General features: G+C 37.1%; 2 protein-coding genes across 2 annotated transcripts; one reads left to right on the top strand and one right to left on the bottom strand.

The window, feature by feature from the left end:
• Positions 1-12061: 12061 nt before the first annotated feature.
• LOC135636652 (vacuolar protein sorting-associated protein 35B-like) lies at positions 12062-37169 on the top strand. Its single transcript, XM_065148530.1, has 22 exons — positions 12062-12258; positions 12351-12447; positions 12547-12673; positions 20757-20942; positions 26101-26188; positions 26361-26417; positions 26508-26597; positions 26680-26802; positions 28644-28718; positions 28788-28847; positions 29527-29643; positions 30076-30315; positions 30389-30454; positions 30601-30690; positions 32258-32347; positions 34109-34198; positions 34929-34997; positions 35074-35154; positions 35336-35443; positions 35559-35662; positions 36420-36530; positions 36613-37169. The coding sequence occupies exons 1-22, from the start codon at positions 12163-12165 to the stop codon at positions 36821-36823; spliced, it is 2376 nt and encodes a 791-aa protein (XP_065004602.1). The 5' UTR covers positions 12062-12162; the 3' UTR covers positions 36824-37169.
• A 752-nt stretch (positions 37170-37921) lies between these two features.
• Positions 37922-41159, bottom strand: LOC135584218 (subtilisin-like protease SBT4.3). The gene is made up of 10 exons (XM_065147753.1): positions 41034-41159; positions 40850-40941; positions 40670-40761; positions 40344-40581; positions 39744-40251; positions 39586-39665; positions 39302-39514; positions 39112-39223; positions 38802-39015; positions 37922-38716 (listed from the first exon to the last, which is right to left on the bottom strand). The coding sequence occupies exons 1-10, from the start codon at positions 41133-41135 to the stop codon at positions 38181-38183; spliced, it is 2187 nt and encodes a 728-aa protein (XP_065003825.1). The 5' UTR covers positions 41136-41159; the 3' UTR covers positions 37922-38180.
• Between the last annotated feature and the right edge of the window lie 30930 nt (positions 41160-72089).

Genomic DNA, 72089 nt, shown 5'->3' with positions numbered 1-72089 from the left:
TAGGGTATTTATAGACCCTAAAAGACTTTAAAAATGAAGCCAAAAAAGGTCTCATCCTGGGTCTTAGCAGTACCACCGCTTGACATAGTCTGAGAGACTATGTCTGGGTGGTACCACCACCCAGTCTAGCGGTACCAACCCTTGATAGCTTGGAAAAGTATGCTCTTGACCTTTCTAGCTCATAGGTGGTTCTACCTAACCTTAGGTGATCGAATGGGCCTTCCACTTGGCCTAAAACAATCATGGGCCTTCTACTTGGCCTAACTCAATTACGACCTAACTACGACCAATTAAGACAAACGATTATAAGACTAGAATTTTATGTTGTCCGGCATGTCATTAGTCCATTTGGCACTTCGTTCGATCTTTCGGTCCATCATCCTCTCCTTTGGCATATTGTCCAATCGGCATGTTGACCTCCAACAACTTCCGATCTCTGTGGTGCAATGTCCAATCCTTCGGCCCGATGCCTGAACTCATGGTACAAAGTCCTTTTACCAGCACGTCGACCAATCCTTTGACCAATGTCCAATCTTCTAACATGTTCACTCTAGCCCAACGTTCGATTTTTTCTGCTTTAATCGATTTATCTTTTCTGATCGAAGTTTGTCCTATATAGCTCAAAACATAGATTATATCGTAAACTCATCAATTGATTTCATCATCAAAATTCGAGATTTAATAATTTTCCCCTTTTTGATGATGACAACCAATTGATGACAGAGTTTAAACTAAACTCCCCCTATCAACATGCCATAATTTCAATCATAAATTATATATAATACATCATATCATTACCTACATCATAAGTTTAAGTATTGCATCTAAACCATCATACATAATAAAATTTCATTATACTATGCATGATCATCATCATATCTTTTCCCCCTTTGTCATCAATAAAAAGGAGAAGTACAACTAGTAAGTTTTTGAAACAGAATGCAAGCTAGTAAATTAGCAAGTTTTACATCATTTTAGAACATGCAAGCTAGCAAGTTTTCTGACATGTGCAAGTTAATAAAATTTTGCTTCTCTTGAGATGTGCAAGATAGCACTTCTTACTTCTCTTTTGAGATGAGCAAGTTAGTAAGTTTTGTCTCTCTTTGCGATGTGCAAGTTTACATTTTTTACTTCTCTTTAGATGTACAAGCAAGCAAGTTTTCCTCTCTTTGAAATGTGCAAAATATCAATCTTTGCTTCTCTTTTAAGATGAGTTGAGATGAGTAAGGTAGCAAGTTTTACTCTCTTTTTGTTATTGTCAAAAAGAAGGAAAGAATATAATGTTATAATTCTTTTCCCTTTACATCAATTTTCAAATCATAACAAAGATAAACAACAAAGATAAACAACAAAGATAAACTTACATCAAAATTTTAATCATCAAAGATGAAAGATCAAGTCATGAATACTAAAAGATCATATATCATTTTTAACAAATCTCTTCTTTTATAAATAGAAGGAATGATAGGAAATGATCTTGATTTAAAAGAAAAACTCAAGTCATAAAAATTGAGAAATCAAGATCATGATCCGAAAAATGTATAAGAAGAATTTATGCATTTGAGAGATTTAAAATGCTTATTCTTAAGTTTAACATTCAAGCTAGCAATTTTGGTTCTCTTGAAATACTAGTAATTTTCTTTCTCCCTTTGTCATTGTCAAAAAGAAGAAGGAAGGAATAATATAATGGTGCAATTCATTTCCCTTTACATCAATTCTCTAAGCATCACATAAAGTATATAACCATAAATATAAAAGAATTATACATAATAAAAATCATGTCAAAAAAAATATAATATCAAATATCATGTGAATACCACAAGACATTATTCATTTTTATCTTCTTTAAAAAAATGAAAAAAAATCTTATGAGACCGAATAGAAAGGAAAATCTTAAGTCATGAATTCCGAAAAAGATATTCTCTTTAGTAAATAGCAAGAAGCAACATAGGAGAATAAAATATCTTGATTCATATATAAAAAATCTCAAGTTGTCAAGATCATGATTTATATATTAAAATTTTTAAGTTATAATTCCTTGAATTCAAAAGAAAAAATCATGATTCATTTAGATACTTCTCCTTTTGTAAATAGTGAAAAGGAAACATAGGAGATAAAAGATATTGATTCATTTAGAATAAATCTCAAATATCAAGTGAAAGATTTAGAAAAAAGTCATTCAAATTTAAATTATCAAAATCACTTTCATAGTTCAAGAGATTCATAAAATAACATAAATTCATCAATCTCTTATTGAAAAACTCGATAAATTCATCAATCTCTTATTGAAAAACTCAATAAGATAGAGATTGAGAAATTTTCAAGAAAAATATTTTTCCTCATTTTAGTTGTTTCAATTCATGTGATTGATTTCATACAAGCGTGCCTAAGTTTTTTTTATGTTAAAATCATGCATCATGTTTAAAACCAAAAAATAAGATTCATCACAAAAATCATCAACACTTCAAATCATCATGCAAAATTAAATCATTAAATCATTAAGCATGATTTCATTAAACATAAAGTATTTTCAATCAAAATTATTTTATTTCAGTTAGTGAGCTATGTAAAGTATGTTGGATCTCCGGTCATAAGCCTTGAGCATCCACTATCAAAATTTTATTTTTGCTCTAAGATTTCAAATGTAGATATGTCTTCAAGAAATGTGGGTTTCCTTTAGCTACCCATTTGACTTTGGGTCCCTTATGGTTGGATCTATCTAGATTTTTAGTATAAGGTCATTTATGGTTCATTTAGGAACCCAAACTAATTTGTGTGGGTCATACTTTTTGAATGGATATTTATATGTAAAATGATTATGTCTACTATAAAAATTATACTTAATCTTAGGGGTAATATGTAATGTGGGTCTTTTAACAAATGTGGTTGGCTTTTATTTAGTGTTACCACTCAGAAAGTCGATTTCTTCTTTTCTACGAATATGACTCTTATTGGCAAGAATCATATTTAAATATTTACCATCAATTTTAAATTTTTTTAATATTTGTTTCAATAACAAATTTTTTTTTGGATGAATCTAATTCTTCACATTAAGTGCAAAAGGTTAACATGCAATTATCATGCTCAATTTTTAATTTTTAAAATTTACGAAAAAAAGAAGCATGGTTTTTTAATAATTTATAATTTTTACTAATTAATTTAAATTTATTAAATAAATCATGAAAAGCATCAAGCAATTCATTGTAATGCAAAAGAGTTTTGATTGAGTCATTTACCTCGTCGTCGAAAGCCATTAAGGCATAGTTCGTCACTTTGTCTTTGCTGGTTTGTTTCTTATATGTACTCAGTTCGTCCTAAATTTCCTTGAATACTTTCTCTTTCTTTGGCTGCTTCTTTTTTTTAATTTATTTTTATTTTTTTATTCTTTTTTTATGAACCTTTTAAATTTATTTGTGAGGAGTTTAAAGTCATCATCACTTAAGCTTTCGCTCTATTGGTCTTCTTTTGTTCTAAGTGTCAAATCCTTCCTGTTCTTTGGAAGATTGTTCTCTAGTTCATCATGTGTCATACAAGTCATTTCATATGTCATTAATAAATCAACGAGTTCTTCTAGTGAAAAATTGTTTAAGTCATTTGCCTCTTGTATTGTAGTTACTTTCGAATCCTAATTTTTAGAAAGAAATCATAAAACTTTATTAACAAGTTTAAGATTTAAAAAATATTTGCCAAGAGCTTTTAAACTATTAATGACATCCGTAAAACGGGTGTACATGTCAACAATAGTTACGCTTGGCTTCATTCGAAACAATTCAAAATCATACATCAAAAGATTTATTTTAGACTCATTAACTCTACTTGTGTCTTCATGTGTAATTTCAAGAGGGTGCCAAATGTCATATGTAGTTTTACAAATTGAAATATAATTAAACTCATTTTTATCTAAAGCGTAAAATAAAGCATTCATAGCTTTCGTAGTTTAAAAAAAAGTTTTCTTCTCTAAATCATTCCACTTGTTCATTGGATTAGAAGACTTTTGAAAACCATTTTTAATGATATTATATAAATCGAAGTTTATAGAAAGTAAGAAAATTTGTATTTAAGTTTTTTAATATATGTAGTTCGTCCCATTGAACATAGGAGGATGAGTGATAGAAAGACCCTCTTGATTGTCGGTTAAAGTCATTTCTCTTGGGTGTTAAACTAAACAAAAAAATATTAGCTCTGAATTAATATTTTCATAAAACTTACATCGATTCCAAAACTTCGTTCAATAAAGCCGTATCGAAAGATATTTAACTTAAAAACATATGAAAGCACAATGAGCGTAGTGAGAGTAAGAAATCAGTTTGCATTGTAAATAAAAAGCATAAAGTAAATGCAAATTAGATTTTATAATGGTTCAGTTGTCCCGACCTACATCTACTCCCGATTTTCCTTCACTCGAGACCACCAGCTTTCACTACCAATCTTATTTCAATGGGCGAATATCAACTACCCTTACAACTCTTTCTCCTTTTCATAGACTTAGGAGAGAACCTTTACACCTCTCTCTTTTAGACCTCACTCCTCCCTTAAAAACCTTCTAACTTTAGGAGGAAGAGACTTACTAACTTTAGAGATATTACAATACTTTTTTCTCAAGTATATTTTCTCCTTTTCTACTCAATTTCATGCTCTTCCAAGCTAAAATAATTTGGGTATTTATAGACCCCAAATGACTTCAAAAATAAAGTAAAAAAATGTCATATCCTGGGTTTTTTGGGTCCTGACAGTACCACCGCCTGCAACACTGATATTGGGCGGTACCACTGCTTGACACGATCTGGGAGATTGTGTTTGGACAGTACCACTACCTGATAATTTGGAAAAGTATTCTCTTGACTTTTCCAACTCATAGGTGGTTCCACCTAACCTTGGGTGATCGAATGGGCCTTCCACTTGGCCCAAAATAGTCCTAACTTAAGCCCAATGGGCCCATAATTGAGTTAGCATGGTTACACATGAAATTAACTCAATTATAACCTAACTACATCCAATTAAGACAACCAATTACAATACTAGAATTTTATATTATCCGGCATGTCATTGGTTTATTCGGCGCTTTGTCCGATCCTTCGTCACATCGTCCTCATTCGATGTATTGCTCAATCGATATGTTGACCTCTCGCAACTACCGATGTCCTTCGCGTAATGTTCGATCCTTAGGCCCGATGCCCGAATTCATAACATGAAGTCCTTCTACCGGCACGTCAATCGATCCTCCAACCGATGTCTAATCTTCTAACATGTTCACTCCAACCCAACATCTGATTATTTCTACTTTAATCGATTAGCCTTTTCTGATCGAAGTTAGTCTTATATCACTCAAAATATAGATTAGATTATAAACTCATCAATTGATTTCATCATCAAAATCTGAGATTCAATAATATCCGTTGGAGCCCCTATCTTATTATATATCCAATAACTCCTTGAATTATTGGATCCTATGGATGAGATCCAATAAGAGCCAATGAGAGATTATTATGTAGAGACCCACTAATCTAAGAGGCTTGGGTAATTGGATGGAGATCCAGTACTAATATGGCATGATCTATTTGGGTTAAGTTGATAGAGGATCTCTATAAATAAGAGAGAACCAAATGGCCATATGCTAGGCCTTTTTGGTTGTCATCTTCTATTATCCTCTTTCCTTCTCCTCCTCAGCTAGTAGCCCATATTTGGGGCAGGTAAAGATTTGGGTAGCGATTTGAGGAGCATCTTCGCAACCCCTACCATGTGGATCATTGTTAGAGAAGGACAGTTTACCTCCTTCATCATATCCTACTTATCTATAGGATTTTAGGGATATATGATCTCCTTAGGTAAAGTACATCTTTCTTATATGTGTGATTTTTTATTTTATGATTTTTACACATCAATCTTCGTACGACGATGAAACATTTTTATGAAAATCTGGGATTTTTCTTTCTGTTCTTTCGCTGCACATGTGATGTCGCCCCTAGATTTCCCTATAGCTCGAGCTCCTATCTTATTGGATATCTAATAAACCCATGAATTATTATATCCTATAGATGAGATTCAAGAAAAGCTAGTGAGAGATTATTGGGTAGAAATCTACTAATCTAAGAGGCTTGTGTAGTTTGATGGAGATCCAATACCCAATAGAGCATAATCTATTAAGGTTAAATTAATATGAGCCCTCTATAAATAGGAGGAAACCAAATGGTCACAGACTAGACCCCTTTGGGCTGTCACCTTTTATTCTCCTCCTCAACTAGCAACCCTTGCTTGGGGTGTGTGGACAGCAAGAAGGGTCAGCCACTTCTTGATTGCATGGTGCATGCAACAAGAAGATTTGAACAGCGATTTGAGAAGCATCTTCGTAACTCCTGTCATGTGGATCATCACTAGAGAGGAGGACAGTTGACCTCTTTTATCCTCTCCAACATATTTATAGGTTTTAGGAAATACGATCTTCCTAGGTAATACATGTTTCTTATATACGCAGTTTTTAATTTCGCATATTTCTACACACTAATCTTTGCACAACAATAATAGACTATTTTTCTATAGAAATCTGGAGTTTTTATTTATGTTCTTCCACTATGCATGTGATGTTGCCCTAAGATTTTCTAACACTATGCCACTACGCCATAATCCACAAATGATATAAGAGAATCTAATCTATTAGACTTGTTTGTCCCCAATTATCGTATATCTATAGTCTCTTATCTATCCAATATCTAAGAGATCTTATATCGAGCATAGTGCTATTAATCTCATACGGTTTCTACTCGAGTCTCGCTTTAATCGGATTCTCTCAAAGAACTTTTTCTCTCTCAATTTAAATGACGTTAGCTAGAGATTTACCTGAGCAAAAATACATGGGATATTCCTCTCATAACATCAAGAGTAGATGATCCTCTATCGATACTTAATAACACTCGTGAGATTGGTTGTCACTCCCGATGACTTGTTGTGCTAGATCTAGAACTTCCAAGCCTATAAGTCTAGTATTAAAGAATGAAATACTCATATAGGACATCCTTGGTATCTCAAGTTTAAGGATCATACACACCACTAGGATGACAGAATCGTTATCTAGCAATGATGTATCATCAACCATCTAGCATTCTATAAGGGGATCAATTATTGAACTCATTCTCCAATGAGCACCTACATCGTATCCCTAGTGTCCCCACATAAGTAGCTATAAGACCAATCGTCTCCATCATATGGATGAGTATACATCACATCAGTCTATCTAGTCATCTCGATATCTCTCTCGAGTGACCTATGACCGAGATTATTTAGGATATGTATTTAAAGACGAATCGATTTCATTATCATGATCTTATCATGATCCAATTTTCATTGCACAGATCCATGAACATTACAATACATGTAATAGGCAATATAAAGTAAGAAATTATCAAATAAATAATAAGTAAAAAAAGTATGTATCATGTCACACATGTCATCACTCACGTGATTGACTTGTAGGGCACCTATAACTAACAATTTTAATGTAAGATAACTGTCCCACGGCATATCGCTCCAAGATATTCCAAAGATCTTGGAAGAATTATTTGATATATAACGAAGAATTACTTACGTTACATTAAGCAATCAAACATTGACATATATATCTCCTAAGGAATGAGACGATTATCTATACCAACTATTGACTATTTTAATACCTTCCAATGTAACCTAAATTGTAGCAATTTAACTTAGTAACTAAGTATAAAAAGAGAGTTTAAAATAAGCTACATGACATGTTATCCCCCCTAATTATGAGTCATTGTTTATTTGTGTAGTTTATAATTAGTTTTTAAGAAGATTATATAAATATGCACATGGGATACCCATAATTCAAAGACATCATAGAGAATGTCAAAGTGAGACTTGATTTAAAATTCATACTTTAAGAAGGACCGTTCTATAAAGGTACTTAACTTTGTGTACCGAAAGAAGGCGATCCCATGAATTGGATGCTGAGAAGTTCCCTTGTTAATAGTCATAAGACACTTTGGTGTGAATAAGACTTTGATAAACCTACAACTACACGTTTATTGGCATTGAAGCAATAAGACATAGCTTGGTTTATCTAGGGGCATGTCCTTTGTAGCACTTTAAATTCGACCCATTGAAAATTAAAATTGTACACTCTGTTGCTCATATCTATGACAAGATAGGGACACAACTACCTCTTTACAGGGGTCAATAGGTTCTCAAATAAGTGATACTCATGCCTTGTGAAAAGATAATCATCGAAGGAATAGCTTAATTGTTATTTTACATGTGTGGGCACATTTTGGACTTTTGAGTTCCATTGTCCGACCATGATGGTGTTTCTTGAGCATCTTTCAAAGTTCTCTTTGAGTATGATAGACACTAAATTGACAAAGAGCACAACCTTCCATTTGTAAATTGATGACCAAATTGTAGCATTGAACCATACTATAGTTCATCTCTTTCGAAGATATAACTCTTAACATCTAAAGACATAGAATGGAAGCCTATCGTACCTTTAATTTGCTTTCAATTGGATAGTGTATAGTTTCACTAACAATTCACCGTTTAAGGTATGCTTAGGTTATGTAACCCAAAGATATTTTGATTTATAGTTTATGATCGATTTAGAGTCATCACCCTATAATAAAATTAATGGAACACAATAAGCCTACAAATTTCTAGAGAATATCTACAAGGTGCATAAAGAAGTTGGGAGGTAACTTCAACAAAGCCAACAAAAATATAAAAAACAACATTATTGACTTTGTGTCGAAGGATGATTCTATAAAGGAGACATTACTTAGCTACACCTTGGGAAAGCATAGCCGAAAGGAGGAAAGAAGTATAGTTATTCCTATATGGATCATTTAAAATTTTGAAGCAGATCGGAGATAATACATGCCAACTTGAGTTGCCACCTTACATGGAGATGTACTCAATTATAAATATTGAACCTTCGATGCTAGACAATGAGCTGAATGAGATGTTACTATTAATTAAAGACTTTGTAACCTATCATGGACTTAGCTAAAATTGCTTAAGTCGTGAGACACCTTTGCGGCAAAGCCACAGACTTAGCTGGAGTTACCTAAGTCGTGATATATCCTTGCACTAGCTTTTCTAACTTATCTGGGATTGCCTAAGTCATGATGCACTATTGTAATATATATCCACAAAGGGTCAACTAATTTGCAACCTCGCTTAGGTCCTCTAGGATATGTAAAAAGAGAAAGTTGATTAGTTTGAAAACAAGCAGCGGATAAGTCCCGACATCTCGCAAAGAGAAAAGCTTTACAGGAAATTCAATAAGCACTTTGAGTGTAAGAGAGAAAAGAGAGAAAAGAGAAAATAAAGATTTAAAAAGATAAAAGAAATAATTGTAAGTCCACAAATGATTGCTCACCATGTGTCGATATGAACTTATGTTTACCGATCAACTCCCAATAGTACCACGAATCTCTATCCCCCCTAGTGCCACTCAAGGGGTTTCAGGATAATGAGATGGTTGGCGTTTTTCATGTGATTGTGGTATATAGAAAACAGGCCATGACATGCGAAAACAAAGCTATTTTGGGACAGTTTTACTTGATAGAGAGGGTGAACAATCGCACTACAGCACTGTGAACTATCATTGCTTATTTTTTTAAAGCAAAAATATATAAAACCAAGGTAAAACATATTATCAAGTATATGTACAAGCATGCAAAAGTGACGAACGATTCATTGATCAAAGATGTTACGAGTATTCGATGACCATTCGTGATAAACTAGCCAAGAAAAGCTCCTTGAAGAAGACACTATCATTGAGAGGAAATCTACTACTACTTAACGAGGCATCAAAGTTGTTTAATGAATCAGATGCAAAGGGCAAAGACTAAATATGATAAGATAATTCTCTGAAGAAGCTGCTATAGTAGAAGTTTTTCAACTTTGAAGTGAGATTTAATAGGATGCGAATTGCATAATTAGAGGAGCCATGATCATGATCAAGCTCATCAACCCTCTATTGAGCCTTGAAAGCCTCGTAACTTGGCCGAACTCAAGCCAAGAACTCAAGACCAAGCCTAGATTCAAATTTACTCAACTCAATCTCAATCCTATTAAAACTAGGATTAGGGTAGTCCTTAAGTTGATTAGGGTAATCACAAAGCTAAGGGCTACACAACTCTTACTTGATGGAGTAGGAAAAGGTTCATACGCTAACCCTAAAAGGAGAGCCTTAAATGCTTCATAATTGCTATCGTATCTTAGATATAAAAGGAGCCCTTAAAAGATAAAAGAAAAAGTTCCAACAACCAAAGCTAGAGTTCTAACCTTGCCGAGAGCCAAAGAGGAGTTACACAAGGTGTTGTCAAATTCTTCCTACCACAGCTCCTTCTACCTCGAGTAGGGGAAGTCCTTCATTTAGTTACTCAAAAAAAGCCCCAAAGTCTATTGCTCACTATCTAAACCTGAGGAAAATGTTCCAACAATAAGAGCACTAAGATGTTGACCAAAGACAATATGTATTTTAACATTTTCATTTGAGTCTTTTAATTCTCGTTATTACTTACCTCCTTATTATAAGCACTTAATTACAAGCGATAGTGATTTTTTTTTAAAAAATTATACTCAGTTTCGATATTTTTCTTTTTCATGATATTATATCATTGAATTGTCAAACCCGAATCTCATACGATGAAACATATTCTTATTAAATAGATCTTCAATGTTGTTAACAGTGGATACTCCAAAAATATATCTCCAACGAGATTCACAGTTCAAACAGATCGTCCTCTATTATTAGTAAGATAGCTAAATAGTTTTTGCTAAAGGTTATATAAGACAAATGTTGTCATTGGAGAGTGCATTAATTATAGCAACTAGAGTGGGATCGTGGGTTGGATCAGGTCAAGGGTGGTGTGTGGGAAGCAAAATGAAAGTAATGAGGGTGTCCATGGTAAAAGCATAGGCTACGGAATGTAAATATTTACTGATAACCTAGACTCGAGAGGGGGAGTTTTGGTGAGTGTTGGGACGGGCGAAAAATAAATTAAAATAAAAAAATTATAGAGATCAATAAATAAAATAATATATAAAAAATCATCATAAAATATAATATATAAGATATAATATAATTCGATAACTATACAAAGAAAATCACATTCTTTATCATATAAGATCAATTATATAACTATTGAGTTATCCCACTATACATAATCCCTTTAGATATTCCTCACATAAATTCTTAAAAAATTAACCATACATAAAATTCTAAGGGTACCCAAAGTATTCATCTTTAGGTATTTATAAAAAAATCAAATCATAATTTTTTATGAAAACTTTTTTTATTAGAATTCTTCGTCCTCTTTCGATATTGACTTTAAGAATCTTAAAATATTTATAAAAACTTAAAAAAAGATAGAAAGAAATTATCAAGTTTGGTACAAAACTCACTGTAGGTCTCAACACCCTTAATCGATGGTGATAAACAATGGAGACAACCTATTAGTATTAGCGATGTCAATGCACCTGAACAAAATTTATTGTATTACTTACTTTGCCATTCATTCACTTGTGAGTATGATATGTGATTTTAAAATTTAAAAAAATAAAAAAAGTATTATATGTGACTTGAGTGTACAAAGATAAATCTATCTAAAACCGCGTCGAGTTCATTGTCGCGCTCTTATTATTTTGCAAGGGCTTAAATTGTGTGTGTATATATATATATATATATATATATATATATATATATATATATATATATATGATACATTTTTATTGATAAGCTTATCAATAGCCATGCAAACAAAGCATTGATGGAACGCATTAACTGTTTCTGAGGAGTATAGATGGTAATATCATATATCGGGACGGAATTAATGGAAAAAAAAGAAACCATTTGTGCCGGACGGCACGGCAAAAAAAAAGAGGGTGCGATGTAAGAGCAGTCTTCAACTCAGTTCCACCGTCGGATCTCATCAACTGTACACGTGTCAAAGAATCGTTCTTATGCGATCGCCGGACGCGGCTTCCAACGGACGGTCCAACCCACCGCTCGGCCGGTTTAAAGTGTTGTTGTCATCAGATCGAAATATTTGCGACCTGCGGGCGAAAAGAGGAGAGAGAGAGAGAGAGAGAGGGCGATCGTCGCAGCGGCGGAGAAATCGTCGGAGAGATCTGGGCGGCGCGACGACGATGGTGCCTGACGCGGCCGCGGCGGACGAGGAGAAGTGCCTGGCCGACGGCATGGGCCGCCTCCAGCACAACGCATTCTACATGCACCGTGCCTTGGTCTCGATCGCAAACCCTAACAGGCCCTAGCCGACGGGTCTTCTTGTTCGGATGCTGATGTGTGGATTCCTTTTGATGTTTTTCCTTCGTAGGATTCCAATAATCTGAAGGATGCGCTCAGGTACGCCGGGCAGATGCTCTCGGAGTTGCGGACTTCTAGTCTTTCGCCGCACAAGTACTACGAACTATGTATGTCAAGATTATTGTTTTCTTCCTCACAAGTACCTGAAAGTTTTTTATTTTTATTCATTTTTTCTTAACGTGATTTGTGGGCTGGGGATGGGGAAGATATGAGGGCCTTTGATGAGTTGAGAAAGGTGGAGATGTTCTTCGTGGAGGAGACAAGGCGGGGCTCCTACTCAGTGACTGATCTGTACGAGCTCGTGCAGCATGCAGCTAATATCTTGCCCAGGCTGTAAGGGCTTATCACTCCATCTCTGTTTCATTCCTTGACAAAATTGAATGTTGAATTTAATGGTTTTCCGAGTCACTAGCTTATGATCTGTTTATAAATTGGAATTTTCTAGCTGAAAACGAAGGCGCATGCATTTGCTTTTATATTTGGACCTGAATATTCTTGTTTCATTTGAGTCAATGTTGGAGCTGTTCTGCTCTGCATCGTCTGCCAAAAATGACTTTGTAGGAAAAATTCATTCTTTATAGTGCACATTATATTTGGGATGATTAATTACCATCTAGTTTGTTGAACAGATCTTTAATATTTAATACTTCGAAAGTGACCTCAACTATGAACAATTGTGTCACTTTGTTCATCTATAAAATATAACTGATAGGCATGATAAGCCATACCTACATTGCCATCACCTAATGATTCTGGAAATTGTTAGCTTGCTTTGCATTTTGAGAAATTGTTCACAGTCCAAACTTTGGTGTCAACCTGATATTGCAATTACACTCTTGACCTCTATGTGTTTTGGGTAATCTTCTCATGGATATTTCTATTGAATTCATGTAGGTAAAAGAAAAAGAAACTTTATTTGCTATTCAAAACCATTGGAGTTTCAGTTTATCTGCATATGTGACTGCAAAATCATCAACAAGAGCAGCACCTTTGCTAATCTGAAGTCTTGCCTCTGGAAAAGTTATCCTACGATTAATTTGTATACATATACAAAATAGAGCTAGCAATCCCTTATCTCTCTACAGAGGGCTTCTAATGCCCACCTTCCTAGGTCATGTTGCAATGACAACATTTCAACCACTTCGTTGAATGGAACTAAGATTTTGAAAGGATGGATCATATGGCAATCCCCATAAAAGTATTGTCTGGAACTTGCGTCTCTTTTGCCTATACAAGTCACTTTAATTTAAAACTTAATTTCATTACATCATTCACTTCCAGAAATTACTACTTTTTAGTTACTTTATGGAGCATGTATTCTACAATCTAAGTTGAATTGACCATTTAAAATTGTTCCTTTGTCACTTATGTATTATGACCTATATGAGCCCAAAGCCGTCATTTTAACACCAATCTACATCTTTTCTGCCTCTCCCCAGAACATGCTTGTTTCCTTTTTCATTGTATTAGTTGATATGTAATTTGCCATCCGCTTTTAGTTAGAATAAGATAAAGACAGAACTTTATTTGGTATTATTTTTTTTTCCAAAAAAGAAGTTAAAACATTTATTTTTCATGATTTATATGTCATGCCTAGAGATTTTTGAAAATTGAAACAATCTTGCTCCAATTCATTGGATATTTGCTCACAACATAACTTAGAACCTCTATGTCTATCAGCTGCCTGAACCAACTATAAAAATAAGTTGACTTAAACATCTAGGTTGATGGATGTAGCCTGTTATGGTTGGCCATTATTGCCTTGGCTGCCAGTCTTATCAGTGATGGTTTTTTGGCCTGAGGTTCTGTTATTGATTTCTATGATAATATAGTGACTTCACCTTTAAATATATCAATGATTTCAGTCGATTAATGTTAAAAAAAAAATAAAATCTTGATATTCTACTTCTAGGAACAAAACTTGGCAAAGAACTGGATAATTATAGCAACTTCTACTTCTGTACCATTATACTTGATCAAGAAGTTGATAATGTTAGCAAGTAGAGCAGTCACATAACTTGGTTGAAGATTTGTACGTGACGTATTGTTACGGACAAAATTTAAACATGATGTTTGATGTAATACTTGTGTATGTCTGTGTCTTTCTGTTTGTTCATGCTTTGCACAACATGTAGAGGAACGGTTGAAGGCTTAACAGCCTCATTTTAGTTGGGTTTGGTGGCCTTCTTAGGTTTGTAAATAAATGTTTTGTCATGTGGACACTTGTGAGAGATATTCGGTCTGTAGTGGATCATTTTGACCCTTTGTTGTGTAACCGTTCAGAGCTTGTAAAGCCTATTTGTAATTTGCATTGTCTATGAAGTGTTTCCTGGAATGTTTGCTTATGGATCCCGAGTGAGGCACTTTTTCTAACCCGTTTTCTCTTTTGTAGGTCCTAAGGGACCATGGGACGTTTCGGGGAGGCTAACCTTTGTAGACGGACACGCAAGGGTGCCGCATGACTTAGGCAAAACCAGCTAAGTCCATGACAGATGATATCAGAGCGGGACAAGCACTTATAGAAACACTTGGCATGCAAATGTGGGGGACCTAGCGGGGCTGCGTTGAGGGCAGCTAGCACGTGCGATCGTTTGGGGGAAAACATGCTTGAAGATGTAGGGAAAATGAGTCGCTCAAAGGAGCAGGCATCTAAGAGTGGCATTCAGAGGAATTGCCAACCCTTCGTGCAAAAGACACCACGAGGACAAGAAAGCTGGGAAGAATGCGGAGCACACAAAGGTTGGGATGGCTGAGTTTGAGCTACAGCTCAATGTTGACAACCATACTTGATGGTGCTCAAGGCAAGCGAGGTGCTTAGTAAAGGATGAGACCATGCAAGATGGAAGGAGTTGCTTAGCGACCGAAAGAGTTGTGCAAAGCTCATAGAGGTGAGGGGAATTGCTAACTCGAAGAATTCAGTACTCATGCATGAGCTTGTATGTGGACGATGGAATGTTCGCGGCCATCCCAAGGCGACTAAAACTCGGTACCATGGAGCATTGAAACTTTCTCTTCGGCATGTGCAGGATACATCCATAGGAGGCTGAAGTGTGCAGCGAGTTCAGCATGTTGCTAGGACTTGAGTGGTGCAGCAGGGGTTGTATTGACGTGGAGTCGTAATTTAGCAAGTGCGTTTGTAAGAGGTAGAACAATGCACAGTTTGTTCAGCGAATCAGAGTAGTCCAAGGGGATGGTGGTCTCCGAAACTTTCAGAGAGAAAGAAGCGAAGAGAGATGCTGCTCCAACGGGACAGATATCCAGGAGGGATAGGTCCCGATTTTCTAGAGGGAGAATTATATGCAACAGACCACACATGTTGAGGAGTACCTTAAAAACAACAACTCCACGAAGCTCAATAGACCGAGCGAGCGGCGAGGAGTCATCGCATGATCTCGCTTGAGAGAATGCATTGGTGGATGCATTGCGAGATCAAGTGGGGGAGCGACCCAAAGCAACACGAATGAAGACACACTTGGAGTCGATATGGAGATCAGACTCGAGGGAGGGCTGACTCGTGGAATGGTGGGCGCAAGAGCCACCATCAACTCAATGTAAAATGAGGAGCGGAGCAACTTGGGTGAAACTTGGCGAAGTACCCAAGCCGCATGGAGGGAGCCAGCATAGAAGATGGAACATGGAGCGGACGCACAGAGCTTTCCTTGGACATATTTCAAGGACATGAACTCTTGCAGAGGTAAGAGCAGGATCATGTTGTTCCATGGGTCCTTTATTCTGACGGAGCGGACTCATCTTGCATGGTGCCAAAGACGAAGGGAGCTTTTAGGCACATGCATCTTATCTCGGAGAAGCATTTGACGGAGGAACTAAGACGACTCAACTTGCAGAAGCGAAGTTGGGTTCAGAAGGCCTTGGCACGGGGCAAGAGGATGGGGAGGCGAGTACTCTTGAAGAATATGCCACAGTGTTGCCATTCAAGTTGCCATGAAGGAATCGGTGCACAGCGAAAATTGTGCTAGTAGGGGCAGAGGCCCAGGATCCAGACAATGATGCACTAATTGCAGCAAAGTCGGTGGACTTCAGGAGCTACTAGGCGACGGACTGTCTTAGAGCGGTGCTTCATCTAGGTGTGACCCAAGAGTGGGTGGATAAAGGTCGATTGCTAAATGAGCGAACAAAATCGAAGGTGGAAGAGACTCTGCGATGTATTAGCAAAGGCCACACATGGAGGGATCACAATTTGAGTTTTCCCATAAGGATCAGAATATAATGGAGATGTCACCAGGAGGCGACATGGTGCAGCGGATCGTGGTGGAACAGTTCGTGGCAATGCGATACACAAAACATAGTTCCGTGAGGGACTATATCATACGGAGGTATGATCAGGAGCTACTGGAAGCTCCACTTCGGTGAACAATACGATGACAAGAAGGGCTATGGATTCAAGGAGTGAAGGCTATGGTACCGCAGAGGCGGGTCTTCCGTGCGTGCATCGAATCTTGCATCAAATGAAAGCCTTGGTTATTAGCATATGGGGGCTGTGTTCCACCGAGGGAAAAGTTCGAATGCAAGTACCAGTGAGTCCCATGGGAGGGACTTGATCATGCAGAGGTATGATCGAAGCAGCTGGAGAGTTGGACTGCGCCAGAGCTCATATTCGCTTAAGGGAGCTCGGCAAGTCAGAGGACAAGGTCGAGTAAGCGAACGTTGCTACCAAGGAAGCTAAGGAGAGCAGAATCGATGCAAACCCTACAACGTGATGACAGAGACCATGCATGAGAGTTGCAGTTTGTCTTTCCATCGACCAAAGGGATCTGCTTGGAGAACACATATATGTTTAAGCAGGGGTTCGAAAGGGGCGAGGAAGCGACGACGAGTCCAGAGGGACTTAGCTACCCAAAATCAAGCATCAGTTAGAATGGAGGTGGACTCGGAGGAGTGCCACAAAGACATCTACTGATCGTGAAGAAAAGGGATGCAGATGTAAGGCGGCGGATAGTCGGGCCATGGGCATGGCAACGCCATGGTACCGCAGAGGCGGGACTTCTGTGAAAGTTATTGATCCCTTGCTCTCATGGAGGGAGAGCGCTTGTTCGTGAAAGGGGCCGAGGAGGTGGAGCATATAGAGGCAAACTCCAAGTACCGAGACAAGGCTGAAGGGTAGAGGCCAAGGAACTTCGTAAGACCGGTGTCAACGAGCTTCTCATCAAGATAGCCGAAAGTGAAGGACTTCGGGTCATACAAGAGTGCACGACCAAGGAACGAAGCAGGCAGTAGCGGTGCTGTACCTTTGCTACTCAGTGGAGTAAGCGGCCGGGTTGATGGAGAAGACGATACAATCCCAAAGGCGACCAAAACTATTAGAGACTTACTTCAAGTTGGGGTGAAAACTTCCTGCATTCCAGAAGTTCAATGACATTGAGAAGGTGAATCACAGTAGCTATCTCAATGCAAGGAGTGCAAACACTTCGAGTGCTTCAGAAGTGTGAGCAAAAAGCAAGCGAAGGTAAGTAACCAGCTCGATGTATGGAGTACAACCCTTGAGGAGGCGGGCAAAGTCAAGTAACCATTGCCATCTCAACCCTTAAGAGAATGGGCGAAACCGAGTGCCCCAATTCTCTTATCTATCCAGCAGAGGAGCTTTGCACAAGTTCAAAGACCCTTCGAAGATATTAGAAGACAATAGTTGTCAGATCCTCACCAATGGTGATCAGTGTTACTGAGAGTAGAATATCCGCTTCATTTTCCAACAGAATACCAATCGAAAGCGGAAGTGATGCGAATCTACTTAGAAGTGACAACTAAGTGAAAGAAGAGTCGATGAGCAAATTTTGTAGAGGAAGGACCCAAAACTTCAGAAGTTTGCGAGGCGATGCTCGTTAATGCTCCAACAAACATCCACTCAGTTCAAGCAACATGAGGCATTTGAGAGACTGGCGTATAGTAAGGATAGTCTTTTCTTTCATCTGAAGGATCCGCAGGAACCAATAGGGATCAACACAACTCAGCCAACCACACACTAGAGTCAGAGTCATTGGCGAGTTGAAGCAGAATAGCGGATCAAAGGTTCGACTACTCAAAAACAGCAGTGGAGAGCAACTGGGAGCCAAGAGGCGTATTGCAGCTGGAGCAGAAGATTGAAGACACTGCAAAGGCGAGGAGTTGCAGCAACATGAGGCATTTGAGAGACTGGCGCATAGTAAGGATAGTCTTTTCCTTCATCTGGAGGATCCGCAGGAACCAACAGGGATCAACACAACTCAGCCAACCCCACACTAGAGTCAGAGTCATTGGCGAGTTGAAGTAGCATGGCAGATCAAAGGTTCGACTACTCAAAAACAGCAACGGAGAGCAACTGGGAACCAAGACGCGCATTGCAGCTGGAGCAGAAGATTGAAGACTCTGCAAAGGTGAGGAGTTGCAGTGTCGGCAAAGGCTTCGACGAGGACGTCGAAGGAATAAGTGGGGGAGAATGTCACGAACAAAGTTCTAAACAGGATGTTTGATGTAATATTTGTGTATGTCCGTGTCTTTCTGTTTGTTCATGCTTTGCACAACATGTAGAGGAACGGTTGAAGGCTTAACAACCCCATTTTAGTTGGGTTTGGTGGCCTTCTTAGGCTTGTAAATAAATAGTGTCATGTGGACACTTGTGAGAGATATTCGGTCTGTAGTGGACCATTTTGACCCTTTATTGTATAACCGTACAGAGCTTGTAAAGTCTGTTTGTAATTTGCATTGTCTATGAAGTGTTTCTTGGAATGTTTGCTTGTGGATCCCGAGTGAGGCGCTTTCTCTAACCCGTTTTCTCTTTTGTAGGTCCTGAGGGACCATTAGAGGTTTCGGGGAGGCTGACATTTGCGGACGGACACGTAAGGGTGCTACACGACTTAGGCAAAACTAGCTAAGTCCGTGACAATATGACACATGACATATCAAGTATGAATATAAAGAACCTATTGATAAGCCCTATGGTATTCTTCTTGTCACGAGTCTTTGATGTAATTTCATCTAGAGGATGGACTGCCATGCTGGTCAGCACATTCACATGGGCTAGGATCATTGATTTCAATAGGCGCTCGGGCGAGGCGAGGCCCGAGCGCCTCGCTTTCTTGTCCAAGCGCCTCACTTCAAAGAGGCGCCGCCTAGGCGCTCGCCCGAGCCCAGGCGTCGGGCGCTTCGGGCAAGTGCTTAGGTTAAACCAGGCGACCGAACAAGATTTTTAGGTCTAGTTGGTCTCCGGTGCCTTAGTTGGTTCAATCGAACCAACTAAATCACCGATATCATGTTTCCTTTCGCGATTTCCTCGACTTCCCCAACCATAACACTCGCGATTTTATCGTCGAGATTTCTTCCCCGCTGTCGCTGCTCTCTACTGCCGTTGCCACTGTCACTGCTCGTTGCTATTGTTGCTACTCGTCGTTGCCACAATCGTTGCTCGTCGACTGCTCGCCGCTGCCACAATCGCTGCTGTTGTCGCTCGCCGTTGTTGTTGCCGCTGTCGCTCGCAGCTCCCGCTCCCACTCTCGTTGTCGTTCGCCGCTCTCGCTCCTGCTACGACTGTCTCTTGCTACCGCTGCCGTTGCCTCAGCAGCCTCGGTCTTCGCACACTCTTCTCACTATACTGTCGACAGTATATTAACAGTATACTGTTAATTGTATACTAATAATAGTATTTTTATTTATTAGATTTACTTATATATTATTTTGATTTTAATACTATTAATTTTTATTTATTTAATAGTATTTTTTATTTAAAAAATAAAAAATATACTATTATAATTTATTTATTTATTGTGATTTTGTACCCAATTTTTTTTTAATTTAATAGCATATTTTTATTTAAATAATTATATTATTAATTATATTATATATTTTTATATTTTAGCGTCTCGCTTCGCTCGGGCGAGCGCCTAGCGCTTTTTAAATCATTGGCTAGGATGTTCTGTGATAGAAAGTCAACAACAAGCATTATGCCCACATGTATTGGAGGTGTTGATGTATGACTAGGCCAATCTTTGGTCTATGCCAACCGACGCAGGGATGTACCCATCAACACATATCATGTCATTATAGAAAGATATTGAAAATCCTTGGTCCAGGCATTTATCAAAAAGCAGGTTTTTGCATAATCTTGAGGCTGTCATAAGCAATAATATTAACTGATCATTTTGAATATTTAACATGTGTTCCAATCTATTTGAACCATCATCGATGGATGACTTAGGTCGACTGAAGTTCCAAAGTTTCTCCATGAGGTTCACTACTTGCTAATATAATAGTTGAACTAAAATATGTCTTATGCTTTTTCATTTTCCATTTCTTAGCCATTAATTATAATCAGTATCTGTTGTTTCCTCTTTCCTCCATTTTATATGTAAATAAATATGTTTATCTTTGTGAGTTTCTCCCATCCATGTTCTTTTTGTATATAAAGTTTAAATTGTTTATTTATCAGGTATCTCCTCTGCACAGTAGGATCTGTTTACATCAAATCAAAGGAGGCTCCCACCAAGGATGTTCTTAAAGACCTTGTAGAAATGTGCCGTGGTATTCAGCATCCTGTTCGTGGGCTTTTTTTAAGAAGTTATCTTTCTCAAATCAGCAGAGATAAGTTGCCTGATATTGGTTCAGAATTTGAAGGGTATGAAGAATGTCTGATTGCATTTTATGGTTCCCATTGGGCTCTTTTGCCTCATCATGCCAATTCTTTTTTTCTGCTTTCATCTTTATTCATGTTGTCTTTGTATGGATATCTAACACAAAGACATGCAGATTTGATTATTTTTTTAACCAGTATGGTTGCCTTTATAAGTCATATTTCTTTTGTTGCCATAAATTAACTAACATTAGCTATGGATTTAGTCCATCAAATTTGTTTTGCTACGAGTTTTAATGGCAGCAAATGTATCCTGCAAACTCTGCAAACCCAATACATTTGGAAATACAAAATCACATGTAATTAGTTTATTTACTGCATTTTGATACCATTTCTTGGCTTATTGATCTTTTCTTATATTTTATAATTGTAAATAATTAATATGATAAAAAGGCATACATTGATCAACTTCTAAGTAGATGGATGTAATACGTTTCTCTTTGCATTGCATATGTTTACTAAATGTTGAGAAGACAATGTAATCAGTTAAAACATAGTAATGTAGTAGCATATAATATTTGCATGTGCGTATGCATATATTGGGAACATGTAAGTGCTAGTGCTTTTAAAAGTGCTAGGTGCCAAAGTCCTAAACGCCCAAGGCACTCTCCAGAATATTAAAATTTAAAAATATATATTATGATTGATAAATATGATCATAAAAATAAAAAAATAACACAATTTGGTTTATGCTTAAGAGACCTATGCTAAACTATTTATAACTAGTGCTAAATAGTTCTAAAGAGTGGATTAATATGGTACTAAACTGTTCTAACCAATTGAAGAGTTCTAAATAGTGGATCAATATGGTTCTAAATAGTTCTAATCAATGTTAAACAGTTCTAAAGAGGGTACTAAGGAGACGAGTAACTAGTGGTTGTGGAGGAAGGTGGGGGAAGGAGAGGGCAGCGGATGAAGCTGCAGACAAAGCTGTTGATGAAGGTGACGCCGGACGAAGTTGCAGACAAAGGCGGCGGTGATGGTTGAAACTGCGGATGAAGGCGATGGTGACCAAGGATTGAAATTTCATACCATATCGGTTTATCGAGCTTTGCTCAGTATGGTATGACGTACCAAACGGTTCATTAGGGCATACCGAGCGGTACACCTAATTTAGGCTAAAATCCTTCGAAAATACTTGAAAAGTAGAAAAAAAAAATTAGGATAGGGTTTTTAAGTTAGAAATAAATATACATTTAGGTCGTCGATGCCTTATTGCTTTATTGACCATATACTAATGCTCTAATGATGCACAAACCCTAATTGTGAGATTCGGGTTGACTTTATTGCTGTGACCCTCATAATGATCATAAACTGGTTCTTGCGTAGCCTTATAGTATTCTTCCTCAACTCTTGTCTTCTTTTTTAATGTATCTTCCTTTGCTTGTTATAGCCTGCTTTGAAATAATTTACGGATTTTCATTGGAATCTTCTTGCATTTTGCAACATCGGGATACTCATCGGCCAAACACATCTTCACCCGAGTTATTCCTTCACCCTTGCCAATGTAGCCACTATAAATACATTGTCAATGATGATAGTTTCCATCTATCTTTCGGGCATGAACCCATGCATCATCATGTGTCTGTTCCTTTGGTGTCATAATCTTATCAAATTTAAATCAAATAAGCTATAAACATGTTGAATTGACCTAATATTGATAAAAAACCACTAATCACAGCTTTAAATAATTTTATTAAAGCATAATTAATCCTATTTTACCATTATAAATATATGAAACACATAAAAAAAAATACATAATTTTGATCCAATATACATCAAATTATGATGAAATAATCATTAAATACACTAATCACACGATTAACATAGTTAATTATCCATTAATTACTTCTCTTTCAACACTATAAACATGTTAAACACCCTAATAGGTATTAAAGACATTGAATTGACCTAAAATCGATATTAAATCATCATTAAAATCATTAATCACAGCATTAAATAACTTTAATAAAACTTAATTAAACCTATTTTATCATCATAAATATGTGAAACATATAAGAGAAACATTAAATACATAATTTTAATCCAATATACATCAAATTATGATGAATCGTCATTAAATACACTAATCACACTATTAACATAGTTAATTACCTATTAATTACTTTTCTTTCAACACTATAAACATGTTAAACACCCTAATAGGTATTAAAGACATTGAATTGATCTAAAATCGATCAAATTTTGATTAAGTCATCATTAAAATCACTAATCATAGTATTAAATAACTTTAATAAAACTTAATTAAATCTATTTTACCATTATAAATATGTGAAACATATAAAAGAAACATTAAATATGTAAATTTGATCCAATATACATCATAATAATGATGAAATCATCATTAAATGCACTAATCACACGATTAACATAATTAATTATCCATTAATTACTTCTCTTTAACACTATAAACATGTTAAATACCTTTGTAGGTATTAAAGACATTGAATTGATTTAAAATTGATCAAATTTTGATTAAATCATCATTAAAATCGCTAATCGTAGCATTAAATAACTTTAATAAAACCTAATTAAACATATTTTACCATCATAAATATCTTCTAATATTTAATATGCATGAAATATAAATATTTGACCTATCTAATTTTGAATTAATCAATATTAAACATACTAATCATATCTATTGATTAAAAAGTTCTTCCACTTAATCCTCCTAAATTACCCTCAATTCAATTCACAAATCGTTGCTTTGTAGAGTTTATGTGAGTGTAAATGTGAGAATAAGAAAGAGAATATGAAAAAAAATGAGTTTGAGATAGTTTAATAGAGTGTGAGAGTGAAATAGGAGGGATGATAGGTTTAAAAACCCATGAGAAAGGTTGGCCGTTGGAACACTATTATAGGTCGGTAACGGTCGATTTTGATCGTTACCGACCTGTAACGGTCGAAATCGATCATTACCACCCAATACAGCCCTGTATCATCCGATACAGAGCTATATCTAGCGTTCTGCCTGGTTGCGGGCAGTCTGCGTACCGTTGCTACCGGACCGGTATGTATCGCCCGGTACAGGTAGTATCATTCGAAATTTAGAACCTTGGCGGTGACAGATGAAGCTCTATCGGCGAACGTAGGGTTTCATTTCAGGTTTGTCTCATTGGGTCGAGCACGGGGTGGGGGGGTGGGTTTTGTGTTAGGGTACATTAGTTAATTCGATTGAACCAACTTGCTCCTTTAATTGAACCAAGCTTGAACCCTAACCCCACTTCACTTGGGTGCTTGATCGAGGTGCCTGATGCCTAGCACAGGTGAGTGCCTGAGCAATGCTTCATCGAAACATCTCGCCTAGAGGTTTTGTGAGGCGCTCAGGTCTTATCTCGCTTCGCCTAAGTGCCTAGGTGAGCGCCTTATGAAAACAATGATAAGTGCACAAGAGAACATTAATCATTTTTGAAATATCGAGGGCTATATTGCAAATGTACATGTTTTGAGGGATATATAGTGAACATGCAAAATTCTATGAGAGAAAGTTGGGTAAAGGGAATTTATACACATATAGAATCTTTTGAGGGCATTAGCACTAAGATCAAGTTTAGATGAGTACGTGCACAAATACACTATTGGATTATATAGAAAATCAAGATTGTACTCATTGAGTGTAATTCAAGTATTTTGTCCTTGACTCACAAAAGGTTAAATGGGGGGGCCTATATGTGTGAATAAGATATAGTTTATAGCTAGGTTCGTCGTATCATGGTGTACCGCCTAGTACGGGCAAGACATTATCAATCTATTAGGCGATCAGTATGGGCAGTACATACTGGCCTGTCGGTACATGCCATCGTATCATGTGTCAGTATATTGGTACATATCGTACCGACAGTCAATTAGTACACTAGTATGGACTGGTAAAGTGAACCATGGTTTATAGGACATTGGTGTAAACATACCTACTATAAGGGATGTCTATGCATATAAGCCAAAAAGAATTATTGATTGATTCAAAAAATGGTGCATATATATACAGATAATTCCAATTTGAGTGGTAGACATAGGTTAAACTATTTAATTTTGGCTGTTCCAAGTAGTGACTGTGGTTTGCAGGTGGCAGGGCATCGGATAACACACGCATTATATGGACACTCACATCACTAAATTAGAGTCCAGCAAACTGTGCAAAATATTATTAAGTGTATCTAAAATATACAATCAAATTTAGATTATTAATAGGAAAACATATGCTGAGGCCATATTAAAAATTTATGGGATGAAACTTGTACTCATTTTGAACCTGTATAAGTGATTAAGTTATATGGAATAAGTAAAGGTCAAAAGTGATGAATGGCACAATCTGATAAATTGGACCAAATTGTCTTACTAATAGGCTGCCCAGATAAGGAGGTTACATAAACTAAATATGTGACTGCCATATCACTTTTGCAGATTGCATATATAAATACACAAAAATGCCATATATGGAGGCTACATGCCTTATATGAGGTGGTCATATTTTTGCAACACATATGTGGCAACGTAAACCTCAGTTTGAAACACTATTCTTTTGTAAATAAATGTTACTGGAAAAAAAGTTTTAGCGATGGGGGTTCATGCTGATTTAAACTGTCTTGCAGAATGCAGAGTATTGATACAAATATCAACTGTAGGAAGGCATACACTTAATGAAAGATATATATGTAAAAATATTGGTCTATATATGCAATTTGGTGTTGTTCCTCAACTATATATTATGTAAGAATATGATAGCATATTGAAATGTATGTCAAATATCTATATTATGACTTGGAAAAGAAATTTGGTGTTGTTCCTCATATGGTTATCTGCTAAATAACAGAAGATACTGTGCTGCATGATCCATGTAGCTGACCCCAAATAATTGGGACTTTATGATTTTGTTGTTGTTGTACTGTGTTGCACGAACCTTTTAAGTTATTGCCTCAGCGCTTGCTTTAGAATGGAAGTCCAGGGATGTTGGTAGAACAAGCTACAATCTGTACATTTTTCATCTATATTCTGCATTTTTAACATATCTATTTTTTATGTCACAAACTAGTAAGTAGTGAAAATTTCTGAACGGTGATTCTTATTGCTCATGTTATCTCCTGGAGCTTATTTTTTTCTCTCTTTTATTACCATATTTTAGGGGTGCCAACACTGATAATGATGCTATTGAGTTTGTGCTCCAAAACTTTACGGAGATGAATAAACTCTGGGTCAGAATGCAGTATCAGGTTCGTTGCATTGAGGTTATAGTGTTTTTGAGCATAAGGTACCTAGGCACATGTATGTCATTCCATACCACATTGGTAATCGTAGTCACACAGGTATTTTAGTGATTGTGAATTATTCATACTGTTAGGTGATCCTGAGTTGAGACTAGGAATCGCACTTTATGGTCTGCAGGGACCCACAGGGGAGAAAGCGAAGAGGGGAAAAGAAAGGAGCGAACTTCGTGATCTTGTAATATCATTATCAAGTTCTCTCAAAAACAATAGTAACTCTTCCGTTTGGTCATTTATGATACTCTTTCCCTTTGCTTTTTCTTTCTAGGTTGGAAAAAACCTTCATGTTCTTAGCCAGCTCGAGGGTGTTGATCTTGATATGTACAAAGAGACTGTTCTTCCCAGGATATTGGAACAGGTTAAAATTACTACTATATTGACAAGTTCTAATTATATTGAATAACTTCTCAAATTTTCTGATTAAAGAGTTGGTTTGGAAGGTTGTGAATTGTAAAGATGAGCTAGCGCAGCATTACTTGATGGATTGTATAATTCAAGTCTTTCCAGATGAGTACCATTTACAGACTCTTGAAACATTATTAAGTGCATTTCCCCAACTTCAGGTAGGTAAAATAATGTCCATAAAGCTTCCTTTTTTTCTTTTGAAAGGTTCATCTCTTTTGTTTTTGGCTGACATGAAAATATTCCTTATTTGATTTATTAAAGTATTCTCTTCCATCTAGAACATCTTGAATCAATGTTATTCATTTTTAGCAGCCAATTTTATATTTATGAGAAAGAAGTGGAGCTTCTGTGTTTTTCTGGTTCTATTTTATATACTAAATATTCTCAGGCTCAGCTGAATTTGGTAGCAGAGGGTATACCAATTGAACTTTGAGGAGAATTTCATAAATTTGTTTTATGACTCCAAATCTGCTCCTGGAAAATGCTCCAGTATGTCCTTTTTGTTGGACTTTTTTGGAACTTTAATATGTCTAGAATTTTAATTCTATTTGTTTGAAATGGCTTATAAAAGGTTTGAGCTCTTGGTGGTGTTGTAAAGTTTTTGGTTTTAGTTATTGAGATTTGAAGCCCGAAATATTATAACTGACCAGTTATTAACATCCATTTAACATTATTTCATAACTAAGTATAGATATACCAGATCAGGTGCTGTTTTGTTGTTGAATTCTGTGAATTGTTTACCAGAATGGAAATGCTTCCTAGGTGCATTGAACCTAATCCAATTGGGTGACAATTCTACTATCATCATTTATCTCTTTGGCATTACTGTTGCTGAACTACCCGATTAACCTTCAGGGCATTTTCCTCTTCTATTTATATTTGGTGTATCATTGTTCATGATTAAAAGTTCTCAAGAAGTTTAGTCTTATGTTTAGCTAGGCTTCTCCTAGTTTAAGATCCTTTAGAAACCCTGCATGAAGAAGCCCTGCTTCAGGCCATCTAAGTCTTCTTCTTGCATATTGGTCAGGTGACATTTCAGACGAACATTTTAAACCACACAAAAAGTGCAAAGATTTTCAAAATTTTTAGTTTTAAACTTAAGCGCTATTTATAAGCTGCATAGTGATAGGCCACATTACATATAGACATGTTCAATGCATTTGTATATGTAGGAAGAAGGACTTGAAAGCAACTTTTGGAATTATTGGATCAGAACTCTGTAAATGAATCCCCAACTATTAGTTCTTCTTGAATGGAACTTCATACTAAAGTTTATCGAGTATTGGAAGATTGATGTATGTGATATTCAATGAGGGCGTTTAGTTTATCGCCCACTGTCCAAGCTGATGGGGTATTAGGATCCTCTGGACTGAAGATGAGAGAAAAAATGTGCTTTATGAATCAGGAGAATTTGGTATGATAGCATAACACAACTATATTTTTATGAAAAATGCAACTAGTCTTGTTAGTACTTTGTTGTACTAGATATTAAGGATAAGGGAGGTTGGACATTTGAATGTTTGAGAAGAGAGAAATTTCCAAATAAGAAAGATTATAGAATATTTATGTAACAACTTGCTATAATTAATAATTTATGCTTTCCAATTGATAATATCACAAGTTGGCAGAGTCCTACTATGCCATCATCTTGAAATGTGAAAACTTGAAAACAGGAAATAAAACTAGGACGAAAGTTGATTAGCAACTAAAATGATAAGTTGTTTTAAGGAAAACCTAGATTTCAGCAAATAAAGATATTCATAATGAGATTAAATCAGCTAAGCAATTATTTTATGACAGTTGTAATAAGTGACTTTGCCAAAGTGGAAAGATTTTTGTATAAATGAAGATCTCTACATGATGTGGTTTATGAACTTTTTTTGAGATTTCTGTTGGCATAATTTCTAGACAAATTAGATGATTTATGACCATTCTTTGTTTCCTCTTACAATTAATCTCTTTAAGACTTACTGGTCTGATATCTCAAATTTTTATGCAGCCAACTGTTGATATTAAAACGGTGCTCTCCTTACTTATGGACAGACTATCCAATTATGCTGTGTCAAGTACAGAAGTGAGTTTTCAACTTACTGCTACTATTACAAACATTTGGTGTTATTTTTTCTCATTATGTAAGTTGTAGGTGCTACCTGAATTCTTGCAAGCTGAAGCTTTTGCCAAATTGAACAGTGCTGTTGGAGAGGTAAATTTTAATTAATATATGTGAATTCTTAAGCAATGTAATGCTGCCTTTGCTAGTACCTATAAGTTAAAGAGTACCTGTAAGTTATCACTGCTTTCTTTATGTAAATATCCATCAATTAGTTTTTGAATCTATACATTATTTGAACATTATAAGTCTTTTATGAATGGTGTGGATGAACTTCTTATTGGCATCTGTTTCATTATATTATTTCTCATCTGTTTCATTGTATTATTTCGAACTGAGTTCAGTATGTCTGATGTAAATCTAAATATTAAAATTGTTCTTCTTTGGCAGCATGTCCATCAATATTTTACATGCACTTACCAGGCAGGTGGGGCATGCTTTAAGAAGTAAAATTGTCTCATGATCATATAATGTATATACTGTACATACTGCTATTAGTTGTACTGTTATGTTAAATATATATTATCAAGACAGGGAGGTTTTTGAAGTCCTTGATTATTCTGTTCTAACACAAGTCTTACAGGTTATGCCCATTCTGTTTCAGAGTATGATATACATCCACCATGTTTGTCACTGAAAGATGTCTAAACTTGACGTACTCTTTTACTATTATTTTTATGCCATTGGACTTGATAATCTGTAGAGTTTGTTCCCAAACTTTGTGTTTTGTAAAGATTTTTTAGACTTTGATCCCTTTTTGTTATCTTCTCAGGTGATAGAAGCACAGGTTGATATGCCTATTTCTGGAGTAATTACTTTATATGTGTCACTTCTTACATTTACTCTCCGTATCCATCCTGATCGACTTGATTACACGGATCAAATACTGGTATGTCTTGTCTTATCGATTTCAGCTGAAGTTTCGATTTGAGGTCTTATGAGTGATTGATATCTTTAGAATGTGAGAAATGAGTTTGCAATGTGTTGATCATATGTTCTTTTTTGTATGTAATTACCTCGTTACGTTCTGTCTTATTGATAATGTGAAGAATATAATGGTCCTTAAGTCCACAAAACTATTATTGAGCAGCTGAGTTTCTATATTGTTTTGTAAATTAATAAAGTTTGAAGCGACTTCTGCCGCATGTTAATTTGGCAAACAAGTGATAAAGTAATCTTTGAGTGGCTTCAGTTGCATGCTAGTTCTTGGAGTGACTTCAGTTTGCTTGTTACTTGGCAAACAAGTCATATATTAATTTTGGAGTGACTTTGCATGCTGTTTATATAAGACTGGTGATGCATTTCATGCTTATTTTCACAGGGAGCATGTGTACAGAGACTCTCCGGGAAAACAAAACTTGAGGACAGCAAAGCAACTAAGCAGATTATTGCACTCTTAAGTGCTCCACTGGAGAAGTATAAGGATATTTCTACTGCATTAAATCTTCCTAACTATCCCCGGGTCATGGATCATCTAGATAATGCAACAAATAAAGTCATGTCAGCTATAATCATTCAGAACATAATGAAGAACAACACCTGCATCTCTACAGCTGATAAAGTAGGATTCTGTTCTCATGTTTATTCTACATTGAAATGATTTTTTGAAGTCATAATATCTATTTCTTTTCTAGGTTGACACTCTATTTGAATTAATAAAAGGGCTTGTAACGGAGACAGATGAGGCTCAAGCTGATGAGGTGAGATTTGGGTCTTTTTGGTTGACATCAGGAGTATAGCATGCAAGAAATTTCAAACACCCATTCCTCTTCTTCTTGTCCATGTAGCGTTTTATCTCAGATTACCTTGTTAAAGAGTGAAAATTGACAATCTTTTCTGCTAATAGCTTGATGAAGAGGATTTTAAGGAGGAACAGAACTCTGTCGCTCGTCTCATTCACATGCTGTGTACTGATGATGCTGAGGAGATGTTTAAGGTGGCTAAATTTAGTAAGAATTATTTGCAGATGCATATTCTTGCTTGCTTATTACATCAAGATCTATGAACATGCCTTCATCTATGACCTGATGTAATCTTTTAAAAAATTTATATTCATTATTCTACCCTACCAACAGCTGGCCAACATAGACCATTAATTTCCATGTCCCTGACATGGTCTCTCTGATTTTTAAGAGAGGGGATTTTGTACATTTACCTGAAAAAAAGGGGCTTACGTGAGGGAACTGTTGCAGCACAATGCATGAGACTTCCTCCAGTTTAGGTTTCAAAGAGGGTCAACATATGCATCCCAACCTCTGAAAGGTGAAAAGGTTGCTTTTGTTGTGACTTGAACCAACTGGATATCAAGCATAGTGGTGGTTTGAAGTTTATGAGGACCATTTAAGTGGGGAAAATTCTTTGAAGTGTTTTACTTGAAACAATTTTGTAATTTTCTGCTTCTCGTGTGTGATGTGGAGCTTTTTTTTGCTTATAAAATTGCATATTCAGATGAAATTATTGGATATTAAGATTTAAGTTTTATACTTATATCTGATTTAGTTCTCATGTATGTGTGGAGCTATTTTTTAAATCAATTGATCTTATAGATTGTAAGATGGCCAGATCGATTAAATCATAATCATGCAAAGTCTGTTGAGAAACCTGATTGGTTAGTGCTTATTGCACCAGTGATAGGTTTCAGGTCTGAGTCCATGTGTGAACATTATATACACTATTTAATGTTATAAAAATTTATTCTAATTTTTAAAACAAAAATCACAATCCTGAAACAAATTTTTGATTCTTCATAGATTAAATTTCTGCTCTTTTTGCCTGTGGTTTGTAGATAATCTCTGAGTAAAAGCTGTAATTGTTTGCCCATAATCTCATGTAGTGATAGGTTTGCTTTTGATGTCAGTATATGGAATATTTGCTTGGTAAAACCAAGTAATGTGCACACTCATTGCTTTCTCCATGCAGAAGAAACTAATTCCTCTAGTAGGGAACTAGGTGGCAAGACAATATTTCATGGATGATCCAAGTTTATATGCTAAACAATAATGTATTTTTTTTCATTCTTATCTTATTTAAATGCTGAAACAATTTATATTTTCATCAAGTGGACTAATAGATTTTTAGTGGCTGTGGTGGGAAATTCCAAATGGCTATTTGCTGAAAAAATGTTCAAGTAAACAATGTGGGACTTAGCATTGCACGTAGATAGGCTGCTTTTTTGGTTTCTAATTTTGATGCATCTCAAATTTATTTCTGTGCCTTCCGGTTGCTGATCTTATATAGCTTAATATATGTTTGACAGAAAAAAAAATTTAACAACAGAAATGTGCATCCTATGTGGCAGAGGTCATGCATATATAGTCCAAACAATATGTAACTTGCTGGTTAATCAGGTTAATAGCTTTCTAAGAGAAGTTGTACAAGTTAAGTTAATCATTGTCTGGCTATTAGTTTATTTTTTTCCTTTTCTTGTGGTATCTCTCTTGGTACTCAATTTTCTATAGAAGTAACATAATGCATAAATGTCCAGATTTGAATTTTCTTTCCAGATTATATGTACTGTGAGGAAGCATATTCTTCTTGGAGGTCCTAAACGCCTAGCTTTCACCGTACCTCCCCTTGTCTTTTCTGCCCTTAAGGTTTGTCTTTTATACATCTCATTCTATGTTTGAAGTTTCATATATCTTTGTATAGTGGAATAACATAATGTTCATAGAGGTGTGGTTATTTGTCATAAAATCTTTATTTTTTGCACTATTGACATGTTAATGGGCATGAATGCTGGTCTTCTAAATCACATTGGTACTGACCTGAGTCCTTGTTGTTGTACATAGTGGTAGCATCTTGATTTGTCATTTGCTCATGCAGAGAGTTACCTTCTAGCTAATGACATCTTCTCAGAATTGTTTCATATTATGTATAGTGGTGGAAATGGTTCATTCAGCAATGATGACCATTTGGCCATAACGATTTGTCATAGTGGTAGCATCTTGATTTGTCATTTGCTCATGCAGAGAGTTACCTTCTAGTTAATGACATCTTCTCAGAATTGTTTCATATTATGTATAGTGGTGGAAATGGTTCATTCAGCAATGATGACCATTTGGCCATAACGAGGCATTCCAGCTGGTATAATTTTTCTTAATTGTGCTTGGCTTGTGCTAGTCGGCATGGACCAGTGCCATATCATGTTGGCTGGCATGTACCTCCTCAGCAGACTAAGCACATTAGTAGCATGGGGCTTTAGTGAAAGAGAATCATTGACCTTGCATTTGAGTGAATTTTGAGTTCCAATCCTTTATTTTCAGAGCTCTCTGTGCTGAACAAAATGTAGCAAGACAAATACAACCTTTATTAATATTGCAGTAAATGTTAAGGCAATCAATGTAAAAATTAGAAATTGTTTGGCTATATACATACACATGCTATGCAGGTTAGAAATTGGGAAGGAAATGTATCACATTCTTGTCGTCTATCTTCATGTGTAAAAAAAGGAAAGGTCATGTCCGGTGCACAAGGCTCATGCCAATGGAATCTGGGGAGAGTCAATGCACTCAACCTTACCTTGAAATATATTTGTGATTCAAACTCTCGTCTCCTTTTAAACCCTAGGTCACTAAGGAGCATTGTAACAATGCCTATTGTGGTCTCCCAGATCGCCTATCTTCATGTCTCATCCTAATTTTCAAGAGACCATATGGACAGCTTGGTTTTTCCTCTAAATCATTTTAAAAGAAGATCAGTCCATTCTCTAACTGCTTTCAGGACTATGGGGTTATGACTACCCGGTATGAGATTAAATCAGATTATAAAATTTCACCTCTAGATGTTGTTCTCAGCTTTCTTGGAACACATACTTCAATAAATTATCTCATGTCTTGAATGTTCTGTATGCAAAAAATGGTTAAATCTGTTGGTGATATGCAGTTAGTTTGTGTATTTAGTCGCATGTACTCTGTCAAATAAAAATTCTTCTAATATTGTAGAAATTTTGGTTCTTTAATTACTTGACAACTTAGTTATTTTTGGTCCATAATTTATAGTAAGTACAAAAGTTTCTTGAAAAAAAGTGTTAGAGAAATTACACTTTTCCTGATATGTGTTTGCCAAATACCTTGGCCCCCCAAAGAGAGACTACCTGGGCCAAATACCTGTGACTACCTCAAGTACCTCTTCAAGAAGCTCGGAACAAACCAATGGGGACCCGATTGGTTCAGGCATGCATATCTGATAGTAAATTTTTCTGACATGTTTCTTTATTAGCCTATACCATCGAATGAAGAAGTTATCCTTACATGATTGTATCTGTGTCACCCAGAGAATATCATGGATGTTTCCTGCTAAAATTCATTATGCTGTTAGACCTACTAATGCTCTTACCTTTTCTTTCTGGTCTGCAGTTGCTTAGACATTTACGAAATCAGGATGGAGATGTGAATGGACAAGAGGTGTCTGTAACACAAAAGAAAATATTTCAACTTCTGCATCAGGTTGTTTTTGCAGTGCATTCAACTGTTTGATTAATAAATTAAAAGTTGTTGATTAATTTTTAATATTAGTCCTGTAAGTATAAATTTTTTCTTCTGTATGAACTATTTACGCTCACACTCAATATATTAAATTGAACAAATAATGAAATAATGGCACAAATTTATGTTTGTCCTTAATTTTGCAATTTTACATTTGTGGTATAAATAAGAGAAGTGTAACATAAGCAGTCATTAAAACATATTCATACATGTTCAGAGCTAGTAAATATGAAATACATGATATTTCCTAAACAGAGGTGCGAACAACAGTTTAAGATGAAAATGCTTTTAATTGTGGAGATTCAGCCAAGATATGTTCGTACTTACATAACTAAGGTTTTTTAGTAAAAAAGCCAAATAAGATGAAATGACAGGTTAGATATATGGAGCTATAGTTATCTCTTGTGCATGACAAAGTTTGACAGGCCAGATAGAGGGAGCTAAATTCATCTCTAGTGCATATGTAGTCCAAAAAGCCAACTGAAATACAGTCAACTTTTTAGGATTATTATAATGTTGTTCTTGATCCTTGAAGTCTATTCATAGTGAGGTATCTTGTTATGCTGAATATAATCAACATGGATATGGTTGCTAGTGCTTCTTCGACAATTATCCTGTTTTTTGTATATATATTATTTTGATTTCCTAAGTACTATAATTTTTGGTTCATTCTCAATGCTTCTATTTCCAGACAATTGAGGCCTTGTCATCTGTTCCTTCACCAGAACTTGCTTTAAGATTATACTTGCAATGTGCTGAGGTTTGTCAATTCTCTTTCCTGCTAACTTCTTTCTTTTCCTTACAATTGCTTGTCTATAACTAGCTTTCTGCTTTAGGCTGCCAATGATTGTGGTCTCGAACCAGTTTCATATGAATTCCTGACACAAGCATTTATATTGTATGAAGAGGAGATGGCTGTAAGTGAACTTTCCTGCTGAAAGTAAAATTTTGGATTTAGTGAATTTATGCTATGTGCAGAGGGAAAATGGGAAATTTGACATACTAAATTTTTTTCTATGGCAATATATTGTTCATATTGTAATTTGAATCCTCTTATTTTCCTGCTAAATGATTTGGTGGTGGTGTTCCATTGAGCAGGACTCGAAAGTGCAGGTGACCGCAATACACTTGATTATTGGAACCCTCCAACGTATGAATGTATTTGGAATTGAGAACAGAGATACATTAACACATAAGGCCACAGGGGTAGGATACTTGAGATGTACAGATGTGCACACATACAGAATATATTTATTATTTTGCTAATATTTAACGAATTGTGCTATTATACTTGCACTAATTTTTTTTTGCTATTCTGCAGTATTCTGCAAAACTTCTAAAGAAGCCTGATCAGTGCAGAGCAGTTTATGCATGTTCACATCTATTCTGGGTCAACGAGCAGGATGGTGTTAAAGATGGAGAAAGGTGCATAGTAATATATACACTTCTGTAGACAGTAGTTATCAATCAATCTTGTCTATGGGCTGCACAAGTGATGGTAACCTCTCTTAGTTGGATTGTGCCGAAACTCTTGGAAACACCACACTAGCTACACTCCTTCTGATGCCTTACTGATGCTGCCCAAATGTATCTTTTCATTGCCATGTTTAGTCTTTCCCAACTATAGCATGAAACCGTTGTGCATTTTAGAAGTGCCAATTGCTGGCCCTTTTTAATTCTTAGTTTTGTACAGGATGTGATACCCTTAAGATAGTCCACGTCATGTGTCGTTATGACATTAGATAACAGTAGATGAGTTATTGCTAATGCTGATTTTTCTTTTTAGGCCAAATGGTCAATCTCCCTATGCCATTGACCCATGCTAACATCCAAATAGGTCATGTTCTACACCTTTGAGTTGCCAAAACCAGATTGTATCCAAATTGCAAAGTCATAATAAGAATATGGTTCATCTTAGAACCAGATTATACCTTAAATGCAAAGTCATTAATTATCTCAAAATTTCTTGAATATGTTTTTTCTTGGTTTGGCAGCATCAAGCCAACCAAGGCTGAAACCTTTGCTTATTTGTGGTGCCTTACAACTTGTACTCTTAAGAGATGCACAAATTTGTTGCCTCTTAATAGATGACTTTGATTCTCAGCATGTCTACTCAAGAAAGTAGTGAATGTTGTGATAATAATCTGAGGGATCTTATTTCATGAGCTGTTTTTTGTTCCAGGGTCCTCCTTTGCTTAAAGCGTGCCTTGAGAATTGCAAATGCTGCCCAACAGATGAACGTAACAAGGGGTAGCAGTGGACATGTGACACTGTTCATTGAAATGTTGAACAAGTAAACAAATAAAAAATCATACCGACTTTAATTCAGAAATTAACTTGGACATGATGTATGACATTCTGTTTTATCTTTTTAGGTATCTATACTTCTTGGAGAAAGGAAATCCTCAGATAACAAGTTCTGCGATTCATGATCTAATTGACCACATCAGGACTGAGATACAAAGCGACAATACAACATCAGATCCATCTGCTAATGCTTTCTTTTCCAGTACAATGCGATATATTGAGTTTCATAAGCAGAAAGGTGGCAGCAGCAGTGAAAGTTATGAACAAATCAAAGTATAATCGATCATGATGTGAACTTGGACAGAAAGCTGCTCTCCCAAGTCATATGAGTGAGGATTTGTATCATACCAGGATCAATAATTTCCCATATTTTTAGTTCCAAGATGGTAACACCTTGTACATGTGCAATAGATTGGAAATTCTTTGGCAGGCTCGTTCATGTATGCTGAGCTTTTTGTTGCACAAGTTTCCAACCGTCCATTTTCTTTGCTCCAAAGCACCTACTTGAAGCTTTGGATTTGTAGTGGAAGCAATCATTACTTCAAAGGTATACATGTAACAAAACCATCTATTGCTGTTCTGCTTTAACATCATACATAAATTGCATTTTAATTTCTTCTTTTAACTTGAGTTGGTTGGGTGGTGTTTGTTTATTTAACGAAGTGTCATTCTAGTATAGTATGTAGCTGCTTGTAAAGCCACCTTCCAAATCTTAGTATAAGTAAGTTTTGGGTCATTTTACAACCAGATTAACCAGGGTTCAAGTCACGATAACTTCCCTACTTGACCGTCTCTAAGATAAGGAGCCTCGTGTTGTTTGTTTGTTTTCAATCTTTCGCTTGTATGGTAGAAGAATTCAGTGATCAAGATGATGGTGTTTCTTTGGTTGTCTACCCAAAGATGAAAGAGGTCTCCATCTACTCTAATGTGTCTTCTGATTTCATCACTGTCATTAGAAATATATAAGATTAAATATATTAAGATAAGATCTTGATAGGGTGTATCCTTGCCTGTTAGATAGCATGCATCAACTGGTGAGGTGAATGAGTTTGTAAGAGATACTGAGGTGTTGGCAAAGAAATGATCCTTCATTTATTTATTAATAGAATTTGAAGCATATATTTGATTTTCATAGCCATAGGTGGAAATAAACATGAGCACTTGTTTTCTTAAACTATTGGCATCCATTGCCAACATCCGTTTTCTATTCGATGGATGATATTGGTCAGCTTTAACTATGTCAAAAAGAAGGATAACTATCACATTGTCTATCCAAAAGACTCTCTCAAACATAAATTATATTTCTAGTCGATAATTGATTCAAACAACAGAACCATGGATTTGTTAGCTTCGTAATTTATTTGATCAAAGCTTACAAATCTCAAACATAAATTATATTTCCATTTGGTAATTGAATCAAACAACAGAACGATTTGTTAGCTTCTTAATTTATTTGATCGAAACTCACAAATGGACGTACTTGCTAGATTCTTTAAATGAAGAAATGCATATTAATAAAATAAGAACACCCACCAAGAACTAATCTCCTTAAAAGACCCAACAGACAGATGTTTCCACCCCAGTTTTGATGCTGCTCTGTTCACGTCATCTTTAACCCAACAAGAATCCTCAGTCTTTAAGTCGTGAAATCTGTATACACAACCATCGCGCTCCTCACGCTGTGCTTTCCGTCCAACCATACGATCGAAGCCGACGCTGTAGAATTCGTCGCCATCGGCCCTCCTGAAACACTCACCACGAATCCTTGTTTCTCGTCTGGTTTTGTGAACACCAACGTCTTGGGATTCACCACCACTTTCAGCCTCCCATCTGCTTTGATCTTTACTCTATATATGGAACACGCATCGCCGACGTTGGTCACCGATCTCGTGAAGTTCCCTGCGAAGGATTCATTCGATGCGACATGCAAGGCCATGGAAGGATAGTTCAGATCCCTCGCGGTTCTGGGACCGAGAGAAGAACAGCATCTGTCGTCTCCGGTGATGATCCTAATCATGGACTTATTGTAACCCTCGTCGCACAGCATCTGCACGTAGTCGGCGTCGATGGCATCGAATACGAGGCCGGGGTCGACCGCCTTCACCGGGTTGAGCTGCCCCGCCCCGTAGGCCAATTCCGCATCAGGGTGGAGCGAAGGATTCATCGGCTTCGCTGCAACACGTAGGCACCCAAATGCATCACCTCCTGCTTGCAATGGCTCACAGTACAACAAGCTCGCTGTCGGCATGCACGTTACCTGTCGTCATCAGCGCGGACATGATGGCCGCAGGAGACCAGCTCGGGTGGAACGACTTGACGTACGCGGCGGCACCGCTGGTGTGCGGGCAGGCCATGGAAGTCCCCGAGATGATGTTGTACTCGACCGACCGTGTGTCGTTAGGGGAGCCTGACACTTTGCCGATCGTTGACCAGGCGGCTAAAATGTCAATGCCTGGGGCACTTATATCGGGCTGCAGGCAATCAAATCAACCCTTGTATTGTAGATTCTGCCAATAATGATCGATCCCTCAAGAAAAAAGAAGTCAAGGAAGGAAGTACTCAATCACCTTTAAGATGTCAGCTGTGATTGTATTTGGACCTCTGGATGAGAAGGAGCCAACCACAGGAGCTTTAGGATCGAACACTGCTTCGCTTTTGTGTATGTTCGCCACGGGATTACTGACCAACATCCAATGTGGCATAGTGATTGTTTTATGCTCTATCATTCATCATGGGACTTTTGACATGAATACTTACTTGGTCTTGTTGATGTATTGCATAAGCTTCTCGCCGTTAGAGTAGCTAATTGCGATGGCTGGAAGAGGAAAAGAGAAGGAAGTGTCGAGGAAAGCATCGTTCAACATTACTGCTCCTTTAGCACCGGCAAGATAAGCTCCTGTCCCATCATCGATGTATCCACACAGAACTATCTTCCCCTTCACTAATTTCTCGTCCAGTTGAGTGCAATCTCTGCAACAGTAACGAGAGCAAGTTCTAAGTAGAGTTCCAAGTGAGATCATGAGGGTGAATAATTGGCTTACGCTGGGGGAAAGCTTCCATCTCCAAAATATACGAAAGGGTAAGACTCTTTCTCGGTGGCGAAGGTGTTGACCGAAGCCCCCTGAGAAAGATTACGAGAACTCGGTTAAGTGCTTGTGATGGAGCTCTGCACTAATGTATCCCGCATGAAGTAGCTCACCACCACGCATCTCTGATCTCCGGTTACTAGCTTGTCTATTATGTGCCTGTCGGTGCTGCTTGCTGCAGAGACCAGCATCCATGGAGCGACGTTGCCGACCGTGCCATGGTACGGCCCGCTGTTACCGCCGGACGCCGAGGTGAGGACTCCCTTCTTCATGGCGTGGAACGAGCCGATGGCCATCACGTCCAGGAAATAGTCGAAGGCGAAGGGGTAGCCGATGGAGATGGATATGATGTCGACCCCGTCGGCGATGGCGTCGTCGAAGGCTGCCAAGATGTCTTGCTCGGCGCAGCCGAACGACCAGCAGACCTTGTAAACGGCGAGCCTGGCCGACGGCACGCCGCCCCTGGCCGTGCCACCCGCGAGGCCGTAGAGGCTGGCGCCCTGTACGCTCTTCCCGGCGACGGTGGAGGCCGTGTGAGTCCCGTGGCCATTGAAATCTCGCGGAGACTCTTCTTGCGACGTGTCGTTCAAGCTGTTGTAGTATCTCGCCCCAATGATTTTGCTGGTGCATGAGACACAAACTCTTCTCAACATGCATCATACAAACTATACAGCAAAACTCTAATTCTGAAAGAGAGGACGAGAGATCCATACTTGTTGCACTTGAGGTTTATGCAGTCACCCTTCCATTTGCGCGGCGGAGGTCCGAGTCCTTGATCGTTGAAGGACTCGGATTCCGGCCAGATTCCGGTATCGATCATGCCGACGATAACATCGCTCTCCAGTGGAGGATTACGATTCACGGTTGCAGGAAAGCCCAAGAAATCCCATGACCTGGTTGTGCGGGGGTGTAGGATTTTGCTGGGGAACACAGAGACCACACCCTTCATTCCTACGACAATATATACCACTCTTTCAATCAGTTTCGTTGTCGTTGCAAGACCAATTAATGGCACCATCGAAAGAGATCTGAAGTATACCAGCTAGCTTTTCCATCTCTTTGGTCAGGAGTTTAGCTGCAAGTGCATTAAAGCTCTTCGTGTAGCTGTAGACCAAGGAATCGCAGGGGGCACTGCACCATTGTTTGATGTACGTTACTGCTGCTGAAACAGCTCTTCACATAATGAATATATGGAAGCATAGAAGAACAGAAAGATTACCAGCCCTCGAGTACTTGCTTAAGTAGATTTAGATGTTCGGCCTCGGTCGACGAACTGGATGAGGTTTGATGTCCCATGTACACAATGTATACCTGCATGATATGTAGCGAGCAGTTGATTCGACCAGATGTCAGTGTTCTATAGATGATTAGCTAGCGTATGTCTTTCTGAGTTGATCGTTTACCTTTCTTTCTTCATTGGCATCAGCAGTGGCTGTGAGAAGAAGGATTGGTATGAGGATGGCGAGGAGAAGGTGTGAGGACGGTGGAGAGCCGTAAGCGGCCATTGTAAGGGCTTTTGCACCTGTAGAACTCCTCATCAAATGCATGTGCTCATATAGGCCCGAAGATTTGGTGTGGTGTTCTTGAAGTCAGGTCTCTTTTTTTATGGGAGCAACTTGACCACCCATATATCTTGGAGTGCAGATCTCTCTTACAAAGTCAAACCTCAAGGTAGATCCAACTTAACGTGCGTGAATTGGTTCAAGACATGATGATGTCAACGTGATTGTTCTTAAGGATCTCTCTCTCTCTCTCTCTCTCTCTCTCTCTCTCTCTCTCGCTCTCTCTCTTTCTCTTCCTATGAAGGAAAAAATAATCTCAACATGATTGATCAATCCAAAAATCAGTGCCAACTACAAAGTTACTACCAATCCCAGTCTTTCTGCAGGGAAAGGAAGCAAACCAAGAGAAGAAGCAAAGTTTGTATGACTTTGCTCACTATACAGATCTTGAAACACACACACACATAGAAAGAGAGAAAGAGACAGAAAACAATGGAAAGCACGTAGTCCATTCTATGGTGTCTGTTATAATATTTGCTTCTTTCTGATAATATAATGATTGCCAACTCACAGAGTGTTTAGCTTGTGAGGGTGGAGTTGCATGAAGAAGAACATGCAGCCTTGGTAATCAATATAATAGTTTGCTAGCTGTGTATCCTCTCACAATGTGGAATACGATCCCAAAATTGTAGTTGACTTCGAATATCAGCTACTTGAGTCAAGCAAACCGAATAGAAATCCTTCCATATATTAGCCTGGACAAAACGCATTGTTAGCTAAATTGTTAGACAGCATTAGCTTCAACTATGCACTAAATTTTATAGCATTATTTCAACTCTTGAACCAGAACTTAATTTCCAAGTTGGAATTGTTAATATTAGTTTCCAAGTCAATTGAGATCAAATATTTAAAGTTCCTTTATGAACATCATGTGCACACATTGGTTCTGTAGTTAAATTGGAGTTTAATGTGTTCAGACAGGACAATTATGTGACTAATTTAATGATGGAGACAGTCAAACTTTTTACTCATTATTAATAGGCATATTTCAGCATGACCAAACATCAACTGATTTTTGAAAGTAATCAAATGCAATATATTTCTTCAAAAGAAAAATCAAAATAATGGTGTGAGATTTCAGACCATATAAATCAAGCTTGATTAGCTGAAACATACATACCTAGATTTAGTGAGACTGAAATGAAACATTGAATTCCAACATAGTTAAATGTTTCATTGAATTTTCTTAATTTAAATGATCATCTTGGTGGAAGGAGGCAAACATCATTTAGCATGGTCAATCATAAAGCAAAACATATATGGATTAAATGCAACATCAAATCTGCATTTATAATAGTCTAATGACATTTGGTTACTGCTTAATCAGCTCATCCACTGTGACATTATCAAATAAAAATAGTTCTTAATGTTATAAAAAAAAATCATAAAAAGATATTCTCCAAAGGAAATGAAGAATTTTCTCAATTTTTCTCCAACTGTGTGTTTTGTGTATCTTTCTTTCTTACGTCTTTCACATCGATGTAGCAATCTCTTCGTCATCATCAAACAGTAATTTATATGATTAATAAAATACTAAAAACATTTAAACAAAGAATTAGATCTTGACATAATTATATATGATCAATTACATAAATTAATTTCAACCATATATAATTCAGAGAAGGGGGAAGGAGTCGGGGGAGGACACCATATATAATTTTGTGGAAACCAACACGGTGGAACTTCTCTGGAGGACATGAAGTTGTCCGGATTAAAATCCTTGACATTTAATATATATACCTAGCTGCACTGAAATCTTCAGCATCTTGAATTGACTCAGAATAATTTTGACGAGTCCGCATCCTTGAAATCTTTTTTATATGTACTTGCAAAGCTATTACACATGCATGGATCATCTTGGGGTTTGATGCTCTTCTACTGTTCTGCTACAGTCTGCAAACCAATTTATGTTGCTTAGAAAAGAAGCCTTTCATAATAGAATAGCTAAGTAAATCCTATCTTGTGGAGTTCCTTTGTGGAGTTCCTTTCTTTCTTTCTAAGTTTTAGAGGCAATGTTTCCTCAAGAGGATCACATGTCAAAAGACACCATCACATGATGGCACCTTCAAGTTGAGTAGAAGATAAGAAAATCAAGAAATCAGGACTCTTTTTTTGCTCTTCAATACCTTTCTACCTATACTGGCACATGTTACAAGTCTACTAATCATCTTTAATTCTAATGAATCGATGAATTGATTATTATTTTTTGTATAATTTATCTGAAAAAGTTTTTATTTTTTATTTTTTTCAGAAGGTATCTATATTTATTTTTTCATATGGTACTCCTATTTTTATAATCTCATAAATGTCATTTCCTTTCCTTCCCTTTCCCACATGTTGTCTTTGTTGCTTTCATCTTGTCAGCATCGTTCATCTTTCCCCACTCTCACACCCGCCTTCGTGCACCCTTCCAAGGTGTGCAGCACTCCATTACCAACTTCAACACTTGCACTAGCCCCTCCATCGAGCTCCATATCCCTTTCACCACCTCCATATCAAATACTTCTATCATCGCTTCCTACAACACCATCAACTTCACTAGCGATAGTAGGCTTGCCCTTCCTGTACTCCATGGGAAGAAGGTGACGAGCATGACAGGTGGGGAAGGGGGCGAAGTTGGCCGATGTAATAGGCAAGGAAGGTTGTTGCATAGAGGCTATGAGGCCTCACGGTGAGAGTCGGGGGCAAATGTGGTGGAGGCAATAGAGGAGAAAGGGTGAGTGATATCAGCATGTCATATCTTTAGTTAGGATTGTTTAAGACAACAACACCCAAGCAATATTCATGGATTAATCTAGATCTTAACCTTATGGATTAATCTAGATCTCAACTTTGTACAATCGACCTACATAGTAAAAAAAAAAAAAAAAAGGATAGACGTTCGGGTAATATGTTATAGTCACAAAAAAAAAAAAAGATAAGATAACTAGGATTACAAGCAACACAAAGTAATCAGTTTTTGTTAAGAATAAAAAACTCTTGACAAAGGATTGAATGAACGTACACAAAGGGGTTCTAAAGGCATATACAAGCTCAATAATCACCTAGCACTTTCATCGTATATAAAGTAGACACACTAAAGATATTGCATTACCCCATAGATATATAGCCAAAGCCTTATTCATCCTAGACCTACCCAAGGGGTTCCTAGGTATTGAGATTATTGATGTTTCGCACTAGAAGACCATCAATTAGAAATAAGCCTATGGCAAATAGGAATATGTTAGAAATGAGCTCATGGTTATGAGAACAAGTTTATTTTGAGCTATTTTCCCATTTAGGCTGCACCATATAACCAAAAATATTTTTAAAATTTATAAGTCCAACACAAAACAAAACATTATCATCAAACAAAAATAGGGCTAATAGTAGTAAATTCTATCTTGTAGATGTTGTCTACGGAAAATATTCAAAAACATTGATAAATGTCATAAAACAAGAATTAAAAACCATCTTGATTGCATTACTTTTTTATATTCTCCCATATTTATTCCTTTAATATCTTCGTCGAAGCCTTTTTATTCGTTGAAAATTGTTCCTCCTCAGTTGCAACTTGTTTCTTAGCTTTTGTTGAGTCATCAACTTTGATTTGTCTACTTTATTTTAACTCATCATTGAGCTGGATTAGCTATGGAAGTTGGCTGAGTTATAACACTTCTTTCTAAGTCCTTTGGATCTATTGATAGTAAGAGAAGAGCCTTCATATTTATGTTCAAACCCCTTGAAGGTGTCACTTTACAAAAGCTTGACTATTGCTGGATAGAGTTTTGCCACCATCAAGTTGTAGAACTTTTAGAGTAAGTGGCCTTCTCCTAAGAAGTTTGTACCTTGCATCTTCCATATGAAGACTTTCAATTATTCTATAACTCTACTATATAAGTGAGGAGAATTGAGTTACTTCAAATGAATTTATCCTAATTCTTTGGGTTGTACTATTTACCTCGATCTGATTTCTCAATTTAGCCTACTCTTCACCATCATACTTCTGGAGTATTGAAAGTATTGCTCAAGCTTGAGTTAGATTTTGCCCTTTAGAGCACTTGTATGATATATTTAATCGGGCCTTTGGGATCATTCATGCGTCATTTGCAGTTGAAACGATGCTCTCCCCTCTAGAGCACAAGTTTGGTCAGTGCTTAAAGGGTATCATTTCTCATCCTCTAATGTTCATGACCTTTAGTCTAATATTTTCTCGACCAAGTTTTTTTAGGGTAGTCGAGTCCCTCTTGAACTCATAGTTATTGTAATGTATTACCTTTACTAATCAATTGCTTCTACACACAATGACTTAGGAAGAATTTCCCTTCTGACCTTCCACTAATCAAACTTTTCGATGTGATCACCATCATTCACAACTTGTTGTACGACCTTCATCAACTCTAATTCTTTGACTATTTACTTGGCATTGATAATCTTCTACTCGGTCTTACCCCTTGAGAACACTAGGATACCCATAAGCGAAGATAAGATTTAAAATAGTCCATCATCTAGTAACTTGTTTGATATATCCTAAAGATTCTCCCACTTTAGAAATTATGCTCAACGTGGATGGTTGATTAGATCTTCAACTCCTTCACTAAGTTCGAACTTCCATTCCACCTGCACCCTTATGGAAAGGGCTTTAGCAGCTAATTTGTTAACACATCAATATATTCTTCAAGAGTATTCATCTCAATGGGCCTTTGTCTCTAAGGCCTTTTGACTCTTACTATATCTTTATAGAATGAATCAAGTCTTCATATCTTAATTCCTTATCACTGGTATAGTTGAGCCTATGTGTTTCCTTCAAAGCCTTCTTTAAAAGTGTCATCATGCATATACTAGTCATAGGTACCCTATAAGCCAATCATGTGAGTAATGACATATGTAACACGCTGCATAGTTTATGCAATAGAAATCGAATCATGATGAGATCACAATAATGAGATCGATTCGCCTTTAAACACGAATTCTAAATAATCTCGATCATAGGTTACTCGAGAGAGACATCAAGATAACCGCATATACTGGTGTATTATATACCTATGCATATGTTGGAGGCAGTTGGTATTATAGTTGTTCATGTGGGGACACTAGGGATACAATGTAGGTGCTCATTGAAGAATGAGTTCATTGATTGATCCACTCATGAAATGTTGGATGGTTGATGATCCACTCATGAGTTTATTATTCCAGTTATGTATTTAGGTCTTAGACTTGAGACACTAATGATGTTCTATATGAGTATTCCACTCTTTGATACTAGACTTATAGATTTAGAAGTTTCAGATCTAGTACAACCGATCATCAGGATTAGTAGTTAATCTTACGAGAGCAATTGAATATCGATAAAGGATCATTTGCTTTTGGTATCATAAAAGAAGTATCTTATGTGTACTTGCTCAAGCAAATCCTTAGCTAGGGTCATTCGGATTGAGAAAGAAAGAGTTCTCTGGGAGAATTCGATTAGAGCAAGACTCGAGTATATTCCATATGGACTTGATAGCATTATGCCTGATATATAGTTTCTAGAATATTAGATGGATGAGGGACTATAGATACATAGTAACTAAGGACAAACAAGTCCAATGGATTAGATCTCCCTTATCGTTTGGGGACTATGGCATAGTAGCATAGTACGTCTGCAGTCGATGAGTTGAATGAATTATTATGGAAATAATAATTCATCAAATCAAAAAAAGTTCTGATAGGTATGACCCACGACTAGCTTGATATTGGGTCTAGAGGATCACACATATATGGTAGGTGTTGTGATGCGTAGAAGTTTAGATATGAGATATCCATTGAAGTCTCTATCTTATTGGATCTCCAGTAAGCCTATAAATTGGTAGATCTTCTTGGCAAGACCCAATAAGAGCTAATAAGATATTATTGGATAGAGATATATTAATTCAAGAGACTTAGGTAATTAGATGTAGATCAAATATGCAATAAGATAGGATCCATTAGGATTAAGTGATAGGAACCTCTATAAATAGGAGGGACCAAAGAGTGGCATAGGATAATCTCCTCTTAGCGGTCCTTTTTTTTCTCCTCCCTCTCCTCTCTCCCATAGCCAACAGTCCTAATTTGGAGCATGTGGATAACAAGAAGGGTCGATCTCTTCTTGATCATGGTACAACCTTATAAATGTGTGTGGAGAGAAAGATTGTATAGCCATTGGAGGAGTGTTGTGACCCTATCTGTCATGTGAATCACTGCTAAAGAGGAGTACAGTTGAACTTTTTCATTCTCTCCTATAGATATGAGATTTTTTAGGGATATACGATCTCTCTAGATAATAAATCTCACTTGATATGCACAGTTTTCAATTTTATAATTTTAGCACACCAATCTTCGCACAACAACAAGATACTTTTTTTTAGAAAACCTAAGCTTTTTATTTTCTATTCTTCCATTATGCATATGATACTCTCAGATTTTCTAATAACATATAGTCATTGCCCATAAAAATGAGAGAGTTCAGGAACAATATGGGTATTGCTTTCATTTCCTATAGAAACTCCACCTCAAGAAATTATCGAAGTAAAATGCTCTGAAGGTAGTGCTCCCACTCTAATCTAGATGTTGGCTCTCTTTACTAATCCAAAAATAGAATCTATCTCCGAATTGATTATTTTCACATGGCTCGGATTCTTTGCTTGCTTAGTCGCATTACCACTCAGTCTACTATGAAGTTGTCTGTATATCCTATATCCACCAATATGTGAGTCACCTTCCTATTCAATTTAATGTACATAAGCATCAATAGGTTCTCATGTGCCTTTATTTCATTTAGTGTTGCCTTTTACTTCTCCCTCACTTAATCTTGTAATACATTCAACAATCGCATCACCCCTGAGATTATTATGGTGATTAATTATTACTACTCGACTCTAACAAACTCGAGCTTAAAGAGTTAGCTTTCATCTTTATCCTCTGCTCAAACTTTACCTCACAATGCATTTAGCAAACACATAGCTCCCATGAGAGGTCTTGGTGATAAATTGTCACTATTCGAACATGACTTGTTTAGCCAGAAGATTTTTCCTTCGCTCTATCTTCTCCTTCATCTATAAAGGACAATGCATTGAGTACATATTTTTTATTTCCATTACATAAAAGACATTTGTCAAACTTTATAATTTTTCTTCTAGATCCAGATCCTATCATAGCATGTTTTTTCTTTGAGTCCTACCATCGAAAAGCTTTTGGAGATCTTTTTTTTTTATGAGCACTTTTTCTCTATCATCTCTCGAGAGAAATATATGTGTCATTCTACCTTAAAGATTAAACTTGCTAGTTCACAAACATATGGACAATGTAACTCTTGCTGAGCCCATAGTTTTATACCATTAAGGAAGTAGAAAAGTTTTTCTTTCTCGAACATATCTTAGATGTCTAACATCAATGCAAAAACCTTCATAGAGTCCCAAATTATAGAGGTCTCACGAAGTTGCAATAACTTCCATCACACTATGAACTTTATGTTATTTAAAGTCAATATTATAACTATTACTTATATGATCTTATCTAATTAAGTAAGATATATTATGGATATTATTAGATTCTGATTATAGTTATCGGTCAATATAAAAGAAGTCCAATTATGATAAGATTCCTTAAGAGATGACGTTGATTGGAAAGACTCCTAGTTATTTATACTAGACTTCTTCTCTCGCCTATAAAAAGATAGAATCTCCTAGAGACTCAACGTGGATACTTGATATTATTGAGAGACTATAAATCTTCTCTTATCTCTTCTTAGGTATGTGAACTAGTCAATGAGAGATTACAGATCTTCTCTCATCTCTCCTATGTCCCTAAATAATTGCTCATAGTGGTCTTATGAAAGATAGGAAGAGAGGAGAAGACGAGTCTAGTTCTCCTTGTAGATTGACATCATTGTACGTTTTGGATTAAATACTTTCTTAATGGCATCGAAAAGTATACATTATAAATTTAATATATTACTATTTGATTTCAAATTTTGACATTAAAATTTTCACATAATATTAGTATAAGGATGATATTTATGCTTATAATTGGTATCAAAGTTATGTTTATGAAACTAAATACTTCAGATCTATTTTTTTAGCACATTTCGCTCATGAAAAGGTATTATTTGATTTTTATTTATGATACATGAAAGATTCATCTATATTGTTAATTTACTTTTCTATCCAATCCATCCTATCACCTATTTGTGGGCAACATAAGGTTCCTCATACTTGATCGATGGATCATTGTCGATAGCTTGCTATCGACAATAGTATTGTTAAGAACATCAACCTTCGATGGTTGCTAGCCCAATTACAGACAATGACTGCATACATAGTAGAAGCACCTTAGTGTCACGGACTTAGTTGATTTTGTCTAAGTTGTGCGGCACTCTTGCGTGTCCATCCGTAAAGGTCAGCCTCCCCGAAGCCTCTCATGGTCCCTTAGGACCTACGAAAGAGAAAACGAGTTAGAGAGAACGCCTCACTCGGGATCCATAAGCAAACATCTCTGAAAACACTTCATAGACAATGCAAATTATAAGCATACTTTATAAGCTCTGAATAGTTGCACAACAAAGGCTCAAAATGGTCCATTACAGATCAAGAATCTCTCACAAGTGTCCACATGACACAACCTTTATTTACAAGCCTAAAACGACCACCAAATCCAACTAAAATGGAACTATTAAGCCTTTGGCTATCCCTCTACATATTAGGTAAAGTATGAACATACCAAAATACATGGACATGCATAAGCATTACATCGAACATCCTGTTTAGAAGTTTGTCCGTGACATTCTCCCCCACTTAATTCTTTCGACGTTCTCGTCGAAGCCTTTGCTGACACTACAACTCCTCGCCTTTGCTGAGTCTTCAATCTTCTGCTCTAGCTGCAATGCGCCTCCTGGCTCCCAACTGCTCTCTGCTGTTGTTTTTTAGTAGTCGAACCTTTGATTCGCCATGTTGCTTCAACTCACCAATGACTCTAACTTTGGTGTGGGGTTGGCTGAGTTGTGTTGATCTTTGTTGATTCCTGCAGATTCTCTAGATGAAGGAAAAGACCATCCTTATTATACGCTAGTCTCTCAAATGCCTTATGTTGCTTGAATTGGGTGGATGCTTGTTGGAGCTTTAACGAGCATCGCTTCGCAAACTTTCAAAGCTTTTGGTCCTTCCTCCATAAAATTTGCTCATCGACTCTTCTTTCACTTAGTTGTCACTTCCAAGTAGATTCGCATCACTTTCGCTTTCGATTGACATTCTATTGGGAAATGAGGCGGATACTCTACTCTTAATAGCACTGATCACCAATGGTGAGGATTTGACAATTATTATCTTCTAATATCTTTGAAGGGTCTTTGAACTTGTGCAAAGCTCCTTTGCTGGATAGATAAGACAATTAGGGTACTCAGTTTCGCCCATTCTCTTAAGGGTTAAGAAGACAAAGATTACTTGACTTCGCCCGCCTCATAGAGGTTGTACTCCATGCATCGAGCTGGTTACTAGCCTTCGCCTACTCTTTGCTCATACTTCTGAAGCACTTAAAGTGTTTGCACTCCTTGCATTAAGTTAGTTACTTCGATTCACCTTCTCAATGTCATCGAACTTCTGGAATGTAGAAAGTTTTCACCTCAACTTGGAGTAATTCTCTAAAATATTTGGTCGCCTCTAGGATTGTACCATCTTCTCCATCAACCCTATCGCATACTCCACTGAGTAGCAAAGGTATAGCACCGCGTACTGCCTGCTTCATTCCTTGGTCGTGCACTCTTGCATGACCCGAAGTCCTTCACTTTCGCCTATCTTGATGAGAAGCTCGTTGACACCGGTCTTACGAAGTTCCTTGACCTCTGTCCTTCAGCCTTGTCTCGGTACTTAGAGTTTGCCTCTGCATGCTCTGCCTCCTCGGCCCCTTTCACGACCAAGCGCTCTCCCTTTATGAGAGTAAGGGATCAATGACTTTCGCGGAAGTCCCGCCTCTACGGTACCATGGCGCTGTCATGCCTATGGCCCTACTATCTGTCGCCTTGTATCTGTATCCCTTTTTATCATAATCAGTAGATATGTCCCTGTAGCACTCCTCCGAATCAACCTCCATTCTAACTGATGCTTGATTTTGGGTAGCTAAATCCCTCTGGACCTTTCATTGCTTCCTCGCCCCTTTTAACCCCTTGCTTCAACACTTCTGTGTTCTCCAAACAGCTCCCTTTGGTCATTGGAAAGACAAACTATAACTCCCATGCATGGCCTTTGCCATCATATTGTAGGGTTTCCACCGATTTTATTCTCCTTAGCTTCCTTGGTAGCAACGTTCGTTTGCTCGACCTTGTCCTTTGACTTGCCGAGCTCCCTTAAGCGAATATGAGCTCTAGAGTAGTCCAACTCTTTAGTTGCTTCGATCATACCTCTGTATGATCAAGTCCCTCCCATGGGACTCATTGGTACTTGCATTCGAACTTTTCCCTTGGTGGAACACAACCCCCATATGCTGATGACCAAGGCTTTCATCCGATGTAAAATTTGATGCATACACGGAAGATTCACCTCTGCGGTACCATGGCCTTCACTCCTTGAATCCATAGCCCTTCTTGCCATCGTATTGTTCATCGAAGTGGAGCTTCTAGTAGCACCCGATCATACCTCCATATGATCTAGTCCCTCACGGGACTCATTCATGTGTATCGCATTGCCACGAACTGTTCCACTACGATCCGCTGCACCATGTCGCCTCCTGGTGACATCTCTATTGCATTATGATCCTTGTGGGATAAACTTGAATTGTGATCCCTTTATATGTGGCCTCTGCCAATACATCGTAGGGTCTCTTCCACCTTCGATTTTATTCGCTCATTTAGCAATTGACCTTCATCCATCCACTCTTGGGTCACACCTAGATAAAGCACCGCTCTAGGACAGTCCATCGCCTAGTAGCTCCCGAAGTCCCCCGACTTCGCTACAATTAGTGCACTATTGTCTGGATCCTGGGCCTTTGCCCCTACCAGCATAATTTCCGCTATGCACCGCTTCCTTCATGGCAACTTGAATGGCAACACTGTGGCATATTCTTCAAGAGTACCCGCCTCCGCGTCCTCTTGCCCTGTGCTAAGGCCTTCTAAAGTTAACTTCGCCTCCGCAAATTGAGTCGCCTTAGTTCCTTCATCAAATGCTTTCCCGAGATAAGGTGTATATGCCCAGAAGCTCCCTTCGTCTTTGGCACCATGCAAGATGAGTCTGCTCCACCAGAATGAAGGACCCATGGAACAACATGATCCTGCTCTTGCCTCTGTAAGAGTTCATATCCTTGACCTCTATCCAAGGAAAGCACTGTGCCTCCGCTCCATGTTCCATCTACTAGTCATAGGTGCCCAGCAAGCCAATCACGTGAGTGATGGCACGTGTGACTTGATACAGAATCTTTTTTCTTATTATATTTTGGCGTATATCACTTTATAAATACCCCTATAAATTTAGAAATTCCCTACATGTCCCTAATTTTAGAAAATATTAATTAATTAAAAGGTTTAGTTGATTATTATTTTTATTATTATCTAGTAGTCATACATGATGATGATTATTTATACATGTGATGTATGATGTGTGGACGGATAATCATAGACCGTGTGATGTGTGTACTTGTGATTATTATTATTGAGGTCTGCGAGCCTCCATTATATTTCTCGTTTATTATCGGGCCTGCGTGCCTATGATTAAGTTGTAATCACATGAGGAGGCGCAGCGGGAGCATGGATGCGATAGCGGGACCCACGAGATGGACGATCGCGATGCATGAAGATGCATCAAGATGTTGACGAAACCGACGAGGACGAGATGGACGATCACAAGGCATGGAGATGCACCGTTGCACACATAGATCTTGATGTGAGTGATTAGGCCTATTGGCTCGGGCCTAATCACATTAGGTTGTGGTCCATGATCATCTGGTGTAATTGATTATACACATACTAGATAAGTATACATATTTGCATGCGATGTAGATATATATTAAATATGTATATGTGTGACATATCATATTAGGAGACCAAATCTTAGAAACATCTCTCGATAATATTAAGTCGGTAAACGTGAGGCAATTAGATTGACTCACGTGGCCTTCTATCGTTATGAGTAGGAACCGATTCCCGGTGTAGGTTGAGTTGGTCGAGTCCTTCGAGACTCACCTATATCGCGATTCGCTATCTTGCTTACGACATAGAGATGTCACCGGTGACCTGAGGGCATGGTATACTTGGTCGAGTCCCTCGAGGGAATATCATCAAATCAGACTCATCTTGTAACGAAGGTGTTGACTTAACCGAGCATCATGGTTGGTCGAGTCCCTCGAGGCCATGGTGATTCGGAGGCTGAACAGGACGGGAATCACAAGGAGTTGTGATCGGCAAGAGTTGCCTACCTTTTAGGCTTAGTGTGACTGGTCGAGTCCCTCGAGGTTACACTAAGACGCTGATTGGATCCTGATCCCCACTAGAAGTCTGCCGGAGACTTTCGTTTCACGTGCTGAGGGTGTCGCGTGACTCGTTAGTAAAATAGTGGGAGCATATTAAGATAGAAGTCAATATCTTGATAGTTTATTTCTTGCAAAATCTGCATGTTATTCATTTCTACTGCATCTTTATTTTCAAAAAATGTCGCTTTCAAATCCCTTACGTGGCATACTTGATGTCAACCGCCTCACTGGTCCAAATTATACGGATTGGCTCCGTAACTTAAGAATTGTTCTCACAGCGGAGAAAATCATGTACGTCCTTGATACAGTGATGCCTACGCCCGAAGAAGGGGCAAGCGAGGATAAGATCACTCGCTACATGAAGTACATTGATGACTCCACTCTTGCTCAGTGGTATATGTTGGCCTCTATGACTCCTGAGTTACAGAGACAACATGAAAAGATGGATGCCAGATCCATTCTCCTACATGTCCGCAAATTATTTGAGGAACAGGGAAGGACTCAGCGATATGAGATATCCAAGAGCCTTTTCCGCGCTAGGATGACTGAGGGGACACCGGTTCAGAACCATGTCCTAAAGATGATTGAGTGGATAGAGAAACTCACAGGTCTAGGAATGGTCCTAGAGGATAACTTGTGTGTGGACATTGTGCTTCAGTCCCTACCTGATTCCTTTTCACAATTCATAATGAATTTTAATATGAACAAGCTTGAGGTGACTCTCCTAGAGCTCCTCAATATGTTGAGGGAGGCAGAGAGTACTATTAAGAAAGAGAAGCCAGTTCTCTACACTGGTGAGACCAGAAAGAAAAGGAAAGCAGAAAGGTCCCTTAAGAAGGAAAAGGGCAAGGGCAAACCAGGTAAAGCAAAGGTTGCTAAGAAAGACCCAGCAAAGGACAAAGGCCAATGCTTCCACTATGGTAAAGATGGGCACTGGAAGAGAAACTGCAAAGAGTACCTTGAAGAAAGGGCGAAATAAAAGCTTGATGAAGCTTCACGTACATTCATGATCAGTCTCCATTTGTCAGACTCTTATGATAACACATAGGTATTAGATACCGGTAGTGCTTATCATATATGCAATTCGTTGCAGGTTCTGGCAAGGCCTAGGAGACTAAAGAGAGGCGAGATGGACCTCAAGATGGGTAATGGAGCAAAAGTTGCTGTATTAGCTGTTGGCGAGGTCGCCCTACATCTGCCTAGTGGAGCTTTTATTGCATTAGATGCATGTTATTTTGTTTCTTCTATTATCAAAAACATTATTAGATGATGAGATCATCACGAAAGGAACATTGCATAATGGTTTATTTATGTTAGACACCACTCCACATATCATGAATGTAAATGTGTCCAAAAGGAAACGAGATGAGTTGAACAGTGTATACCTGTGGCATTGTAGGCTAGGTCACATCCATGAAAGAAGGATTCAAAAGTTGCTAAATGATGGATATATAGATCCATTCGACTATGTGTCATATGCAACTTGTGAGCCTTGCATTCGTGGAAAACTGACCAACTCTCTATTTAGTGGAACTGGAGAGAGAGCCACTGAGTTGTTGGAACTCATACATAGTGATGTATGTGGACCCATGTCAACTCATGCCATTGGAGGTTACTCCTACTTCATTATATTTACTGATGATTTCTCAAGGTATGGATATGTGTACTTAATGAAGTACAAGTCTGAGGCCTTTGAGAAATTCAGAGAGTATAAGAATGAGGTAGAGAACCAGACTGGAAAGAGTATCAAAACTCTTCGATCAGATCGAGGAGGTGAGTACTTAAGTACAGAGTTTACTCAGTTCCTCAAGGACTAAGGGATATTATCCCAATGGACACCTCCTTATACACCTCAGCTCAATGGTGTCTCTAAAAGGAGAAATCGTACATTATTAGATATGGTACGGTCCATGATGAGTTTCGATGACCTACCCATCTCATTCTGGGGATATGCCCTACAAACCGTAGCTTACCTTCTGAACAGAGTTCCAACTAAGTCGGTAGTGTCTACACCATATGAGATATGGAAAGGAAAGAAGCCTGATCTTAAGGTTGTTAAGATTTGGGGCTGCCCTGCCCATGTTAAAAGACACAACCCCGATAAGTTAGAATCAAGGATAGAGCGATGCAAATTTGTGGGATACCCCAAGGAAACTTGTGGGTTTTATTTCTATCATCTTGAGGACCTAAAGGTCTTTGTAGCTAAGAGAGCAGTGTTCCTTGAGAAGGAACACATTCTTGACGGAGACAGTGGGAGAATGATAGAAATGAGCGAGGTTGGAGAACCAAGCTCAAGCACCACTCTACAGCCCGAGTCTGTTCAGGTACCTAATACACAAGTTTCAACTTTACACAGGTCTGATAGAGTATCCCATTCTCCTAAGAGATATGTGGGACATATTAGAGGAGAGGATGTAGAGGATATTGATCCTCAGACCTACGAGGAGGCTATTATGAGTATAGACTCCGGGAAATGGCAAGAAGCCATGAATTCTGAGATGGATTCTATGTACTCCAATAAGGTTTGGAACATAGTTGATGCGCCCGAAGGTATTGTACCCATCGGTTGCAAGTGGATCTTTAAGAAAAAGATCGAAGTAGATGGAAAGGTAGAGACCTATAAAGCAAGGCTAGTGGCTAAGGGGTATCGTCAAAGGCAAGGTGTTGACTATAACGAAACCTTCTCACCCATAGCAATGCTAAAATCCATCAGAATTCTATTGGCTATTGCAGCACACTATGATTATGAGATCTGGCAGATGGATGTGAAAACCGCATTCCTCAATGGGAACCTCGAGGAGGAGGTGTATATGATGCAACCTGAGGGATACGTGTCCAAGAACTGCCCAGATAAGGTGTGTAGGTTGCTTAGATCCATTTATGGACTAAAGCAAGCTTCCCGAAGTTGGAACATAAGATTTGATGAGGCAATCAGATCTTATGACTTCGTTAAGAACGAAGATGAGCCTTGTGTGTACAGAAAGATAAGTGGGAGTGCTATCACCTTTTTGGTGTTATATGTGGATGACATCCTCATCATTGGGAATGACGCAGGAATGCTATCCACAGTAAAGGCTTGTTATCTAGACACTTCTCCATAAAGGACTTAGGGGAAGCATCCTATATCTTGGGGATTAGAATCTATAGAGAAAGATCCAAGAGGATGCTTGGCTTGTCCCAATCCAGGTACATAGAAACCATTATCAAAAGTTTTGGCATGGAAAATTCCAAGAAAGGGCGAACATGGATATGATACCTTATGCCTCGGCAATAGGGTCTATCATGTATGCCATGCTATGTACTAGGCCTGATATAGCGCATGCTCTGAGTGTCACAAGCAGGTATTAGGCGGATCCAGGTTTGGAGGACTGGAAAGCAGTAAAGTGTATCCTTAAGTACTTAAGAAGGACTAAGGATATTTTACTATGGAGGTAATAGCCTTAAGGTTGAAGGCTACACAGACTCAAGTTTTCAGTCTGATGTCGATGATAGCAAGTCGAATTCAAGGTATGTGTACACCTTGAATGGAGGAGCAGTATGTTGGAAGAGTTCCAAGCAAGATACTACTGCTGACTCGACCACAGAGGCGGAGTATATTGCTGCATCAGATGTAGCAAAGGAGGGAGTTTGGGTGAAGAAGTTCATCACAGATTTGGGAGTCGTGCCGAGTAGCGAGGAGCCGATATCTTTATATTACGACAACTATGGGGCGATTACTCAAATAAGGGAACCCGGGTCTCATCAGAAGTGTTCTGAGGAGGTTCCAGCTTATCAAAGAGATTGTAACCCGAGGAGATGTAGTAGTGGAAAGAGTTCCATCCGAAGATAACATTGTAGATCCATTGACAAAGTCGTTGTCTCAGATTGTCTTTGAGCGTCACAGGGGTCTGATAGGGATCAGACACATAGGTGATTGGCTTTAGGTCAAGTGGGAGAGTGCTAGTCATAGGTGCCCAGCAAGCCAATCACGTGAGTGATGACACGTATAACTTGATACAGAATCTTTTTTCTTATTATATTTTGGCGTATATCACTTTATAACTATTGCATATGTGCATATATATATTGTGATGTTCTTGGATTTGTGCAATGGGAATCGGATCGTGATGAGATCACGATAATAAGATTTATTCACCTTTAAACACATATCCTAAATAATCCCGGTCATAGGTTACTCGAGAGGGACATCGTGATAACCGGATAGACTGGTGTGCTGTATACCCGTCCATATGATGGATGCAGCTGGTCTCATAGCTGCTCGTGTAGGGACACTAGGGATACAGTACAGGTGCTCATTGGAGAATGAGTTCACTGATTGATCCGCTTACGGAATGCTGGATGGTTGATGATGCCTTATTGTCAGACAGCGATTCCGTAGTCCTAGTGGTGTATCTGGTCCTTATACTTGAGACACCAAGGATGTCCTGTATGAGTGCTCCACTCTTTGATACCAGACTTATAGATTTGGCTGTCCCAGATCTAGTACAATTGGTCATTGGGAGTGGTAGTCGACCTTACGAGGGTTATTGAGTGTCGATAGAGGATCATCCACTCTCGGCGTCATGAGAGGAATATCTCATGTGTTCTTACTCAGACAAATCCCTGGCCAGGGTCATTCGGGTTGAGAGAGAGAGAGTTCTCTAGGAGAATCTGATTAGAGCAAGACTCGAGTAGAAACCGTATGGGTCTGACAGCACCATGCTCGATATACGGTCTCTGGGATATTAGATGGATGAGGGACTATAGGTACACGGTAACTAAGGACAGACAGGTCCAATGGATTGGATTCCCCTGTATCGTCTGGGGACTACGGCGTAGTGGCCTAGTACGTCCGTAGTCGATGAGTCGAGTGAATTATTACAGAGATAATAATTCACTGAGTTAGAAGGAGTTCTGATAGGTATGACTCACGGCCAGCTCGATATTGGGCCTAGAGGGTCACACACATATGGTAGGTATTGCGACGAGTAGAGGTTCTGATATGAGATATCCGACGGAGCCCTTGTCTTATTGGATGCAGATCCAATACCCACTAGGGGAGGACCCATTAGGGTTTGACAGGGGACCTCTATAAATAGGAGGGATTCAGAGCCTCATAGGCTAGAGTCTTTGCTTGCTTTTCTTATTCTCCTCTCCCTCTCCACCTCAGAGCAGGCTTGGAGTTTTGAGGAGTGTCGTTGCAACCCTGCTTTGTGGATCACCGCTAGAGAGGAGGACGCTTGACCTCCTTCACCCTCTCCTAAGGATCTGCAAGGAAACAGGGATATACGATCTCCCTAGGTAACACAATCTACAATATACACAGTTTCATGTTTCGCGGATTTTTGCGTACCAATCTTCGCACGACGACGAACATCTCTTTGGGAATCGGGGATTTTGTTTTCTTGTTCTTCCGCTGCACATGTGATGTCGCCCCCATGATTTCCCAACACCATCTTCTATGTTGGCTCCATTCATGCGGCTTAGGTACTTCGCCAAGTTATACCCAAGTTGCTCTGCTCCTTGTTTTTTTATTAAGTTGATGGTGACCCTCGCGCCCACCATTCCACGGGTCAGCCCTCCCTTGAGTCCGATCTCCATATTGACTCCAAGTGTGCCTTCATTTGTGTTGCTTTGGGTCGCTCCCCCACTTGATCTAGCAATGCATCCACCAATGCATTCTCTCGAGCGAGATCATGCAACGACTCCTCGCCACTTATTCAGTCCATTGAGCTTCATGGAGTTATTGTTTGTTGAGGTACTCCTCAACATGTGAGGTCCGTCCCACATGATTCTCCCTCTGGAGGGCTGGGACTTATCCCTCCTGGATAACTGTCCCATTGGAGCAACATCTCTCTTTGTTTCGGAGACCACCATCCCCTTTAGACTACTCCGATTTGCTGAACAAACTGTGCATTGTTCTACCTCCTGCAAACGCACTTGTTAGATTGTGACTCCACGTAAATACAGCCCCCGTCGCACCATTCAAAGCCTAGCAAAATGCTGAACTCGTTGCACACTTCAGCCTCCTATGGACGTATCCTTCACATGCCGAAGAGAAAGTTTCAATGCTCCATAGCACCGAGTTTCGGTCGTATTGGGATGGTCGCGAATATTCCATCGTTCGCATACAAGTCCATGTATGAGTACCGAATTCTTTGAGTTAGCAATTCCCCTCACCTCTGTGAGCTTTGCACAACTCTTTGGGTCGCTGAGCAACTCATTCCACCTTGCATGGTCTCATCCTTTACCAAGCGCCTCGCTTGCCTTGAGCACCAACATGTATAGTTGTCAACATTGAGTTGTAGCTCAAACTCAACCATCCCAACCTTTATGCACTCCGCATTCTTCCAAGCTTGCCTATTCTTATGGTGCCTCTTACGCGAAGGGTTGACTATTCCTCTGAATGACAATCTCATATGCTCGCTCCTCTGAGTGACTCCTTTTCCCTACATCTCAATACTCGTTTTCCCCCAAATGGTCGCCCGTGTGCTGACTGCCCTCAACGCAGCCTCGCTAGGTCTCCCACGTTTGCATGTTAAGTGTTTCTATGAGTGCTTGTCCCGCTTTGATACTATCTGTCATGGACTTAGCTGGTTTTGTCTAAGTCGTGCGGCACCCTTGCGTATCCATCCGTAAATGTCAACCTCCCCGAAGCCTCCCATGGTCCCTTAGGACCTACGAAAGAGAAAACGGGTTATAGAGAACACCTCACTCGGGATCCATAAGCAAACATCTCCAAAAACACTTCATAGACAATGCAAATTACAAACATACTTTACAAACTCTGAACAGTTGCACAATAAAGGGTCAAAATGGTCCATTACAGACCAATAATCTCTCACAAGTGTCCACATGATACAACCTTTATTTACAAGCCTAAAATGACCACCAAACCCAACTAAAATGGGACTATAAAGCCTTCAGCTGTCCCTCTACATGCTAGGCAAAGTATGAACATACCGAAAGACACGTACATACATAAGCATTACATCGAACATCCTGTTTAGAAGTTTATCCGTGACATTATGGTGTGGTAGCCTTACAATGATTACGCTATGCCATTGCTTGTGGTAGCTACAATGGCTACATAGCACCACTACATGTGATGGTTGTAGTAGTGACATTGCTAATGATGACAGTAGTAGTACCACTGTGGAAGTGCTTGTTGGCCACATTCGACATCAATTAGATGTCGAAGGCCACGGTTCCCAATTGTTGCATAACAAGATGAATGGGAATGATGATTATATCAGTGTGTGCGCACGGTTACTTGATGGGATGATTCATCAGTGGTGCTCAGTCAATAGCGCACCGTAGCGACGTTCCACCGGTTAGCAATGTGATGGTAGGGCATGGTGACCGATGTGGTATTCGATCGGCTATGTGAAGATAGCCACCCCACCACGGGCGACAAACGACCACTACACCATCGACCTACGCACGTGGACGTAGTGGAACCAATGACGATTGTGACGAGAAAAGGTTATGGTTTATTTTTAAAATTATAATTTTGTGATTATAAAGTCTTTTAATTCGAACTTGTGTCCTTTTGATAATTCTATCCTTCAAAAAATAGCTATTTTCTTTATATATCCCAACAAAATTATAGTTTTACCCTTCAAAAATTAATTTTTTTTTACATATATCCTCAATCATAAAATTGATTAATATAATTTACTTTAATCAAATATTTTGATCGAACTTCATCATTATTATATTTTGATTATTTGACTAGATTTAGATTCGATCAATTAAATTATGATCAAATTCGAGAAAAGTCAATTTTTGATTATTTTTTATTTTGATCAACTTTAATTTTGAGAGACCTAATCAGACGAATAATTAGCCCAAATCTATGAGCCCAATTCTAGGCCTACCCACTTAAATAGGGTTGGCTGGTCTAAAGGTTCTATACAAAATTTTAAAAATATATAAATTATGATTTTCTTTGATAGTTTTCTTCTATAATGTATTGATAAAATTTTACATGTGTTAAATAAAAATCTAATTATTGTTTTTAGATATTTGTTTGGTTATTCACATATATATATTTGAAATAATATTTATTTATCACATAAAAGCATGATTTATGTTTCATCATGATTATAATTATCATATTTTTAATATTAATTAATATTCAATAATTATTATGATTATTATTATTATTAAACTATTTGATATTAATTAAATTAAAAATATGGTGAATATCATTTATAGTCTATATTCCTAAGTTTTATCTAACTAGCAACTACCAAAGTGGTTTAGAATGATAGGCTTATGGGATGTAAATTATAGCAAATATTTTTATTTTATAAAATATTTTAAACTATATTTTATATTATTATATTAGTCTTGTAGCTATTAAATTTATATAGACCAATAACTTATAAAATTATATTAAAGAATTAATCCTAAATAATATTTAAAAAATAATATTCATAATGATACACATAATTAGATAATTTAGATAATCTCATAGGAGAATCTACTATGAATAATTATATGATAGGATAGGATGATATTGTTTTGGATATCCTTGTAGTTTAGGGTTATATATCCAAAGATAACAACGCTATTCTGGTATCAGTCTTTCATATATATTTTGTATAAATACTTGATATATTTCACTAAAAGGTGAAATAGAGATGATATTAATAGTTCAACATTTATCGAAAAACTTAAAATTATTAATATTATATTATAGTGGTACTATTTTTATTGTATTCTTATCGATGTCCCTATGGTTTCTGAATTAATTGATTATAAATGGCTTAAGCATATACAATTTACATTAAGTATAGTAGACCTTAATTACATTAGTTGAAAGGATCACAGACTTAATAACTAAAAGTTCTATGAAACAAATAATTGAGATAAATGATCTAAAAAAGTTTAAAAGACTCAATTTTATGATAATTACTAATAATATTTAGATTTTATTATAGTGTATAACTAGTATATAGAATATTCAAAAATTAATTTAAATTTGTTGACAAGTCATTGGTTGACATATTAATGAAAGATATGACTGAAATTTAGTATGATAGTATTTAAGTAATTCAAGATTATATCCTCAATATGGTTGACAAAACTATAAGTTCAAGAACAATTTATTTGAGTCATTTCTCATACAATTTATTCTTAAGTTTATTTCTTCATATTTTGGCTCATTTAAAATTTACTATAATAAATTAAAGATAGGTAAAATTTAAATAAGCTAATTAGTATAATAATTAAGATTAAAGTAGAAAAGGCTCATAATATTTTATGTATTACTCAAGGAGTGGGTAATAAAAAAAGAAAGTTGAGGCACAAATCACCTAAGTTTATAAATACTATATAAACTCATAAAAGAAAATTCTTAAAAATAGGAAAGGCTCATGATATTTTGAGTACTACTTAATGAGTGGATAACAATTAAAGAAAGTTGAAGTATAAGTCACCTAAGTTTATAAATACTATATAAACTCATAAAAGGAAAATATTCAAAATAAAGTGTTAGTTCTGCGGTAAGAAAGGTTATGTGAAGAAGAACTACAAAGTTTGATTCAAAAGAAAATGGTATAACAATAATTTTTATATATTTCAAATTAAATATTACAAAATTTCTTTTATAATACTTGGTGGATTGATTCTAATACTTCAACATATGTTATGAATAATAAAGATTTATTTTAGTATGAAAACCAAAAGAGTATAAATATCATCATTATAGAGAATCATCCTAAAGTGAAAGTGATAATAGTTAGTATTTATCACTTATACCTAGAGATGATTAATTTGAAAAATTTTAAGGATGTATATTATGTTCTTATAATTCTAGAAATTTTAGTTCATTATCTAGAATTGTCATAATATTATTTTCCTTTTGGTAGTTATAAACTTATTATATTTATGATTCAATAAAAGTTTATTATGAAAATCTTTGTAATAGTTTATATAGAATAAATTTAAATATTAAGTTTACAAAGATGTTCATGACCCTATAATCAAATGTTAGACTAAAACATAGTTTCAATGATAAAAAATCTTCTATACTATAGAATAAACATTTGAGGCATATCTCCAAGAAAAAAATTAAAAAATTAGTGAAAGATAACATTTTAGAAGTTTTAGATTTCACTGATTTTAATATTTATATAGGTTGCATCGAGGGAGGGTAAACTAAGCACATAAAGAAAGATACTACAAGAAGTAAAGAACTCGTTGAGATTATTCATATTGATATCTACGGACCACTTTATAGTCTATGTTTCAATTGATAGAGATATTTTATCATCTTTATAGATAACTTATTAAGATTGTTGAATCTCAAATTTTGATGATGAAGTCAATTGTCATTTGGTTATCTAATTTGTATGTTGAGATAAGTGTGCAAGATTAACTACGATGGCAGTAAGACATACAGCAGGTGTTGAGCCGGAGTCAAGACCAAGATCACGTTGGGGGTTCGAGAGTTCGTCGGAAGTCCGGACGATCGTCGGAGGTTCTGTAGAAACAATCCAAGAAGTCCAGGAGCTTACCAAAGAAGCTCGTTGAAACTCACCAAGAGGATCATCGTAAGTCCAGGAGTTTGCTAGAAGTCCGCTGGAGCATCGCCGAGGGTTCGTCGAATGTTCACCGGAAGTTCATCGAAAGCTCGCCGGAAGAAGAGATTGACGCACTGGAACACGATTTACAGTATTAATGTCTTAAGTGTCATGGTTAGCAGGTAGATTAAGTTAGAACTGGGAGGTGATCCCATTAACTTAATCTGGGGCCAATTGGGCCCTGAATAGACCCAAATTGGGTCAAATGGATCAGCCCATTCAGACCTAGAATTCCTGGCTGACGGTGGCACCGCCAGAGCCAGCGGTGGCACCACCCAGGAGACTTGGTCTCCCAAGAATTCTGGGCAGTAGTACTACCCCTGTCAGGAGATGATACCGTCGGCAGTTATTACTGCCAAGCGATGGTATCGTCGATAGTTATTACTGCCAAGCGGTGGTACCGTCGGTAGTTATTACTATCAAGCGGTGGTACCGCCCTAATCAGGCAGTGGTACCACCCGAGCTCGATCTTCGAGCTCTGCTAGGCAGTGGTACCGCCCAGACTGAGCAATAGTACCACCCAGTGTCAGGTGTCAGGCGGTAGTACCACCCAATTATGGCTGTAGTACCGCCAAGACCCCAAAAATCCAAGAGATGATACTTTTGAGCTCCAAATTTAAACTAGTTGAGCCCTATATAAACCCCACCCTTTCTTGCATGAAAGGGCACTGAAAGCTTGCATTTATTCTGAGAATTTGAGAGCTTAAAAGTGTTGTAAAAGGCTAGAAGTTCTTCTCCTTCTTTCCTTCTAGGTTTTGATCATTCAAGAGAAGAGTAGAAATCTATAAGGGTTGTCTCCTAAGCTCGTCAAAAGGAGTAAAGCTGTAAAAGGGTGGTTAGTCTTCGCCTATTGAAGGAAGGCCTCTAGTGGACGTCGATGACCTCATCGGAGGAGGAAGCCAAAAGTGGATATAAGTCAAGATTGACCGAACCACTCTAAATCTCAATTTGCATTTATATTCTGCTCTCTATCTTAACTACAAACTGCCTTCGTTGCTTTACTTCAACTATACTTTCGCTTGATCTTAAGTTGAAGAACTTTCCAAAATGATTTTTCATCAAAAACACTTTCATCATACGAACGTCGCTTTAATCGTCGAAATTTTTCTTTACACTAATTCACCCCCCCCCCCCCTCCTTAGTGCTCTTGATCCTAACAATTGGTATCAGAGCGGGGTTAACTCTTAATCAGATTAAAACCCAAGAGAGATGGCATACGCCGGAAACCAAGAGGGCCACTCTATTACACATCCGCCCATGTTCAATGGGATGGACTACACCTATTGGAAGACTAGAATGAGGATCTTCCTTATTTTAATGAATTTTAAACTTTAGAATATTGTTGAAAATAGATTTTCAAAGTCTTCTCTTCCAATGATCAATTGGAATGAATTCGAGAAGAAGACTTTCGCTCTTAATGCAAAGGCTATGAATGTTTTATTTTGTGCACTTCATAAAAATGAGTTTAATCGTGTTTCGATTTGTAAAACTGCATTTGATATTTGGTATACACTCGAAGTGACTCACGAAGGTATAAGTAGAGTGAAAGAGCCAAAAATTAATCTTTTAGTATATTCTTATGAACTTTTTCGAATGAAACCAAGCGAGACCATAGGTGAGATGTACACCCGTTTCACGGATGTTATCAATGGTCTAAAAGGACTCGATAAAAGTTTTTCAGATTTTGAGCTCGTCAATAAAATTCTAAAATCCCTTCCAAAGAGTTGGGACCCTAAAGTCACTACTATTCAAGAGGTTAAAGATTTAAATAACTTCCCTCTTGAAGAATTAATCGGGTCATTAATGACCTACGAAATGACTTGCAAAGCTCATGAAGAGCAAGAAGACATCCTTCCAAAGAACATGAAGGATATGACACTTAGAACTCTAGAAGACCACTTGAGAGAAAACTCAAGTGAGGACTTTGACGATGACTTGACATTTCTAACAAGGAAATTTAAAAAAATTATTAAAAGAAATAAATTTAAAAATGATACTAAAAATAAATTTGAAACAAAAAAAGGATCAAGTTATTTGCTACGAATGCAAGAAGCCGGGACACTACAAAAGTAATTGTCCCCAAACTAAGAAGAGAATCACCAAAGAAGAAGGCGCTCAAAGCAATGTGGGATGACTCAAGCGTGTCCGAAGAAGCGGAGTCCAACACCAAGCAAGTTGCTCACTACACCCTAATGGCCATCAGAGAGGAGGTAATGAATTTAATTGATGCAGATTTATCATTTAATGAATTGTTAAATGATTTCCATGACTTATTTGATGAATGCAAAATAATTAATATAAAATATAAATTGTTAAAAAAGAAGAATGTATTCTTATTAGTAATATTGATAAATTAAAAACTGAACATAATGATAGTTTAACTCCATGTATGAAATGTCATGATCTAGAAACTCTCCAAAAGGATAAGTTGCTACTTAAAGACTCCTTGAAGAAATTCGAGGTTGGTAGCAAGTCTTTGAATATGATCCTTACAAATAAGGGTCATATTTCTAAACGAAGTGGAATTGGATTTGTGAGAAGTCCTCACCAAAATCTAACCACCTTCATTAACAGTCCTATCTTGCATATTTTGGACCAAAGCAAATACAACTTTTGTTACAAATATGGACAGAGAACTTATCATTGTCCATTCAAAAAAGTTCGTCCGAACAAATTGATTTGGGTTCCTAAAGGAACCATGATAAATTCTATGCAACATGACAAACAATTTAGCTCAGTTTTTTAGGCACCCAAGATTAAATGGGTACTTAAAAATCATCCTTTCTTATAGAAACATATACCATCACAAGCTAGGAGCAAGAGATGGTACCTTGATAGTAGATGCTCAAGGCATATGACCGGAGATCTATCTCAATTCTCTAAGCTAGCATAGACGAAGGCTATGTCACCTTCGGAGACAACAACAAGGGTAAAATCATTGGAAAAGGATCCATAGGTAACAAATCCAACTTCTTTATTGAAGATGTTTTGTTAGTTGATAGTTTAAAACATAACCTCTTGAGCATTAGTCAATTGTGTGATAAAGGATATATTATCAAATTCGAATCTAATGCTTGCATCATTGAAAAACCACATAAAAACATATCTATGATTGCATTAAAACAAAATAATGTATACACCATTGACATCAATGATCTTTGCAATGAAATGTATTTCTCGATTTTGAATGACGATGCTTGGCTTTCGCATAGGAGATTAGGTTATGCTAGCATGAAACTAATCACTCAAATTTCATCTAAAGAACTTGTAAGAGGAATTCCTCATATCAAGTTCATCAAAGATAATGTGTGATGCTTATCAATTAGGAAAACAAATTAAGGGTAGCTTCAAATCTAAGAATCAAATAGGCACCTCTAGACCCTTGTAATTGATCCATATAGATTTATTCGGACCAATCTCTACATCAAGCCTAGGAGGTAGCAGATACGCCTTTGTTATTATAGATGATTATAGTAGATACATATTGACCTATTTCTTGAAATATAAAAATGAATGCTTTAGATATTTTACCAAGTTTTATAAACTTGTTCAAAATGAAAAGGGTTCTATGATTTCATCAATTAGAAGTGATCACGGTGGTAAATTTCAAAATCATGATTTCCAAGAATTTTGTGAATTGAATGGATACAATCACAACTTCTCTACTCTAAAGAAATTCTCAACAAAATGGAGTAGTAGAAAGAAAAAATAAAAATTTACAAGAAATGGTAAGAACCATGTTGAATAAACATATCCTACCCAAATATTTTTGGGTTGAAGCCGTAAATACTGCATGCTATATTTTGAATAGAGTTCTAGTAAGATCCTTACTCACCAAAACTCCCTATGAGTTGTGGAACAACAAAAAACCCAATATTTCATATTTTAAAGTTTTTGGATATAAGTGTTTTATCTTGAATGAAAAAGATGCCTTAGGAAAGTTTGATGCTAAATTCGATGAAGGAATTTTTCTTGGTTATTCTTCGATTTCTAAAGCATTTCGTATCTTCAATAAAAGAACTTTATTATAGAAAAATCCATTCATGTTATTTTAAATGATATTTCAGAAATCAAGAAAAATAATTTTAATGATGATATTAATTTTGATTATTTGAATTTAAATGAAACCTCTTCTCCAACTAGCAACTTAGATGCATACATTTCCGAAACATCCTTACCCAAGGATTGGAAGTATGTAGATGCTCATCCTAAGGAGCTAATCTTAGGAGACACATCTAAGGGGGTTCAAACACGTTCTTCTCTTAAAAATTTTTGTGTCAATGCCGTTTTTCTCTCCCAAATTGAATCTAAATATATTGACGAAGCCATGAAAGATAATTTATGGATTATCACAATGCAAGATGAGTTAAATCAATTTGAGAGAAATGAGGTATGGAAGCTTGTTCCTAGGCCAAATGACCATTTAGTTATTGGTACTAAATGAGTCTTTAGAAACAAACAAAATAAATCTGATATCATGGTTAGAAACAAGGCTAGATTAGTGGCCAAAGGTTTCAACCAAGAAGAAGGTATAGATTATGAAGAAACCTTCACTCTTGTGGCTTGATTAGAAGTCATAAGGATGCTCCTTGCTTATGCTAGTAGTAATAATTTTAAGTTGTTTCAAATGGATATCAAAAGCACTTTTCTTAATGGCTTTATTTCCAAAGAAGTTTATATTAAACAATCTCCCAGATTTGAAAATAATGACCTTCCTAATCATGTATTTAAATCAACTAAAACTCTCTATGGTTTAAAACAAGCCCCAAGGGCTTGGTATTAGAGACTTAGTTCTTTTCTTATTGAAAATAATTTCTCAAAATGCAAGGTCGATACTACATTATTTATTAAGAATTTTAAAAATAATTTTCTTGTTGTCCAAATTTATGTTGATGATATTATCTTCGGTTCTACGAATAAATCTCTTTGTAAATCTTTTGCTAAAACTATGAGCCTTGAATTTGAAATGAGTTTGATGGGAGAATTAACATTTTTCTTAGGTTTTCAAATTAAACAACTAAGCAATGACATCTTTATTAGTCAAACTAAATATGCTTCAGATTTACTAAAAAGATTTAATATGGATAGCTCAAAAGCTATCAACACTCGTATGAGCACATCCACTAAGTTAGAAATTGATGAAAGTGGAGAAATCTTCGATCAAAAGACTTATAGGGGTATGATAGGAAGTTTACTTTATCTCACTGCAACTAGACTAGATATCATGTTCAGTGTAGGACTTTGTACTAGGTTTCAATCAAACCCTAAGATATCTCATCTCAAAGCAGTTAAAAGAATACTTAGATATCTTAGAGGTACAACGAATCTAGGATTATAGTATCCAAAATTTGAGAATTTTGAGTTAATTGCTTATGCTGATATAGATTTTGCTAGGTGTAGTCTAGATAGAAAAAACACATCAGGAACATGTTAATTTTTGGGATATGCCCTTGTTTCCTGCTCATCCAAGAAACAAAACTCGGTTGCACTATCAACAACCGAAGCTGACGATATTACAGCTAGTGCATGTTATGCACAAGTTGTGTGGATGAAAAACACCTTAGAAGATTATAAAGTTCATCTCAAAAATATTCTCATTAGATGTGATAACACAAGTGCAATATGTTTAATAAAAAATCTCATTCAACACTCAAGAACAAAATATATTGATATTAGACATCACTTTATACAAGATCATGTCACTAATCATGATGTAATTATAGAGTTCATTGATACTAAACATCAACTAGCTGATATTTTTACAAAGCCTTTAAGTGAAGAACAATTTGATTTCATTAGAAGTGAATTAGGAATGTTGATTTATTCGAATGCATGAACTTATTAAATTCATTTTTGGAACTTTCTTGATTCAATGATCAATCACTTAATTGCTATGAAGAGAATTTTATATGATTACATGCCTTAATAACATGTTGGAAATTATATGTTTTAGATGTAAAATTTCCATGATGATAAACATGTTTTGCCTTCATGATTGTGTTTAAAAATCTATAGCAAAATCTTATCCGAATACATGAATTTCATTTTAGGACTTTCTTAATCCTAACAATACTGTCCGAATACATGATTTTGTATTTCTCTACTTAATGGAGCTTTCATGAGCCTGAATGATTTTATATCAATGTATCAAATTTATTTCATATCAATGCTCCATGATTTTTGACATATGAAAATGCATCTCTCATAGATTTATCTTAAATTTTTAATCGAGAAAGGGATTTGATGAAATGATTCTTTTATATGAATTCCTTCTTGATGAAGGAAGATTTTCTTTTGAGATGAACACTTGTATGGATTTAATTCACATACATATCTTGATCCGTGTAAAAATGAAGCATGATTTAATCTATTATCGTTTTGTTTAACTTCATTTAAGTAAGCTCACAATGGCTTTCTTCCTTCATGCAAATATATAATGACAAATAAAATGAAATATGTAATGAAAGCTATCTCTATGTCATGTTTCCATGTTTGTATAATTGGTATCCTATCACTTATTATTGAAAAATGACATGAACCTTTCTATGACATAAATCATTACCGCACTTATGCTTGAAATATACTTAAATCGTTCTCCTTTTTGTTGATGACAAGGGGAGAGAAATATGTGGTAAATTGATGATAGATAGAATTACTACAATTGTCATATTTGCATTATGTTAAGATATCATAGAAATATGTGATAAATTGATGATAGAATTGCTATAATTGCTATGATTGCCATATTTGCATTATGATAAGATATCAAAAGCTTACATCGTAATTTTATAAATTGATATCTTGTCATATGATGAATTGCTATGATAGAATGAATTGCTATACATAGAGCTTACATTTGAAATATTTGCATTATGTTAAGATAGCAAGAGCTTGTATCGCAATTTTACAAATTGATATCTTGCCATATGATAGAATTAATTGCTATACATAGAGCTTACATTTGAAATATTTACATTATGTTAAGATATCAAGAGCTTACATCATAATTTTATAATGTAAATATCTTACCATACGATGAACTACTATGATTGCTATCTTTCACATTAGAAATATGAAACTTGAAAATGGATGTCATGCCTTGATATCATTTTCAGAGAGAAACATCATGATAGGAATCATGATGGGGGTATTGATAAGTTTAAATGAACTTAACTTATCAATATGTCTCTTGAATTCAAAGGCTTTGAATTCAAGAATGACTTATCTCAAGTATGGTATATAGATAGGGGGAGTTAAGGTTAACTCCGTCGTTGTCATCATCAAAAAGGGGGAGATTGTTGAATCTTGGATTTTGATGATGAAGTCAATTGTCATTTGGTTATCTAATTCGTATGTTGAGATAAGTGTGTAGGATTAACTACGATGGCAGTAAGACATGTAGTAGGTGTTGAGCCGGAGTCAAGACCAAGATCACGTTGGGGGTTCGAGAGTTCGTCGGAAGTCCGGATGGTCATCGGAGATTCTACAGGAACAATCCGAGAAGTCCAGGAGCTTGCCAAAGAAGCTCATCGGAACTCGCCAAGAGGATCGTTGCAAGTCCAGGAGTTTGCTGGAAGTCCATAGGAGCATCGCCGAGGGTTCGTTGAATGTTCGTCGGAAGTTCGCCGGAAGCCCGTCGGAAGAAGTGATTAATGCACCGAAACATGATTTGCAGCATTAATGTCTTAAGTGTCATGGTTAGCAGGTAGATTAAGTTAGAATTGGGAGGTGATCCCATTAACTTAATCTGGGGCCAATTGGGCCTTGAATAGACCCAAATTGGGCTGAATGGATCAGCCAATTCAGACCCAAAATTCCTGACAGGCGGTGGCACCACCCAGGAGACTTGGTCTCCTAGGAATTCTATCAGGCGGTGGTA

The sequence above is a fragment of the Musa acuminata genome, chromosome BXJ3-4 (assembly GCF_036884655.1).
Source record: "Musa acuminata AAA Group cultivar baxijiao chromosome BXJ3-4, Cavendish_Baxijiao_AAA, whole genome shotgun sequence".
Taxonomy (NCBI): domain Eukaryota; kingdom Viridiplantae; phylum Streptophyta; class Magnoliopsida; order Zingiberales; family Musaceae; genus Musa; species Musa acuminata.
This window is presented reverse-complemented; position numbering and strand designations above follow the sequence as displayed.

Bases quoted from the DNA above. Each gene is read 5' to 3' on its own strand.
- LOC135584218 (XM_065147753.1), bottom strand. From the start codon at position 41,135: ATGGCCGCTTACGGCTCTCCACCGTCCTCACACCTTCTCCTCGCCATC. The intron at 40,762-40,849 runs GTAATCTTTCTG...ACAATGGTGCAG, and splicing joins AAGCAAGTACTCGAGGGCTG to TGCCCCCTGCGATTCCTTGG. The intron at 39,016-39,111 runs GTGATTGAGTAC...GATTGCCTGCAG, and splicing joins TCACAGCTGACATCTTAAAG to CCCGATATAAGTGCCCCAGG.
- LOC135636652 (XM_065148530.1), top strand. From the start codon at position 12,163: ATGGTGCCTGACGCGGCCGCGGCGGACGAGGAGAAGTGCCTGGCCGAC. The intron at 28,719-28,787 runs GTGAGTTTTCAA...TGTAAGTTGTAG, and splicing joins ATGCTGTGTCAAGTACAGAA to GTGCTACCTGAATTCTTGCA. The intron at 30,455-30,600 runs GTGAGATTTGGG...TTCTGCTAATAG, and splicing joins ATGAGGCTCAAGCTGATGAG to CTTGATGAAGAGGATTTTAA.